The sequence below is a fragment of the Squalius cephalus genome (assembly GCF_949319135.1).
Source record: "Squalius cephalus genome assembly, chromosome: 7".
Taxonomy (NCBI): Eukaryota; Metazoa; Chordata; class Actinopteri; order Cypriniformes; family Leuciscidae; genus Squalius; species Squalius cephalus.
This window is the reverse complement of record NC_137128.1, coordinates 28958844-29030932: the sequence shown is the minus strand read 5'-3', so window position 1 is coordinate 29030932 and position 72089 is coordinate 28958844. Positions and strand designations below refer to the sequence as shown.

Here is a 72089-nt window from a genome sequence, read left to right as displayed (position 1 = left end):
AGTCTTTACCTCTGTAACTGTCTGTCTTATGCTGGGAAATATTGTCAAACCTAGCAACAGTAACCAAGTGGGAGGGGCTTAACAAAGGGTCGTTTATTACATCTCTACAAACTGCCGGACATTAGTCAAAGGTTATAGGCCATTAGTGCTGCATGATAAGCAGTGAAGCACTGATCAATACTGTAATGAATTATTGTGACAGGCTAAATGTACTAATGTCTAATAATTCACTATAATAGACAACTTCATTCTGTATAGACTAAACATATTTCCATTTCTACAGTTTACTTTATTCATTCTGTCAGTGTCATTCCTCATTCAAGATTTAACGGTACCAACTGTCTGCTTACCAATTTTTATTTTTTTTATTTATTTGTTTTTTCATTCTTGATTATGTGGCATTTCTTTTTCTTGACTACAGAGGTTCTGGTTGACTTCAGAGATTCCAGTCACACAAGAGTGGCAAGTAAAAATAGCTCCATGCTCCAGGAACAGAGCTGCCAAAGATCTGTGCCAGTGGCAGGAACTGAACTGTGCCCAGGTGACAGGCTATAGAACCTGAAGGGATGGGTAAGTAATAATAAATTACTATCTCTTATCATGTATACAATATGCCAGAAAGCCATGATAGGCATAGCTTAAAGTGTTTAAATTTACAGGGTATTTGCCATATAAAAATGAGTAATTTTGAACTAATCTAAATTTTAATCTCAACAATATAAGCCTATAGTGTTATTATAATAACCAGTAACCATACATTACCTAATGCTTTAAATGTTAACAGATTAAATCTTATTGTAAAGTGGTAAAGTGTTTCCATTGTTTTTTTTTTACATTTTTACATTTTTTTTTTTTTACTTTTTTTAAAAGTTTTTAGTCCTTTTTTTTACCTTTCAAACGTTTGGGGTTGGTAATGTTGATATTTAAAATAAGTATTTTATGCTCACCAAGGTTGCATTTATTTGATATAAAAATATAAAAACAGTAACATTGTGAAATATTATTACAATTTAAAATAAATACAAAGTCCTGTCATAAAACTCTAGATGGGGCAGGCTGGTCCTTAACTCAACCTGTTTGCAATCACATTATGCTCAATAGGGCACAGCTGATTGGTTCCTGCTGTATCAGTAGCCAATGAGATTGTGTGCTCCACATTCAAATATTTGGTTAGCATTTGCTTAGCAGTGTGGTGTGCTTTCAGGAACCCTCCACCTTCCCCAGCTCCACCTGTATAGATCTGCTATTGGTAATTCATGTACGCTATATTGTACAGTAGCCGCATGTCTTACTTGCAGCGTGTCGTATATGTATTGGCAGTAGCAAGTCCCATACTTACTCTGCAGCAGTAGCAGATCTATTCCACCAAGACCAAATAATATCAACATTGTCATACACATACCATGTCATGATAGAACTGATTTTTTCTTAAATATATTTTAAAAGAAAAGTATTCCGGTGATGGCAAAGCTGAATTTTCAGCATCATTACTCCAGTCTTCATTGTCACATGATTCTTCAGAAATCACTCTAATATGTTGATTTGGTGCTTAACTCTTTCCCCACCAGCATTTTTAAAAAAAAAGTTGCCAGCCACCACCAGCGTTTTTGATCATTTTTATGGCCCCTAGAACATTTTGTTGTATGAATATCTGAATATGCAATTTATCAAAAGAGAGAACAGACCCTCTGCTTTTAAACAAAAAGACCTGTTTTATCCAAGTTTCATGCATTCTTTTTTATCAACACTTGAATCTTTGTAAGCTTAATAAAAAAAGCAACATTTTGAGCAAAAGGTTGTTTTTTTGTTTTTGTTTTTTTTGTCAAAGACTACATCTGGATTGGATTCAGAATGATGATCGAAACATAGATGGAGGTAAATAGAGTACATCATCAACACCCCTAATGCTTGCACAATCCTATTTAATTCAGTAACTTTAGACAGTTTTGATTTATATGCTGTTTAATTTTGCTGAGTTATTTTACATATGCATGTGATTACATATGAGATTGCTTGTTTCTGCATCTTCTTCACATGTGCTTTGATCAGGAGATTCATTGAAAACACAGAAACCCAGAAAATTCCATGTTTGGTGGGGAAAGAGTTAAGAATAATTTATTATTATTATCAATATTGAAAACAATGTTAATATTTTTGTGGAAAGCATGATGCCTATTTTTATAGGATTCTTTGATTAGTTTTTTTTATTTTTATGTCTGTGTCTGTTTTGGATGGGTTTAGTTCAGTTTCTGTGTTTGAGTTTGTTTAAATGGTTTCTCATTGATTGATTAAGTTGAACACCTGCTTCTTGTTTCTGTGGTAGAAATTCTCCTACACACTTGACTTAAAGGGTTAGTTCACCCAATAATGAAAATTCTGTCAGTAATTACTCACCCTCATGTTGTTCCAACCCAGTAAGACTTTCGTTCATCTTCGGAACACAAATTAAGACATTTTTGGTGAAATCTGAGAGCTGGCTCACTCCTTCACAGGCTTCTAGGCAATTTCATTTTACCGGTCCAGAAAAGTTAGTAAAAACATAGTTAAAATAGTCCATCTGTGGACTATTCACTAAATCACTACATCTGTGTCATCTTCTCAGTTCTCGCGCATGCAAGATTTAAGGCTGATTTATACTTCTGCGTCGGACCTATGCCGGAGCCTCTACGCTGTAGGCAAAGCGTTGGTTTTCATTTATACTTCTGCGTCGTTGTCCACGTTGATGCGCAATTACACATGGAGAGGGAGTATGTGAAACCCGAGGGAGGGGTTCAAGCAGACCAATCACAGCGCTTGCGGTCCGCGTAGAACTGACGCATTGTTACATTTTTGGAGAGGTGCACGTCAGAGTACGCCGAAGGGTATGCGTACTACACACAGCCTACGACTTAGCTACGGCGTGAGTTTGACGCAGAAGTATAAATTGGGCTTGATCTTGACGGCACTCGCAAGAAAATGGATAAGTACATAATCAAATTCACAAATATTACACCATTTAAACATTATTTAAAATACACACTGATTTTATTTATTTATTTATTACAGGGACAGTGCATATAATAAACATTTCTGTCAATATGCCAGAGTTAGCCAGAAGGCTATTTTTCATCAGTAGTCCCTAGACAGATGGTAAAAAGTCACCCTAAAAGAGAGTAAAATTACATATTTACATAACAATATAAAAATTACAATACATTTAGTAAGAAATACTATTATGTTAAAATGTACAATCGAAACACAGCAAACCAACAATCAAACAAACATCAGACAAAAACATGACACATACACACACACACAAGGCAAGAAGCCAGCAGTGGGCAGCGAGAGCAGGTCTAGAAGTAAGTTAATGTTGACAGCTCTGATAATCAATGAGCCATTTCTTTAACTAGATCTTAAATGTACTAAATGTGTTTAGGTTTCTGATGGTTATGGGGGTGAGGTTCCACTCAGTAGCTCGAACAGAAAAAGCAGTTTGACCAAACTGTTACTAAAACAATCTTTGTCAAAGAATACACTTGTTTGTTCACAGTTTGAATGCTCTTGTTTCCCCATTTGTTTAATTTCAAGATCTGAGGGGAATTATCCATTGTTGCTTTTACGACTACAAAGCTGGGAGCACTAAATGATATTCAAAGTCACATTACACGCTTTTAACATTAAATAAAGCACATAAACAGTACCTGAGATTATCATTGCCACACTTTGTGTTTCTTGTTGCCATCGTGGCTGGTTAGGACACAAACTCTGATTAATATGGAAAAGATATATTTTATTGAGTGTTGCGTCGTGTGTAGTTAGGACATGTGAGATCTTTAGTGTTCCACAAACGTGCTGCGCAGCAGTAACCAGACATAGGCCTACTCCAGACAATGCCTTTCAATATGCTTTAATCACAGCCGGTAGGATCTCATACCAATTTCAGAGAATTTCCCCTGATAAAGATAGTACAACAGTTTTTCTAGAATAGGAACATGGCAAAGGTGACATGATTCATAAAATCATTTTTCTCCAAATTGATTGGTTCTACATACAGTATGTATAACTCTTTGTTACTGGGTAGAAGCACATTTGGATATCTCGATCATAAATTTAGACACCTGTCTAGTTTTGTTTCACCCTTTTGTTATTTTCAGACACACACATTCATTTTGGTCCAAGTGTTAGGGGCGGGCATTCAGTATTCAAAAGCAAGAAATCCTAAAATGAAAAGTTAAAATTCCTTCCACATTTCGTTGATTTGATTTGTTTGTGTATTCAAGCCCTGTGTTTTTTTCAGTTCTTACTTTGTTCTCACACATGGATACCGGTTGTTCTGTTCCTCTTTATCTAGTCCAAGTATTCTGAGCATTTTATTTCTTTGAGTTTTCTTTTAACGAAATCAACTGCTGCATTTAGATCCAGTTCTTTTCCTTCATTTTTGCACATTTCTGCACATTCCTTCATTTTTGTGACAGTGTATGTCTATTCCATCATTTTTGATCAATTTAATGCTTCCTTGCTGAATAAAACAATGATTTTCTTAATAAAAAATGACATGAAATAATGAAATGTGAATGCTAACAATGAAAGGGAAACCAGAATGTGATAACTCGATTGGACAGCAAAAGGTTGATGACAATAGACTACATTACATGTCCTCACAGTATGTCATAGTAAACTCATTGGATTAGTGCCTCTACAGAGGAATGTCCTGGTGTGAGTAGTCTTCCAGTGTCAGAGCAAGCGTCAGATCTCTAAACCTGCTCCCAGCTATGCCGGAAGGCACCACTTTCCCATTCAGCCAACCCCACACCTAGCCTGACAAATGATTACTACCGTGGACAGACTATACTAAATCCCTCTCATGTGACAGATATCGCTGCCTTGAAAGAAATCAACAAGAGTATGGAGACCAGTGGTCATGGTTTCAGTTAGTGAAAATGTGTATAGCAAGGCTTGAGTGGATGGGAAGGATTTTACAGGATTTGGATTTAATTTTTAGCACGTCAAGAATCTGGACTGCTTCCATTAGCATGGCACAGTCGTGCTATTAACCTGCTTGTTAAGTGTCCGGATCCAATTATCGCCTGAACAATCTGCCTAATAACACTTATGTCATATTCTGCAATTTTCACTCGCAAGGTTTAAAAGGGGAAACAGAAAACACTATTTGGGCAAAAATGTTTCACAGCATCCAGTTTTTGCTGCAAAGTGTTCCACGGGGATGACGCTAATTGTTTTTCATAATTTCCATTGTCTGGCAAGAGCGCCTTGAGTTGTCGCTATCTGCACTCTTGATCTAAAAGCAGTAGTAGTTTCATTCAGCCATCTGCCATTTGCAACATCACTAGCAAGTTTGTGTGTATGCCTCGGGGATGTCTAGACATAAATGGTGCGTTTTGTCAGATATGAGCTGCATGATATGTGCGGGTCTTTTCCTGTTTTGTTACTGTACTTACATACGCAAACACTAGTCAAGTCAAGTCATCTTCATTTATATAGCGCTTTTAACAAAATAGATTGTTTCAAAGCAGCTTTACAGAGATAAACGTATAATTTAAGGTAACAGAGATTGTTTTGGCTTTATAGCGGTTCTTTAATAAAGTTATTTTCCAGCTAAAGTTAGTTTTGATTGATTCGCTTCCATCGCAACGATCATTTGTTATTAAATTAGGGGCCGCTAAGATGACACCATTCTCTCTACACAGACTTTAAACGCGAACCTGTGATAAACGCTGATGGCGTTCACATGTGCTTTAAGAATTGGTTCTATAGTTATGTGCACTATGTCAATGTAAGACAGTCTACTAATACTCAACTAATACTCTAATAAGAGTTATAGTCAACAGAATGTCTTAAGGGGACCATCAAAATCAAGTGTATCCCATAATTATATAATTTAAAGTATGTGACTCCTATAAGGAATAATTAAGAGGCTTTTATTGTGTACTTTTTTAGGGAACAGAATATCCTACTAAATAAAAAACCCGGATTGACCTTGGCGAGAAGTTACCATGATGTATCTCTCCTGCCTAGATTGGCCCCTAGTGCTCCTGTGACCAACTAGCCTATATAGACTTAATTGGAGATGCTCATGTTAGCAGTTCACTGTAGTTCAATTTCATTGAACAGTATCCACTTAATCATATTCTGATCCCATCCAGTCTGAGCTTAAGGGCCAAAGTTTTAGAAAACAGTTTTATCTGGCCCAACATAGTGTAACAGGCTCAGGCCTGTTGCCATATTTTCTTTCACTGAGGGTAATGCTACTACACACCACTAGCGGTGCTGGGATGCTCTAGACTGGTATGCCCAGGTGGCTGGTAGAGAAAGACAGATTTGTTGGGCAGAGGAAGCATGGCCTACCTGCTGCGTTACCACAAAGCGCTTTGAGTCCTGATTGGGAAACACTGGTTTTAAGCTCAATCAGTGCAAGGAGTGTTATATTTTCCTTCATGTATTCTATGCCTTTTCTGGTTTGGTTTATATGTTGGTTTGTAATCATTGCACATGCTTTTTATGTATTGTTTTTTATTTTTTTTATTTTTTTTTACAAGAGATTGCTTGCTTACTGGCTTCACTGATAATGCTATGTCTTAATGACTCTTTATTTCCACTAGCATTTATACCACTTTCATTCATTGATAGGAGATCAAAAAGAGGACTTCCATTCATGAACAATTTCTTCGCATTACTTCACCTTGTGGATCTCTTGAATACAGTAGCACAAGGATTATAAAGAGGAAACCTTTCTTTTGGATTACCTGAATGTTTGATTTGTTTAGATTGTAATTATTCTATGTTCAAGATCACCATCTCCATCTTCTCCGGACTATCTTTATTATCATTGAACAATATCAGATAAGGCCTCCACATTAATTTGAACTCATGCACTGTTGTTTATATTGCTCCATATTAGGCTGGATTTCATATAATTATAGGTTTCAAGGACTGTAGGTATTTACATCTGAGCCTGTCTACGTCTGGACTGTTCATCTCTTTCTCATATGCTCATTGTGGGTTTTGTTTTCACCATCCAATGCAGTGGTAGGTTTTTTTTTGTTTTTTTTTTTTACATTATTTTGTATAAAATTGCAAAAGCCAATTTTTTATGGTCTCTCTGTTTCATTTGATTTATACCTGGTTTAATTTGTCTGTGTAAATATAAGTTGGTGGGTCCCTTCCTAAATACTAAAGTACTCTTTATATTCTGCATAGAAAGTCTAACACACATTATTTAAATTTTTTGATATCTCTCATACATAAAAAGGAAAGCCTTATACGTGCATTTGTAGCTACACAAAGTCTTTGCCCTCTTGTTGAAATGGTTTCTAGAGAGAGCTCATTGTTCTTAGTGGAAAAGCGGTAGATAAACAAGTCTCGCACTAGAGCACAATATATGTCTCGGAAAGGGCATTTAGGTCCCGGGAAGTAATTACCCTCAATCTACGCACAAAAAGGCTGTGTGTCATCTATGGGCCAGTAATGAAATGGTCAATTATGTAGTTCATTATTTTTAATGCAAGCTGCCATGTTGAACAGGGGCGTGGAGAATCCACCAGCGTTAGCTCCTGCGCCATAAAAGTAGTCATCAAAGGCAGCGTGGGAAATTGCTGCACACTAGCAAGCTCTGTGTCGTACAGCTCATCACGGTTTGATTCCCCAAGCAATTTATGCAGACGGGATCAAATACATTTGACATTGCGGGACTCATTCAAGGTCTATTTTTGTGGCAATAGTACATCTGAGGAAGACAAACAAAGAGGGCAAAAAAAGAATATGACAAAAGAAGCACTTTTAAAAAAATATCTAATACTTGCAGGGTTTCACATGTATAATTATGAATGTGAAAACATTTTCAAATGTAAACTATTAATGCAAGATACTTTGGCCTGTTGTCATTTTGATATGGATATTTTCCCATCTTAAATTATGATATTCACTACAGGTAAAAAGTTTGGGGATGTACTTTTTTTTTCTTCTTTTTTTTTTAAGATGCCCCCTCTCACCAAAGTTGCATGTATTTTTGTCAAAATACAGTAAAAACAGCAATACTGTGAAGTATTATTACAATTTAAAGGGGGGGTGAAATGCTATTTCATGCATACTGAGTTTTTTACACTGTTAAAGAGTTGGATTCCCATGCTAAACATGGACAAAGTTTCAAAAATTAAATTGTACGTTTGAAGGAGTATTTCTGTGCCAAAAATTGTCCTTCCGGTTTGTCACAAGTTTCGGAAAGTTTTTTTCGAGTATGGGTCTGTGTGACGTCAGATGTAACGGAATTTCCTTATACGGGTCCTAAGGGCACTTCTCTGGTAAGATCGCGGGCGCGCGCGCACTCGTAGACCAGAGCAAGAGAGCGAAAGCAGTACGCCCATCAAAGCGCTGTGCTCGGCTTTAGGGAAGTCAGTGTCACCAAAGAAGTGGGTTTTTGGTTGCCAGGGCAAGACAACCCTGCACAGATTCCCAAAGAACCCAGCGTTAAGGGAATAGTGGATGCAGTTTGTTTTTCCGGGGCAAAAACGAGTTGAGCAAGACTGTTTCCCTGCATTTCGACGATGATTGTTTTATAAACAAAGCCCAGATCGACGGATTTGCAGATCGTCTAATGCTTAAGGATCGAGCAGTCACAATGATAAAGGTCCGCAGTCGTGCATTGGAACCGCAGGCGGTGAGTAAAACTGTTGAACAAATGTATCTGTGTGTTGTTAACGTTACTAGCTCGGCGCGTTAGCACAGCTAGCTGCGCCCACACGGCCCGCCTCCAGCCGCTCGGTTTTTTCCGGAAAGACTCGGTACAGCCTATCTTTCTTTAATAAATATAATAAAACTAAAGACTTTTTGGAGATATGAACGATGCAATACTACTCTATAGGTACTCAAGATCAACAGGAGATTGAGTGAAAATGAGCATTTCACCCCCCCTTTAAATGAACTATTTTCTATTTTAATACACTTAAAGTGTCATTTATTCCTGTGATATTAAAAGCTGCATTTTCAGCATTCCAGTCTCCAGTTCAAAATAATGACATTTATTTGGAATGGAAATTCCAAACCATTATTATAAATGCATTTTATTAACAATTAGAACCATTATGTTTTTCTATATATTTTTTTAATTCTTTAGAATACATTACAATGATTCACAGTTCAGAAATGAATTCATCTGATAGGTCCAAACATTAAGTGTGCGACTGTGGAACAGAACTGGGCCACTCGCCTCAGCCACGGCATTGATGAGTTCCTCTAACACTAATTGGACTGTATAATTAGAACAGTGCAGGCAAAACGAAAAAGCTGAGGGATATTAAAGGAGAATCCTGTCAACAAAATCTGTTGATTAGGATTTTTTTCTCTCTGAGGCACGGATATGAAATTGAACTGAAAGTCTATACTAATAGCCTGGAAACAGATGAGGTCAGGTCCGTTAGGGTGCCTGTCTTTTCAGTGCCATTCTATTTTCTTTATTCAAGGAATTCAAGGTGAAAACAAAAAGCGAGGACATGAAATTTAACCCTGTTGATGTGAAAATAGCATTGTGAGCAGTAAGAGTATTACAGATCTGTTGTAATACAGAACAGAATAAAACAGTTCTTAGATAATCACATAATGACAATAACAACAAAAAATCAGACTACAAAAATTATGATGATGATACATGCGCAGGCAGGAAATAACTTAGAAAAAAGATCATATCAACTATCTTTCATAGATGAATTTAATGCATTTGACTATTTATTTTTAAATGTATGAATACCTGAATACATCTTGTGTAATCCAGTTTCATTTGTAAGTCAAGGTTTACAGGCTTACACGGTTTAAGTTGAGTTCTTTTAAAGTTGTCAGTTCCTAATAATAAATAATAACGTGTTATATAATTGTATAACTCAGTCAGCTCTAATGAAAAACATTAATAAAGAAATGTCTTGCTATATGGCTATAGTGGTTGATTTGTTCAATTCAACATGAATTGCCATTTTGCTTTCATAATGTGATGTTTTTTCTGGCACAGGATGCAAGATATTCAACCATGTAATTTGAAGCTTATCCATGAATAACTGATTGGATTAAAATGATGATAATAATACAAATACAAATAATAATAATATAAAAAAAGAATTGATTGTGAATTTTGGTTCCATGACATGCAAAGGTTTTAAATAAAATGCATTTAATTTCTTTAAAGAAACACCATTCCAAAACATCCAAGTTAACTACAGCAATCATAACGTATCTTTTGCTAAAAGCAATTCATTTGTTATGCTAACCTAGATACAGCCAGAATTACTATATTCTATTGTCACTGATCACAGTTTCATTACAGGGACTTCTGGGATATTTTGCTCAATATGCGATTCATTAAAATATTTGCACGCTACATCCATCAGACAAGCAGGTCAAAACTAGTCTGTGAAGAGTCACCAGATCGAGTCTAAATCACATGTAATTGTCACAAAGTCAAGTCTCTCAAATCATCAAAATTGTTATAGTCCAATTATTAAATCCCCAATCTGTTATTTTTTTTTTTTTATATTATCGTACAATTTGAGTAGACTGGTCTTATACAATACCTGAATGATTTCCTTTCATGCTTTGAACAATTATTGGTGAATTGCTACACGCCAATTCGCTTTGAATTCAATCTGTAATTTTTTTTTAAATATTATCATACAATTTGAGTAGACTGGTCTTATACAATACCTGAATGATTTCCTTTCATGCTTTGAACAATAATTGGTGAATTGCTACACGCCAATTCACTTTGAATTCATGAACAATTGATGAATTGCTACACGCCAATTCGCTTTGAATTCAAATACAATTAAGAAAAGAAAAAACTAAAATCAAAAAAATCAAAAGAAGAATGAAAAGCGACATGGCAATCTATGTGTACTTCATCCAGCGTCAATCACTCAAATTGAACAGGTCAGTTACTATAAACCCAATTTGTGTTAAAACATTTGATCTGCTTTTGGTCGCATGATAATGATGTATTCGGCTCACGATAATCAGGGTCAGAGAGTTGATGAGCTGCCAGATTGTATAGGAAAAGTCCATGTCTGTGATGAGGCTAATCAACAGTCTAGATCATCGTCCCCCACCACCACCATCATCATTAACAGCAAAATAGCCACTTCTTCACTTCAAACAAAAACAACAAATTATCAATCAACACTGAAGGCTGAAACAGGAAGAAAAATGCACTGGTGTGCGTGAGTAGGTTTTATTCTGTGTTTGGTGGATGAGTTCATAGAGGCAGAGATATATATATATAAAAAAAATAAAAAAAATTTAAAAGTAAAAATATATATATATATATTTGAAATTATATTAAAATATACATTTAAATTATATAATATACATTTAAAGTATTATATTACAATTTCTTTAAATATTTTTATACACTATAGTAGCCTCTAATTTTTCAATACCTTTCATGTTTCAGTTTTAACTAAGAGTTCATAAGCAGTCAGATCAGTCAAGAAGGAAGCCTGGGGCACACTGGCCTGATTAGAGAGGTATGAGACAAAAATAAGAGCATTGATGCCATTATTATCATTACAATTATGTTTTGCCAATTAAATGTCAGGGTCTTAAATAAATACCATGACTCTTTGCTGGCTGTGCTGTTGTGTTCATGGCCAGAATGTAACAGTTATAATGTACCCAGTCAGAGGACCAACAATCACATGGTCATGTAATATTCAAGATGTGAGCACTTGCATCATCCTTGCTATATTAAAGTTTGAGCTAAACCTTGCATAATTGTCTTACTCTTAAAGGGATAGTTCAACCTAAAATGAAAATGAAATCACAAATTACTCACCCTTGTGGGATTGTGATTAGAAGTAGGTTGGATTAGCTCAATACAGCGCCTACTAGGGTCACATAATTCGGTGGATCACAGAGTTTGGCACAACACTGGTCTGGAGATATTAACTCAGTTTGATTTCTCAAAACTTGTATGCTTTTTCTGGCTGAGATGGAGTGAACTGCAGTGCTAATAGAATGCGGACGTCGCATTGCCGTTGCACAGACCAACGGCCAAGGTCAGGATTTTCATTAAATAATACATTAAATTTCATATCATATACTTCCAGAACACTTGGAATATTCAACACGTGTAGCATCATTCTGTGATACTTTTGTGTCCTTTTTAAAAAGCTTGATGCAGGTCGCTATTTACTGCCATTATATGGACGAGCGCAAACAATATATATATTTTTTTAATTCTCCTTTTGTGGTCCATAAAAGAAAGAAGGGCATATATGGCATTAGAACAACACCAGGGTAATTTATAACTTAATTTCCATTTTAGGGTGAACTAAAGACCAATTACAATGTTCAATGACACTCAAATGTATTAAATTAAAATGAATATTCTACACAGTAAACTCTTAATGAGTTGTTGTCCTTATTAAATGTAACTTGACATGGCATATTTTGAAATTATGCCTTACATATTTACATTTCTTTTCAACTTCTTAAGAATTTAAAGCTTAATAACTCAAAACAATCAAGTATAAAACCAAGCCTATGGGAATACCCATAAGCCCTTGTGCCTGAATAATTTAATTATGCATACTTGGTCAAAGCATATGAGATTATGCGGGCATGAAGTAGTTGTTTAATTATGTTAATGTTGTTCGTTACAGTTGATAGTCATGTTTTGTGACAATTCGCCTTTAGGATGATTAGTTTTCCTCTGGTGAACTTGGGTCCTGTTGAATTCAAGCCTTGTCTCCCTATACATTAGAATACGAATAAGAATTAGAATAAGAATAAGAATATATATATAATATATATGAGATTTCAATAACATAATAAAAATATTGTTAGTTTACACATATGTATATGTGTGTGTGTACATATAATGTACACTTATACACTAACAATATTTATATTATATTTTATATTCTCATTCATCACATGAATAAACAAGAATAAAAAAAAATATATATATATAAAATAGTTTAGTTTAGTTGTATCCTGTACACTTAAATGGTTAATTTCACTAATAGAGACTATTAAAATACCACATTAGGTAAACTTGATTATATGAGCCTTGATAGACTTAATTAATTTGGGGGGATTAGTTACCCAAAATCATTTGTGTACATTAAACCCATTAGGTCAACAGTGTATAAAAATGTAGTCTTGAGGAATCAAGACTGTTTGTACAATTAGCAATCCAGTACATGTTAGCCTGTCAAAAACAAGGCTCTCATCTTATCATAACCAACTTAAAATCATTGATTTTGCTGTCAGCAGGTATGTTTCCGGAATTGGCTTACTAATTAGCTAATGCTGCTGTCAGAGGAAATGATCCCATTTTTGCAACTCCCTCAGTATTCAAAAAGTCGTCATCCTAAACAATCAAACACTACTAGTGACAGCCGAGCGCATTTAGATCAGTAAAAGCGGCCGTTGTGTTGTCATCATCATCATCATCACGCTGGCTATTAAAACAGTCTGTAGGCTATTTATCTGCATGTTGTGAGGCTCGTGGGAATTGATCAGGACTGGATTGCAACACAGACTTTTCACAGTTGATTTATAAGTCCTAGGAAAGTAATAAAAGGTGCCCACTCAAGCATTTGAATCCAATTATCTTTCACAGAATGCCGTTGTTATCCAATTAAAACTCTCTCTGCTCATGAGAATTATAATACGTTATTTTTTTGCTTTTCACAGAGGTGATTTATACTAAATGTTGCACACTATGTTCAGTGTCGATCTAGTATAGAAAGGCACATCATATTGGGTGAAAAATGAAAACTTAAACACTAGGCTGTGAAAACAGAAATCAAATTTCTATTTTGAGAGGGAAAATGATCAGCGTAGTATGAAAGATGTCATCACAAATCAGCCGGGATATTGAATTAGACGCTTTTGTAGCTAGAAAAGGAGGAATATACAATAGAGGCATGTTTTACTTATCTGGAATCATGAATTTTATTAAGCAATAGAAAATATACACCAGGGAAAATAGCTTCCTTTATGAGTTCTCATTTTTTTTTCTCAATTTTAAACTTTTTCTTCAAAAATCAACTTACTTCCACTTGTAGAGGCCAGTGAAAAACAACAGTCAAATAATCCAACAGCAAAACTGGATGACAAAAAACTTCAGTCTTCACTGCAGTCCCCTTTGACCCGACATCAGGGAAACGACACACAACTTCTGGTTTACGAAACATGCGCAGCCATTAGGGGGAGTGCTGCTGGCCTTTCTCTTGATAGACTCTGCTAAGTATTTGTACCTCAGGGCCCCAGCTGTCTACTTTACTGAGGTCCAGCTCCGACTGAAGCTCCGGCAGGTCCAGAGAGCTGATGGAACCAGACGGGGAGCCGCGGCCCTCGTAAGCGTACGTCTGAAGAGAATCGTACGGCGGGCCGCTCGTGTCCCGGTCTGCCTTGACCACCTTGAGCTTAATCACCTCATGGATGTCCTCATCCGGTAAGGTCAACGATGGACTGAGAGCCTCCGTACCCATTGCCCTCCACTCCAACTGCAGGTCCTTCCTTATTCTCATCTCCTCGGCTGCCTCGGGGTTCCTCAGCGCCGCTATGTCAAAGGCCTCTGTGTCTTCCTCGCCTCCCCCCTCGTCGTCGTACGTGACTACGTTCTCTCTGATATCCTCCGACGAGATGATCAGGGGCTCCTTTTTGCTTTTCTTGCTACGCAGAGTGACAAACAGAACCACGATGGCTACAAGAGAGGAGACACAAGCACAGTTTGCTCGTCCATGTAGATGGTGATGTGAATTAGCTTTACAACTATTGTGAGTTAGTGACATATCAAATGGGAGTGCAGTCATCTGCCCGCTGACATTTTCATACAGGGAAAAGCTTTGTCTGGGTAAATAATCACCTTATCATTTATGTACTGATGTGAAATCAATGATGTTTTGTCATAAATAAATTTGCCATAAGCCTCTTCTTTTGAACAGATTAGCCCTGTTCTAAAACCTAGTTAGCTGCAACATTAATATAATTATTGTTAAAGTCCCCCTGTGGTGAAAATCAAGTTTTTAATATTGTTTTTATGTCTATGTGGTGTTTTTAATAGTGCACCAACACCAGCAACACAACTGTGAAAAAAAAAAGAGTCTTATAAATGCGGTTTGAAATTGCTGGTGTTCCTGACGTCTCAAACTACCTTGTAACCAATCACATCAACGTGCCGACGGGCTTTCGCATATCATTTACACCAAATTAGCAAGGGAGTCTCGAGAGATGCCATGTTATCCCAGTATATTCTTTTGTTAAGAAAAATCGGGTACATTTAGCAATATACTGTGTATACTGAGAGCCTCAGTGTGCACAGTTTACTGTGAGAGTTTACTGTGATAAACTATATGCCTTTCTCCACTGACGTTCTGAGTTGTTCAAAGCATTTATGATGATTGTTAGAAGGCAGACTGAGATGGCGAACAGGAACATATTTTGTGTAGCAATAGCAACACATTATTAGCTGTTTGATAACATAGTCAGCAAAAGGCAAATCATATTAATTACCATTATGTGTCCGACGTTGTAAAGAGCGACACTATTGTGCACTGTTTACCTCAGTAAGTTGGCCGAGTGAATCTGTGAGCTGGCGTGAGTGGAGGCAGGGCTAATTAGCATATTTATAGATGTGCTTATACAAAATGAAGCAAGGTGTAGAGTTGCATTCAAGCTATTTTAGGGCATGAATATTTTTTTTTCAAAGGGAAAAACTTACATACAGTATGTCATTTTGGTGATCAAAGTTGAGTTATAAGGGATACAATTATTGACTACAGGGGGACTTTAATATAACCATAGAATCAATACTAAATAACACTGCTCATAAGTGATTGATTTGGAATGATTAGAAGTGATTAAATCAATGTGCCACAAAAAACAAACAAAAAAAACCTCATGTGAAGGGCTCTGCTGTAGCATGTTGCTAACAACAAAATATTTTAATATATTTACCCCCGGTTTCACAGACAAGGCTTAAGCCTAGTCCAAGACTAAAATTAATGTTTGAGCTAATTTAACTAAAATCATCTTGCACTGAATTACATAGCATACACATATTAGGTAAACTAGTCTATGTTCATTAGATGAAACATAACTATATTACAGACATTTCTCTCAACTGGATGAATGTTTTCACTGAGTTCCATGAAGGATACATGCGATAACTCAACCCTGTTGAAAACACCCAACCAGTCTAAGCTGTTTTTTTCTAACCAGCTTGCATAATATGTTACCTTCAGAAAGGTAGGTAGGCAGCTCACTAGACTTTGGAATGGAGCTATTGTTTTAGAGTATTATGCACTGCTCAGACAAAATCATCTGTATTGTGTTTTGCCATAAATGGTAATGAGCATCTAAATTCAGGAATACAAAAAGACTGTTTTGACCAATATTTGAATGTCTGTTCAGGTATGTGCATGTTACGATTGTTGTTCCTGGTTTCAGCCTACACAGTTGTGCAGCATTCCTGAGTAGTGTCTATATTTGGTGTCGTTGTCAGTGGACCTGAGTGAGAGAGGGGGATTTCACACGTACTGCATGGTGAAATTTCTCATCTACAACCAGCGAATTTCAAGCAGTGTTTCTTAGGGTGTCAGATAAAAGAAATAAGCAGAGGAGAACAACTTGGATATACTGTACATCCTCCCACGATTCCTTGGATCTTTATAACAAATGATCTGCAACAATGTAAAGTTCATATGTGACCCTGGATCACAAAACCAGTCACAAGTCGCACGGGTATATTTGTGGCAAAAGCCAAAAAAATTATAGATTTTTCTTTTATGCCAAAAATCATTAGGATATTAAGTAAAGATCATGTTCCATGAAGACATTTTGTAAATTTCTTACCGTAAACATATAAAACATTTATTTTTGTGAGTGAATGCAACAAAATCACGAACATAAATGGACAACTTTAAAGGCAATTTTCTCAATGTTTCGATTTTTTGCACCCTCAGATTCCAGATTTTCAAATAGTTGTATCTTGGGCAAATATTGTCCTATCCTAACAAACAATACATCAATGGAAAGCTTATTCAGCTTTCAGATGATGTATAAATCTCAATTTAAAAAAAATTGACCCATGTGACTGGTTTTGTGGTCCAGGGTCACATATTTGCTTGGTTATCCTGCAGTATAAATCAATCCATCCGTCCATCCATCCATCCATCCATCCATCCATCCATCCATCCATCCATCCATAAAGAAAGAAAGAAAGAAAGAAAGAAAGAAAGAAAGAAAGAAAGAAAGAAAGAAAGAAAGAAAGAAAGAAAGAAAGAATGTCATGCTGGTAATTTAATTTAATTTATAAATAAAATTTAAAATAAAAATAAAAATATCTTGGCCCTTGAGTTTTCAGTCTTACCCAAGAGGATGATCACACATAGCAGGATGGCAATGAGGGCTCCAGTGCTGAGACCAGCCGAAGATAGGAAGGCTTGAGCCCTGCAAACTGGCGTTCTGGCGCCGCGTTGGCACGGACACACCCTGAGCGTAAGCGTGCTGGTGCTGCTGAGGAGGGGCTCTCCTCCATCCCACACAACCACGGGCAGCTGGTACAGCTCCTGTTCTGCCTGGCTGAAGCCCTGCCTGCGCGCCAACACGCTCACACTGCTATCTGTCAGAGAGAGCAGAGGTTTATTCTCGCTGGCTGCATGCATGACGACGCCGTGCAACAGAAGCCAACAAAACAATTCACTCCCCATCTTCGGCAGTTGCCTCCGAGAATGGAGAACAGCTTTTCAAATATTGTATTCTGTTACTTCATTTTCAAGCTGTCTAATGTGATTTCGGATTCCTCACTGTTGAAATGACAACAGATATAAATCAGCAGCCACAGCACTATGCTAGACAACAATGTTTAATAAACAGTTACATTTATTAATAATGTGATTGTTTAATGTTATTGGTTCGAGGCCAATATATTTAGACTAATCAATTATTGCCAAATGATCATGGGACCCCATCATTTTCTAGTTGGCCTATCCACCTGATTTTGGCATGAGGAAGTAAGCTATTTTCCGTGAATGTGCGAGACTTCAGAGTCATTAGCCGATATAAATATCAAAGTGCAGTAAACTGTAAAACTTTTTGTGCTACAAATCAGTGAGTTTATAATTATGACAATACATTCAAATAATATGTAAGAAATACCAGTTTGCATGTCAAACAGCATAACGAGCTGTTTTGTACAGCTAAAATTTACTGGAAGTGGATTACACTGGAAACCGGACACCAAAAGTCCAAATCATCAAAAGTGACAGTAAAAGGTTCTTCTGAACTTTCTATTAATCAAAAAATCCTGAAAAAATATATCATGATTTCCACAAAAATATTAAGCAGCACAACTGTTTTCAACATAAGAATATTGAAATGTGTCTTTAGCTCCAAATCAGCATATTAAAATGAATTCTGACGGATCATGTGGCACTACTGAAAGTTCAGCTTCGCCATCACAGGAACAAATTATTTTAAAATATATTAAAATAAAAAAAGTAATTTAAAATTGTAATAAAATTTGAAAATATTGCAGTTTTACTCTATTTTGATCAAATATATGCAGCAATGGGGATCATAAGAGACTCCTTTCAAAAATATTTTAAAATATTAACGACCCCAAACTTTTGAACAGAAGCAGTCAGATCATCCAGTCAGAATTTAGAGTCAGAACTACATGTACTGTATGTGTTTCTAAATTCATGAAAATAATGCAGTAAATAATCATATGTAGTTTTCTGATTCACATTGGTCCATGTTTAGATTTAAAAAAACAAAAAAACAAGAAAACAACTGTTTGCTTTTCTGCTGTACCTCCCCAACAGGAGTATTGAAGCGCTGGTGTGCTGACAGACTGTACTCCCTACGGTGCTCCAACTTTTCTAATTTTTTGAGAGGCTTGTGCAAGGTTTTTCACCTTCTCTCTAGCTGTCGCTAGCTTTCTTTCTTACATACGCATGCACCCACTGACAGGCAGATCCTAAGCACCTCAGTGTATGCATGGTCATGCAGCTTCTTCACTTTGTAATTGTGGTTTGAGCTAGTGTCTTCTGACTCTGCAGCCTGGGAGGGTTTGAGGGGGATTGGGATGCAAGAAGATCCCTGTCTCCCTCTGAATATTAGCTACCGGGAGAGCAAGAGCGTAGGTTTGGGTTTAACATTGGTAGGGACATTTTAATGTCAATCATGCTATACAAATGCACAATGTTTAGAGAAATTGCCTGTTTCAGCTTATCAGGTGTAGGCCTATAGGAGTATTCACTGTACATAAGTATTTAGCCACAATCTTTTGAATTCTAATACAATCCAATATCCAATACTGAATAAAAATATCCAAACAATGTACTAGATTTTGATCCACGCCTGGTATTTAAACGACAAACAATACAATTATTTAATTATTTATTTTTTATTTTTTATTTAAATGATCAAACCTCAAGAATTATTATTAGGCTGTAACTGGGAACCAATAAATTACCAAAATTGGTATTCTATGGCCTGGTTTCACAGACAAGGCTTAGATTAAGTAAGGATAAGGCCTTAGTTTAATTGGGACATTTAAAGAGATAGTTCACCCAAACATGAAAATCCAATGAGGCTCATTCTCGTGTGTTATGCAGCATGGTTGAGATTCAGCAAGAACTAATCAGGTTCATTCTCGTGTGTTACGCAACGCATTTGAGATTCAGCAAGAACCAATGAGGTTTATTCTCGCCATCAAGCAGGTTCGGTTGAGCTTCTGTTTATGTTCGCTGATCAATGTTTATATTTGAATAAAAGCCTAAATTCAATCTGTTCATCATATAAAGCAATTGAGTCTCTTTAGAAAATTTGGACTAAACCGCTCAATTCATATGGATTAGTTTTTCAATATCTTTATGAACTTTTTGAAGCGTCAAAGTGGTAGTTGCGAAGCTGTCAATGGAGAATACAGAAAGCTCTCGGATTTCATCAAAAAGATCTTCATTTGAGTTCCGAAGTTATACAAAAGTCTTACGGGTTTGGAACGACATGGGAACAAGTAAATAATGACAGAATTATTATTTTTTTTGGGTGAACTATCCCTTTAAATATCTTGTATAAACATGCCTTAGAAAAAAACTGGTGTGCATCTTGAGACAAAACAATATCACTGACATATTTTAAGATATGTCAGTGATAGTTGCTTTCAGTTTAAACAGCTAAAACATGCATTTTAGTCTAGTACTAGGTTTAAGCCTTGTCTATGACACCGGGGGCTTAGATAAAGCCTTATTTAGATAAAGATATTTATGTATTATTAAATTATTAGTGCTTTTAAAGATTAATTTTAATTGAGTGTTAGAGCTTGAAGGTGATCTAAATGTAAGAACAGAGAAATGTGATTGCACAATAATAATAATAATAAAAAAAAATCTGCTAATATCTGTTTATAACTGATTTAGTACTGAAATATCATGCATGCAGAACCAGCAACTATTGTGCATGCATTAGATACTACAGGAAGTAAGATTTTCAAACTCAAGGTTATCGTTAACACTACCAAAATTAGCATCTCTGAAATATTTATGCATAAATCAGCCTTTCATGTAGTGACCCCTAGGTTTATCGCGTTTGTGTTTGATTTTGTGTTTTATGAAATGGCCTGCAGGTAGACTCCATTTAATCTGTCCAAACACTATTAAAAAATGAACATGAAATGACAGAGGGTGGAACGATCATTAGCGCATCTTTACAAACAACATAGAAAACGTGGTCTGTAATTATACATGGATGGGAAATTCACAGTTATGCTTTGATTTATGTAGCAGTGAATCGTAAACACTTTCCCTGTGAAAATACATGAGAGCGATTCATGCATGTACTGCGGATAATTAATCATCACTGTGAGATGTGTAGTGCAAAAAATATTCAAAAATAAATAAATAAATAAGAAATAGCAACAACAACAACAACATCAACAACAACATATACTGCCAATACTGCAGTTCTGGCATGAGTCCTGATCGCTCTGTTATAACTTAATGTGAGTGTTTAAATGGCGGAGATAAATGGCCTGAGAGAGAACTGCAGTAAATTGGCCCAGGAGGGATCCTTTCGATGTAATGTGTCCCATCCCAGATGACACAAACACAAACACTCTTGCCAAAGCCGTGGCATGCTGTCAAACTTGATGTAGGCTATCTGTGCGGATTCCCTCACCCATTCTACTGAAGCAGTGGAGAGCTTCATTACAAATGCTTCCTAGATTCAGAATATGAACTATGTCGAAAAACATAACAGGCAAGATGATTTTTATCTTCAGTTGAACTTGCTGCCATTTCCCAGGGGGAAAATAAGTGCACCTCCGGAGGGAATTTCCATCATATTTTTTTTCCGCCTCACCCTGGCAAGCACTATGGTCATGTGGACGCTGACATAATGACTGAAGTGCCAGGAGAGAAACATCTACGTGATCAAAGATGACAGCCTTACACACCCACCCAATCACAGGAAGCTCAACAGAGCGCTCCTCAAGTGTGTTCCGAGGAGTGCGCCAACCCCCAATGTGTAAAATTGTCCGTAATGGTAAATCCGCTGGGATATTATTTAAGGATGGAGTGGCCTGGGGGGAGGGTAGGGGGCTTGGCTAGGATACAAATTCAAATAAAGCTCTGAAGCACTGGATCCTCTGAACTCTGGGCTTTTAGCATCTGCCTCTTATCTCCCTGATTGCCCTGTTAAACCCCGACCGGTCCACCTGCAGCCCCGATTCATTGAAGCAGCAGTCTGGCATTAGAAGGAAATCATTACAGCCCGGCCGTCTCCACCAGGGAGCCTTGAGCTAACATAAACACAGACCTGGTTTCCAGGGAAACGGCAACGTTGGCCTTGCAACGATATTAAAAAAAGAGCAAGAAGATGAGGGGAAGGCAGAAAATGAAGGCGATCTGTGTGACAACATGTGGTACTAAATATGTTTGTGGAGAGGCACTGAGGGTTTGCCCTGAGCAAACATCAGGAAATCAGTTGGAAAACATTAGAAAGATTCCATTACAGAGATGCCATCGGAGAGGCTCTTTAGATCAGTCAGATCTTATTTGACTTTCATGAGAGCCTGTGCACAACTTAAGTACTGAATATGGAATTTGCTTTTGTAACCAACTCCTAAATTACAGGCTTGCCTCATCAAACTATTTCTAATTAGATGTTATACCAAGCCAAAACAAATCCTATGGGAGCGGTTTTGTTATTGTTTGTATTTTACCTTCATTGTCCTTCAGAGTGAAGTTTGGATTCTCTGGAAGGTCTTCTGGTAGAGCAAAGGTGAACCGTCCATTGGCGAAGTTGTCCTTGTCTGTGGCCCTGATGGTCTGAATGACCTACAAAGAGAAAGAAACCGAAAAGAACAAGAGAAAACAAGCTCAAGCTTAGTTCTTTCTTCCTCCAAAATTAATGTTGAATGATAAGTGGCACTAAAAATATCTAAAAGAGATGCTTTTGCTTCTCTGAGAGGCGGGTTGTGTCGCTCTTTATAACCCAGAAATGTAATTGGACCACCTGGGCTTCTTCCTCTCCAATTTTGAAAGACATTAACTTCAGACTGCTGACCCGAAGCCCCTTGGCCAGTTGGGTGTTTAGATTACAGTCATTGAACAGATAGCTGGTTTGAAGCATTGCTCAGCCTCATGATGTTTTGTCAGCTTGTTAACCTAATTGGCTCCTGCCAGCACATCAGCTGCAAGAGGGAATTTCCGTATGCAGTGTCTGGACCAATTATTGAAGCCTTTCACCTGTCTGTGCTGCATGACCCATGTTAGACCAGGGGTTTCTCTCTCTAGGGCACTTTTACATCAGAGCATCTTGTGTGGATTCGAGTCGGTTTTATGTAAGAGTTTGGACCGTTTGTTTGATGTTTCGGTAGTTCGGTTTATGTTTGTAATTGGTATGAAATCAACCGGTTCTAATATCAGAATTGAACAGATATTATTTAAATATAATTACACACCTGTGCAAGCTACTGTTCACTCTTATTCAAATATAATGCAAATTTTAAGCTACCTGTTTCTCAATAAACTGAATCTGGGAACAGCTCGCATTTGTTGCCGTTTTGGTGTTTAATCCAAAGGGATGATTCAGGACTAAACAATAAGATTTTTACCTGCCCTGTCAACATTTTTACTGGCTGCATCTTGTAAAAAATAGTAACAGCATAAATATGTTACATTTTTAAATATTAAAATAGTAAAATTAATTTAAATTGTAATAATATTTCATAATATTACTCTTGCACTGTATCAAATAATCCCTAAACTTAACAACTACCTTACTAACTATTAATAAGCAGCAATTAGGAGTTTATTGAGGCAAAGTCGTAGTTAATAGTTAGATTCTGATTCTGATTCTGAGATAATAGTGAGAATTGGACCATAATCTAAAGGGTGACCAAAAATTCTACTGACCACAAACTTAAATCTGTAAATTCAATGCACTTTAGCTGTAAAGTCATGGCATATAATGCAAAACATATGGATTTCTTTGTTTTAATCACATTCTTACTGATTCTTTCAAGACTATCACATGTAATTTTTGCAATTTCAATGGTGCAAATATAGTACACATCACATCTAAAAGTAAAATGTGAAATAAATGATGCTGTTACATGCAGAAGGGAGTAGAATAAAACTTGGGTTCGGACCAAGCAAGAGTATGAAAACCACCAGTGTCACTGCATTACAGCTTTCTTCGCAAATTACAATGCATGGTTTCATGCAGCGTACTGTTGTGGATCAGTGCAGTGCAAATCAAAAGGAAAGAGCTTCCTGTGAGTTGATGCCAGTACAAGCAATGTGGTTCTGCCTTATCTCTGTGGAAACACTTAATCAAGGGCCACAGCATGACAGAAATCCCTGATTATCTTACAAAGTTACAATCACGAATTTCAGTAATTGGGAGGAGGATTTTATTTAGATGTTAGATGGACCGATTTGAGCAAAGCAGACCAAAAGTCATAATAAATGAGAGCCAATTTCTATGCTTATGAATGGACCTCTGCCTTATAAAAGACAGTAAACGGGTTACTGGGCTTGAATGAAACCGAATATGTATAAAAAAAGCTCCATGGTTAATTAAGCAAGACTCCAAAATAAAAACACAACTATCTATATTAATCACACACTTTCTTTCAGGCAGAATAATTGACCATACATTTAGACTTCGATTACCCATGCATATGGATTCATTTTATGACGCTTTTATGACCTTTTTGGATCTTCAAAGTTTTGGTTACCTGGACAATCAATGGAGGGACATAAACCTCTCAGGTTTCATGAAAAATATATGTTTATGGCTTTGGAACGTGATGGTGAGTAAATGATGACCGAATTTTCATCATTTACCCTTCAAATACCCTTTATGGTTTAGCAGACACAAATGTCTGGAGTGGACCTTTGATATTTAATCACCCCCCCAAAAAAAAGAAGTATTGTCGCCCACTGTGTGTGAATTGTGTGTGTTCAACCGCTTAAATCGTAATCTCATTCAAGGGTAAAGCTATAACGGCTATGCCGCTGCACATGGGCCTAGATTTCAACGTGCAATGATTAACATTTCCTGTGAGCCATTCTTAGTGCGCTTGATGCTGACTCCTATCTGCCGGTGAATACATTGGTACACGCTGAATTATGTATAGGTTTAAAAGCCTCCAAAGTCTGTCGAGCCACAGATAAATCCATCCTTGATGGTGTCAGACATATCATAAAGGAAGCGTATGTGTTTCTCATTTATGCATTATATATGTATCCATAGTATTTGTGTACATGGGAGTGTGTGGGTTCATACATATGTGAGAACTGAATGGCAGAATTAAAGTATGAAAAAAGATGGTTTGAGAAAATAATAGGGCAGGAGAAAAGGACAGGAGAAAAGGACAGGAGAAAAGTGCAGATAGGAAAAACAAGGGTTTCAAGGGTTCAGATGGGAGCTGACAGGTCGGAAAAGAGTGATAGGGACACACTGAGAAAAGGAGTGAGAGGCGATAACTAACCTGGCCTGCCTTGGAGCCTTCACACACAACCAGAGTGCTGTCTGTGGCAATATAGGGGGCATTGTCATTAACATCCAAGACCTGGATTGTGACTGGTACATAGCTCACCAGATTTGGATTGTCTGGAAAAAAAATATGACAAATATTCAATCATGGATATTTTCTGTCTGGACAGTTAAAAAATAACCAGCAAAACAACGATGAATGATTGATGTATGAGGGATTTCACATGATTGAAGTCATGCCATATCAGGACACACTGGCGTGAAGTTTAATTGACTCAGCAATATTTTCTGATGAATACCACATTTTATTTTCAATATAGAGATATAACCCTTTATGGGGTGTTCTTTAACTGTGAGAACCTACTAGTTTATATGTCCAAAAGCAATGTCCAACAGTATATACATACATCGGCGTTCTCACTGGTTCGCGTTTTTGAAGTTTGCGCAGAAAGAACTTAAGAGTTTTCTGTTAAAACGGTGTCGTGTTAGCGGCCCCTAAGTTAATAACTAATGTTAATACAAATACTTCATTGTTGGTTAATGTTGGCTCAGCTTCATTTAATAATATTAAAAGATTATTAGCTTTTGTTTTAATAATGTATTAGTAAATGTCCAAATTAAGCTTTACACTTTAAGGGTCCTATTTTAACGATCTAAGCACATGGTCTAAAGCGCACGACACAAGTTCACTTGTCTTATGGCGTGTCCGAATCCACTTTTGCTAGTTTAACGACGGGAAAAATGGTTGGCGCGCCAGGCGCATGGTCTAAAAGGGTTGTCCCAATTCTCATAATGAGTAATGGGTGTGTTTTGGGATTTACGTGCGTTAAACCAATCAGAGTCTCATCTCCCATTCCCTTTAAATGCCAGTTGCTTGCACCATGGCAGATTCGCTATTTACATAACGGAATTTGATAGTGGAAAGACCGAATGCGTCTCCAGAGCGCAAACGGAGCTGCTCGTGTGCGAGGTAAAAGTGCGCAAGCAGACCATCTACAGAACAGGCCGGATTCCACCATATCTTTATGTACACAATAATAATCTTTTACATTGTAATCCTTTGATTTTAAATATTTGGCATGTTTGTGTGCTGCTGTGCATTCCTGTGTGTTTAATAAAGGCACGTTGTAGACCCGCCTATAGGCGCACATTACTAACACGCTCATAAAAAAAAAAAAAAATTGCACTATTGACTTTAGACCAGGTTTCAGTTGGTCAATGGTGGAGTCTATTTCTGTTGCCTCAAAATAGCAACGCGCCAACAATGCGCCAGAACACACCTCGTTTTCAGACCAGCACGCCCATGGGCGCGCAAATGGGTGCAACTGCATTTGCTTTTTAACAACGTGGCGCAGGACGTGAAAATGATAACTGCGTCGGACTGAAACTAGCAAAAAACACTTGCGTCGCGCTTGGCACTGCATTGCGCCGGGTGTAAGATATATAGGGCCCTAAGTATTTTTCATAGTTTGTTGATGTTAACTATAGTGAACTATTAGTGAAAGTAAAGTGTTACCAAAGTGTTGGGATGGAAATGACACCATAACACCATAATAATTTTCACACAATACATTTTGAGAAGAATCATTAAAGTTTTCAACATGTAATTGCTTCCTGTCAAGCCTCTACTGTCCTTCACACTAAAGGCAAAAATGTGAAAAATAAATCCTGAAAAGCCTGAAGTTGAAAAAAAAAAAATTTCATGATATAACATTATAGTTATTACATTTACCATGTTGAAAACCTTACAGTGAAAAATAAATAATTCATGCTTCTCTCATGGGATTCACTGAAGCATGACGAGAATTTAAAATTGGTGTGGGAAATGTTAGACCCATTTTGGAGTTATGTGCGAGGAATGTCGTTCAGTATGATGGAACTGAGATTAACTAGTGACCTAACATTATCAGTTCACTATCAGCAATAACAGAGGATAGTTTCAGCCCATTAGCTGAACACCATTGTGAAGAAAAGTGTAGAGGAAATATAATTGCTTAGATAAGCATCTGTAAAAAAAGAAGAAGAAACAAATAGGAAAAAGAGAAGAAAATTGATTGACCCTGTCCACCTTCAAAACCACACCAGCATGCTTTGCAGCAGCCTCAGCATCAATCCCACAATGCAACACTCCTTCAAGGAGACATTTGTTTTGGTCAGTATCGATGATTCAGACTTCAGGGCCTATGATTCCCTCTTAGACAAGGTGTTCCCTCTCCAAACTTCAAGAAGAATGCTTTATTCAAAATGAAGTTATCATTGGTAAAATGGTTCCCTGTGTTTTCCTCAGAAACCAACATAAAACCAAAAATCAATATATAGAGACAGGATTCTGGCCCGAGAGCAGTACATACCAATCTCTGAAGCCATCACTGTGATGTTGTGCCAGGCTACCTCCTCTCGGTCTAGACTCCTGGTGGTTGTAATCAGTCCACTGTCAACATCAATGCTGAAAAGTGCATCACCTTCTGCATTTTGATCAATGGAATACCTAAAATTGCAATACAGAAAAGTTAAACTCAAAGATATTGTTCAAGTTATGATGATATGTATTTTAAATTAATTTCTGAAGAGTATATAGTAATTTGAATGCTGAAAAAAAATGTCCTTGAGTTAAAAAAAAAAAAAAAAAAAAGCGAATTCTGTTAACCAATGCTTATCAAAAAGCAGATTCTTATAAGCCTCTAACACAATTTCTGGTTAGACAGGACTTCAAGATGCTTTGTCACACTTAACCAGTTGATGATTAGTGAATAGTTTTTATGCATTTAGCTATAGCTGCAGAAGAAAACCCTCAGATCTCTTTGTACAGTGACCTGGAGGGGACATTATTGATATTTACTGATAATAACACACTTCATTTGAATGCTGTCTATAGGCAACATCGCGTGAGATATAATAGGCAATATGTTTATAACAATTTTTTAATTCCGCATTTTTTCTTAATTAAAAATAAATATTATTAAGGGTCAATCCATTTCTGATCATTTCCGGTTGCTATGGTCACGCAGGTTGTTTATGCATTTAACTCGTGGCCACGAGAAATACATTTCGTTCCCTGAACAATATGAAGTTGTGGCCACAAGCAAAATATGTCGTTCTCTCAACATATGATCTCGAGGCCACGTTACCTCGAAAAAATTATCTCGTGGCCAGGACTTATCACGTTCCCATGAGTTAATATGAAGTTCCCATGAATTAATATTTTGTGGCCACGAGAAAACTAAGTGAGCCAAACATGTCCCCTCCTGGTCACTGTAATACACCTTCAAGCCATCAAGGCTTTTTAAAGTTTTTTTTTTTTTTTTTTTACAAAACTTTAAGATGAAGCTTGAAGGCTTGAATGTTTATATACCACAGAGATATGAGGGCTTTCTTCTACAGCTAGCTAAATGCATTCATAAAAAACTATTTACTAATCATCAACTGTTCAGGTTAATACATGTTTAGTATAGTTGATAATACATACTATATTATAATATAATAAGTTGTAATCAACAGTTATTAGAAATATGACAGGAAGAGCTTGCCACTACTACAGTTTTCTATGGGAGAATCGAAATCTCACATAGCACAGAGATTTTAACGCAATTGCATGCTTTTCTCTCTCTCTCTTTTTTTTAAATTAATTTTGAATGTACATCCTTAAATTCAAATAGCAATTCTGCATCCTATTTACTACCTCCATTTGAATTCAGTAATTGAAATAGAATTTAAAAGGCTTTCTCAATTTAATACTGAATGGTGGACAATATTACTGATTGTACATACTGCCAGAGGCAGGCAATGACATTTGCTCTGATAGCCGTTTAAAATATACCTCACGGCCATATGTACCAGCATTATTCTCTCAGAAAACTCACCTGACTTTGCTTCTAGTGCTGTCCGGGTCTTGAGCAGTTACCATGCCAACCTCTGTCCGAGCCGGAGCGTTTTCATACACGTCCATTATATAGTAGTCCATAGTAAACACTGGAGCCTCATCAACATCCCCGATGATGAGCTTTAGCGTGGTGGTGTCTTTGAAAGGGCCCAGGTAAGAAAAACGAGGATCCAGATGGGTGTTGACACCTTCAATGTTCAAAGAGTACGCCTTCTTCTTCTCGTAGTCCAGAGGCTAGAAAGGACATCAGTAATAAGATCAAGGGAGAAGCAGAAATGACATTTTGGCCAGCATGGGAAAAGTCAGGGCATGGCTGAATGAGCAGACATGAATTTACATGAAGCATCGGTTCTGTGTGAACATCTAGATCAGACCTTTCTGAGGGAGATGATTCCTTCTCTCTTGTCATTGTCTGTAGAGATGGAAAACATGGTAGCTCCTTCTTCATTGGTAATTCTGTATGTCATCTCAGCGTTGACGCCAAGGTCTTCATCGTTCGCTTTGATTTTGCCAACTGCTTTCCCTACCTCAGCAGATTCTGGCACATAAAGCTGATAGTTCTCTGAAGTGGAGAATAAACACAAACAGAACAGATGTGATTTTATTAAGCATTTGAAAGCTGTTGATGCAAATATTAAAAAGTGTTGCTTGCGCTCAGCTAATTTGTAGGGTTTATATGGGATAAACCTGAGCAAGCTCAATAAAAGTTGTTTTTTCACTAAATAAAGCTCAAACGAATGCAGCCATTTGGGATAAATTCAAAGTACATTCACAGGGATTTAGGGATTAGATGGTCTCTGTTGAAGGGCCGTGCCTAAAATCTTATGTATGTATCTTATCTCAATGGTGAAAGAGACTGAGTGAAGCAGAGACTCATACTTTGAGGGAATCGTGGTGGATTGTCATTGACGTCTGTCAGTGAGATGTTGACTGTGGTAGATCCGGACAGACCACCAACAGAGCCGGCCATGTCTTTGGCTTGGATGATGACGGAGTACATCTCTCTAGTTTCTCTGTCCATGTTCGGCAAAGCCGTCCTTATGACACCTGTGACCCAGAGGGTAGAAAGCATAAATTTAGCTCCCACTGACCTAAATACCCCATATCCCATTGTTGGAGGTTCAAAATTGTATTCCCATTTTCTGCAAATTAAGGTGTTAAAGTACAAATATTAAATGTAAAACAGCCTGTATTTTGGGGTTGCTTTATTCACATTATTAATATTATTGATCTGCCTTCATTGACACCATTATGAGAACTGAACTGCATGAGCTGGACAATGACATCACTGTTTTCTCCAGAGCGGCTATATACATTAACTAAATTAATAACTTTTTTACAACAAAACTGAACCATCACTGAACTTATTTAAGCTAGACTATGACGCCATTTTCTTCTAGATCTGCACTATGGCAGAAACAAACTTTGTTGCATTATTTCCTGTTATCACTGTAAAGCTGCTTTGAAACAATCTGTATTGTAAAAAGCGCTATATAAATAAAAGTGACTTGACTTGACAGTAATTATGAATCTGTATATAGGCCTAATAGTTCTTATTATTCCTCCAGGAGGTATATAAAAAAAAAAAGTTACTGATTAGCTAATAGTGACCAAATTCAAGATTAGATAATAGTAAACTACCAAATTCAACTGAGCACTTTTACGTACTAATTCATTAATCAGTTTCTTGTTAGTTAGTAGTAATTACTAGAATGTTAATATTGTGGCACTCATTTGTTCCTGTGTTGTTATTCATTAATGATGGAACAGAACTCTAAAGTGTTACCTATTATTTTACATTAGACTTACACTGCTATTCAAAGGTTTAGGGTCATTAAGGGTTTTTTTGTTTGTTTGTTTGTTTTTAGAAAGTAATGAATACTTTTGTCAAGGATGTATTAATTTAATCAAAAGACAAAGACATTTAAAATGTTACAAAGATTTCTATTTCAAATAAATGCTTTTCTTTTGAACTTTCACATCTACAACATATTAAGCAGCACATCAATAAAAGCAACCTACAAGTCATCCACACAACTTGTGCACTATATTTTAAGTCCTTTTAAGCCATATTATATCTCTGTGTGAGGATTAGGTTGATACGAATTCATTATTCACAGAACATCTTGCATGATAGCCATGGCCACCTTTCACTTTCCTTATATGGAAAAGAGCTGCTTGAACATTCAGCCTAACATCTCCTTTTATTTTCCACAGATGAAAGGAAGTGAAATGGATTTCGAAAGACATTAGGGTGAGTAAATTCATTTTGGGGTGAACTATCCCTTTAAATCAAACTTCTAATCGTTTGATGGCATTTCCAGCAATAAGAGCCCTGTTCACTGGAAGAGTACGTGTCCAGAATATCATGTGTACACTGCAGATATTTGACCCCTATAGTTATTCAGGTGGTGAGCTCACAACGGTTATCCTCTGATTTGCCCCAGCTCTGACCTGGTCCAGGTTCTTTTTGAGCTTGACAACACACCAGCAGGCGAGTGCTGACCCCTTACCTCTATGCACTGTTCTTATATGTGGTGTAAGCCCTCAACATGAACCCTACTGTCCAGATGTGCGCACACACACATGTGCAAAAAGCATGCTGGTGATCATCTCCTGCATACTCCACAACTCTAAAGCAAAGTATGCCATCTGCTCCAAGTGTTCCCTCAGGAGATAGAGGATAAGACAGGGATGAAGGGAAGGCTGCAAAGCAGAACAGCTTGGGTTTGCCATGTGAACTTGCATTTGAGCCCCTTTACGCCATGCAATCCCATGGTGATATTTACTGTGAAATGAGCACCAACTGACAAGACACACTCAGGCTCCAGTGCACCAACACAGCAAACAAAGGGTGTCTTTAAAAACAAATGGAAATCGAGTGCATCATTTTAAAAATTCTGTCAATACATAGCACTAGGTACATTTTATTTACTTGTTAATGAATATAGCAGTATAGGATACTTCTTGACGGTTTAATCAAATAACTGTATGAAATGCCTTGAAATAGTCACACTCAAGGTTACCCATACAGCTTCAAATGAAAGACACATGCCATTCTTCTCTATTGATGTTTTACAATTATGTAACCTGATGATGTACTGATACATTTCACATGGTGTTTATTGTGTTTTTTTTTGTCTGGCAAAAACCTAAGAATACCTAAATGTATGTGTACACACACACACACACACACACACACACACACACACACACACACACACACACACACACACACACACACACACACACACACACACACACTCACACTCACACACAAATATATTTTCAGTATTAATAAATCTGATTCTGCATCATTTTATTGCTTTCAGCTTTACAACAGTTAATTACTGATTGCGGATAACATTTAAAGGGGTCATCGGATGCAAAATTCACTTTTATATGGTGTTTGCATATAAATGTGTCTTTGCGGTGTGTGGACACAACCACCATACAGTGAAAAAAAATCCATTCACTCCTTTTTTTAATCCTCAATTAACGAGTTTGCTTGCCCATAAAATCTTTCAGATATTAGGTTAAACTTATTTGGCTTGCTGTCCACTGAAGAGGGGCTCGATGAAGCAGCTTGAACTCGAGCTCTGATATACCCCCCAGTGGCTAAATGTAGGATATGATAATTGAAGGGCAAGGTACCGGAGATGAAGGTGGAGTTTGGGGAGGTGGAGGGATACTGGAACAGCTTGATGCTAGAGAGAGGTAAGCGGCTGCTTATATACTCAGGCTGTTGATTGAAAGATTAGATGGGCTCACTCCTCCCTAACTTGCGTTTAGGAACTTCATAAAGTCTAAACACTCTCAATAATCTGGCCGTTTGGATTTTCTGAGCAATATGATGTCATAATGCTCATGCTCCGCCCACGACCACTGACGGACTGTCCCATATTAGCATATTTCTGCCCTCAGCCATTTGACACCCTCCATGGAAGAGAGGGGTGGGTGAGCAGTTTAGCATTTAAAGAGGAAAAAGGTCACAGGAACAGGAACAAAGCTGTTTTTGAGGAGGTAAAAAGGCTGTTGTTTTACACAACCATTGAGGAATTTTAGCCACAGTATATTACAAACTGTACATGAACACCCTAAAGAATCATACCAACTTGTGGAAAATGAGCATCCAATGACCCCTTTAAATAAACTAAAATGGAAATAAAAACTAAATTCTCTGTGACTTCTTTTATAATTGCCATGGGTTTACCTGCACATAGCAATAAAGACGCTAGGGTGCTTTTTGCCCAAAAGTCGTGGACATGCGACATTTATGAGAACTGGTTAGAGAAAGTGGTCTCTTAATTATCTCCAAGGGCTGGTGGAGCATTAACCGGTCGCACAGCAGACACTAACATCTCACAGGCAGGAGCTGTGTTTGAAATCGCCCCCTGTACTCTCATTCACTATTCCCTACATTACTCCACTAATATACTTGAAGGAGTGAATGGAAATAAGTGGGTGAATTCGGACACTGAGTACGCTGAAAGGGCTGAGCTTTTGCATAGTTTGTGCTTGCTGTTTAATAATCATTTGAAACTGGCAGCTCCAGTAGTAATGAAGAGATTTATTGAATGATGTCATGGAAACAAGCATGTATAAACCTTTTTTAAACTATTTAATAATCAAGTAAAAAGGAATTTATACCTGAATGATATTACGCTGCAGCCACATTGGACCAGCGATTTGTAAAATGGATGGATGATTCAGCTGTGGGTGCCATCTTCTGGCAAGATGCGGGAATACATTAGGCGCGACCCTTACAGTGCATTATGGGTATTATCTAGCCGTAGAGCATACATTAGTTGTACACTTGTTATTGCAGTGCATTATGGGATTGAATGAGTGCAGTCGATAACGTCCACAATGGTTTTGGACACCACTACAAATTTACGGGTATGGGGGGCGATTTCGGACACAGCCAGGCTTATCGCACACCAGTCATGTCATTCTGTACTCGCATTCTCAAGTTCAAGGCGGTGGTCCAAAACAGTGAATCTAATCACAATACAGGCAAAAGTTCACTTCAAGAACGATCAGCAAATTAAAGTGGTGTCAATGAGTTTGAATTTTGAAAAAAAAAAAAACAGTATGAACGGAAAGAGAAAGTGCAATCTATGTTATTTCTCTCGGAAGCATATTTATTCAAGCCACAAAAACAAACATGCCTAATGAAAAATGCACAGTACACAATCATAGGGTGAAGTCAAAATGTACATTTGTCCTAAGTCGTTGTATTTTAATGGAAAACTATTTGAGTGATGCTATGGTGCGGTTTTAAAAACGCAGCGTTTCACTCAGAGTGCAACCCTCATTGTTTACTCGTTGTTTTGCTAATGTTTGAGGCTCCTTTAAGCGGAAGGGGTCTGATAGCGATGCCATGCAAAGTGACAGAACATAATCCAAATTGGCTAGTGTGTTGGTATGCATTACCCACCACAGTGGATTTTCACCTACATTTGGCTGGTTGGTGGGTGTTAATTTCAAACCCTAATCGTAATCATTATGATCCCAACTTGTAATAATTGGTTTAATGAGATCATTGTTTCTCCATTATGAATACATGATAATAACTAACTGCATGATTTGAATTATCTTAGAACTGTCCATATGGACAGTACTTTGACACAGTCACCACTGATAATGGATCACTCTAAATTGTAACGTAGAAACATTACTTTTTCTGTAAAGCTGCTTTGAAATGATATGTATTGTGAGAAGCACTATACATATACCGAATGCCCGAATACATGCACACACAACACAACACAACACAAAACACAACACAATACATTCATAAGCAAGCCCAAAATTTTATCAAGGAGCTAACATATAAGGAGGACCTGTGAGGCAATGACAAGTTGGGAATTTATATTTTATATTATGTGTGAAAGTGTGAGACGGACAGTTTATATATTCGAACATGCAGTTCCCTTTTTAAATGGACACGACCAGTGGGAGTGAGAAAAAATATGCAAACAGATACCTCAATCCGCCAGAACAAATAAACACACGCCAGTGTTCAGCCCCAGAGAATGTCATAGAGATTGCATCCAGCCCATTGAGAGCAGACACCACCTGCCAGGACAGGGGATTTCAGCAGACAACACAACGGAAAAAGCAAAATGTTCATGTTAAACAGGCTCTTAGTATTCAGCTAGTAGCCACAAAGCAGAGACAGAAAGTAAATAACGCAAACAGGACCAGACACTGATGCAGAACTGGGTAAGCCCAGCTCTATGTACTCGGGAGTTTGATTTCCTATATGGAACAACAGATAGTCAGCACTTCTTATAGTGAAAGTGTGAAACATCACGCAGGTTAAGCATCACCCACCGGCAAATGGGGCAATCTAACTTCTACACAAAGGTAATAATCAGCTAAAGAGGATTAGACACAGTGATGCAAGTTATTGTAGTTTATATAGAAATGAAAGGGTGGAAACAGTAGCTTCTACAGTTAAAAGAAAAACAAATAAAGAATTCTCTACTATATCAAAATATACAGTACAATACTACACTTTACCATACTGTATACACTATTGTACATCATACTATTATATTATACAATACTACACCAATCTGTACTATACCATACCACACCACATTATACTACAAATATAGAAATTTTACAAGAATAGACTAGAACAGAAAATAATTGAATAAGCAAAAAATAACCTCTAATAATGTTATACTATTATACTGAAAAATACATTTTAACTTCAAAGCACTAAAAATGGCACTGAATTAATATACTTAAAATGTTTGTATACATTTTATATAAAAGTGCTGCAGTGGATGTAGGGTGTTCATGCTGGTGCTTTTGTGTTGATGCGTGAACATTTAATTTGAACATTAAACATTACCAAATACAGACCATAAAAAAGTGCTGGAAGTGGTGGTTGACTGATATGGATTTTTTGATGGTCGATGCCGATATCTTAGAAAGCTTTGTGGCCGATGACCGATACATATGATTTCACACTCTTTAATTCTTTAGTAAATATAAATAACATATTAATCCTATTATAGTATTTTTCACAAACAAAAAAATAGTTATTATTAACATGACTTAAAGGTACAATATGTAAGATTTTTGTAAGAAAAAAAAAAAATAAATAAATATATATATATATATATATATATAAAAAACACTTGCACAGTGTGATATATTTCATGCAGTTATGTACTTACATTATCCCAAAAGTTTCCAAGGATTTGTAAATCCAGTGAAATTAGAGTTTTAAATAATGGCTTGTCCCTTGTCATTGTCGTATATCAATGACGTAATATCTGCACTATCCTCGGTTTCTGCTTATAGAAACCATAGATATAATACAAAGATGCCTCATTACTGGCAATATCAATGGGCCGCTATCTATGTATAGGTTGCATAACTATGATGCAATACCTTGCACGCCGCTGTTGTGTCTTTCACAGAGATGGCAAAAGTACTCACTTCCCGTACTCAAGAAGAAGTACAGATACTTGTGTTAAAAAATACTTTGGTAAAAGTAGAAGTACTGATTTAACTTCTTTACTCAAGTAAAAGTAACAAAGTACAGGCTTGGAAATTTACTTGAAGTATAAAAGTAAAAGTAGCCTTGCGAATGACAACCATTTTTTTTGCAAAGCTACCTGGACCACACAAATGTTACTAGAGTGCAAGCTGAGAAACTTAAGTGGATATGGAAAAAAGGTTCTTTATATGCCATTGCTTACATTTTAAATGGATGTCTGCCAATAGGCCTAAAACATCACATAGCCTATATGATTAATGCGACAGAGACGGGGACTAGGTTAATGAGATTCTGACTGAGTAGTAAGATATGAATTCAATTGTGAATTCAATTGTGATTCTGTGAGAATTCACAGATCCAGTTTCTCTTTTTTAATCTTCCTTCCCCTTAATATTTAAAGGAATCTACATATAGGCTATGTAATGATTTTTCCGCGAATGAATGCCGCCGAATCTGTCGAGTCGTCAGAATGGTCCCAAACCATTCCCTTCCGTTCCCTTTAGTTACTGTTGCTATGTCCGACAAGCGACGCCGCTCTCATGCTACACCATGTTCTCACGCAGTGAAAAATACATTGCAGAGCAGAGAGGAGACTGAAAAGGCGCATGACAGACAGGACAGACCAGATTATTTTTTTATATGAAACAAATTCTCACCTTTCAAATTTATCAATTTTTTAAAGAAATTTAAACAATAAATACCGTTTTGTGGCTCTTTAATGTGTCGTAAAAGATCTCTGTAGAGCCTCAGTTAAAGCTGCTCGTGAACCATATCTACCTTCTAGTTAATTTATAACATCAAATAAACATGAATGAACATAAGAAGGAATGTTATTTTTACGCGAAAAGACGTCGGTACACTTCGTTTTTCAAGTTTAAATCCTCCAATAGAGAGCCTAAGTCCCTCCCCTCCGCTTCTGGCTCATGGGACCTTATTTCGGAAAAAAATATATATGGTAGTCAATGGCTAGAGACAACTTATCTTTTTATTCCGTCTGAACTGTGCCCTGAATTACACGTATGATGTTTGTCAATTTAAAAGAAAATTATGAAAGTCAAGAAAGTCGCAGTTTGTCATAAAACAGAAGAGTAACATTTAGTTTTATGTGAAAATCGCTCAATGAACTACATCTCTCGTCTCGCACTATGTACGTCACCAACATGCATCGTATGTGTGCAGTCTGGTACAAAACACTCAGGCATGACGGCGTAACGTTATGATTATAACGTAAGACTATAGAAAAAATGACAGACGTTAGCTTCAGTAAAGTTAGCTTCATTCATTAAGAGAAAAGGTATGACATCACATGTGCGCCTTTTGGGTTTGTAGTCTTTGTAATTACGTATTTTCACAGTCTTATACCTCAACAGTTTTACATCAAACTGCGACTTTCTTGACTTTAAAATTTATCTTTTAAATTGACAAACATCATATGTGTAATTCAGGGCAAAATTCAAGCGAGATCAAAATATTTGTTGTCTCTCGCCATTGACTACCATACAATATTTTTCCGAAATAAGGTCCCATGGTGGTCCACCGGAAGGGGAGGGACTTAGGCTCTCTATGTTAATCTACTAACTCTCCTGACTGCTTAGTCGGACAAAATGATTATGATTGGTCAGATCGCCTGCCAATCAAACTCCCTGCGAAGGGCTGATGACGCAAAAAAATAATAACGCTAACTCCACTGAAATTATTTGAAACTAAAGTAACGAGCCAATTTTGTAAAATGTAAGGAGTAGTAACTAAGTACCAATATTCATGCTAAAATGTAAGGAGTAAAAGTATAAAGTCGGCAAAAAAAAAAAAAAAAAAGTAAAGTACTGTAAAAATACTATACTTGAGTACAGTATAGTATTTGTACTTTGTTACTTCCCATCTCTGGTCGTTCAGTCTTCATGGTTCACTATTATTGATCGGTGAGTGTCATGATTCTGCACTCGTGTCCTTGATTTTCTTTAGTCTTGAGGCAGAATCATGACAGACCCGTGTTTTATGTGCAAACACATGGCCTTTTGCTGGGCCATGTGCTTGTGTTGTCTCGTTCTCTTGCCCCGCCCCTTTGTTATCCTCGTTTTGTCTTTATTATTCAATCTGTGTCACCTGTTGTGTTAATCATTTGCTCCCTATTTAATCCCCTTGTGTTTGCTGTCCTGTGCTGGTTCATTGTCATTTATTGTATGATACCTACCGTGAGTTACCTGTTGAAAGTCTTGTCTAGTAAGAAGAGTTTGATCCTGTCTTTATTGTCTAGTTTATTGTCTGAGTCTAAGTCTAGTGTTGTCAGTCTAAATAGTCTATTCTGTCTTGTTTTGCCCCCTCGTGGGTTTTGTTTTCTGTTTTTGTCCCAATAAACCTTTTGTGTAGTGCATACTGTCTGCGATTGGGTTCTACCTCCACCCTCATAACAGGCGAGTACAGAAATTCAGTAAATACTATAATAGGATTAATATGTTATTTATATTTACTATCATTAAATCAACTGAGGCAAGCAGGCTTTGGGACAAACGGAGAAATAAAACAAGGATCAATATCGGCGTGGCGTTTTCGAGATGGAGAGAGCTTCGCAACAAGCTTGGACTTCATCTGTAGAGTCTATGGCAGTGAAATTAAATACAGTATGTGTTGCACAAAAATATTTAGCAATTACTTGCAAATACTGTGGGTTTGTTCAAATGTACTTTTAGACCGATTGTTTTAAACGTGTAAAACTGCGCATTTACCCACTAAATCATTTGACAAATAGTCACATATTAGTGACGTTTATTAGTATTACATTTTTATGTTCCTTGCAGCTAATTCACTACGATGACATAAAATCGTGTGATCAAACATACAGGTAGCCTAATACAAAAACTAATTTATTAGCTGATATATAATTTATGTGTTTTGTGAATTCCATACATCTCTGGATGATGAAAACGACATCTCCCATTGTTCCACTCTCCTTCATAGCGTCATCAAGCTTCGTCTTCGTTATTGTTTTGAAAATGTAACCTCTGGCAGCGAAAAAAATACAGATTGTACCTTTAAAAAGAAAGTAAACACTGTATAACCAACAATGCACTTAGTAATCTGGTAAGTCTGTGCACATAAGAATCATATTTTCTCAATGACCATGTAACACTACTGTAATTTTACATACAGAACACAGTGAATATAGCAGCCAAATGGATATAGCGCAGTAAAAAAGTGTGAAATCAAGGATGACAGAGATAAAGAATCAGAGCTCATGTGCTTAGTTGTAAACTAAACTCATAGTTTGGTTGTATTCAAATTATGAATGGGTTAAATACAAAAAGGGTGCAAAGTTATGTACAGACACTGATTTTTTTAAATATATACCAAACCAAAACACTTAAATATGTACAAATATTTAGGTATTTTAAGAGTATAGAAAGAGCAACCCTGCAGCCTGCAAATCTGTTGTGACTTGTTGGTTGGTGGAATTTTTCGAATGTCTAGTTTTTCACCAAAAATTCCACTCACAACAAATTCCATGGGTGAACACGATTATTCTTAAAATAAGTTGAAATAATGCCAATAGATGGCTTCAACAAAAGCACATACCATCGATTAACAACCTCTGAACACACAGTAGGTCTGTCTTTAAACATTTCAAAGTTATTGTTAAAAAAAAAATTCCAAATGGACAAAATTAATATAGTTTTTACTTCTGGACCCCGACTGTTGAACTCTATTGAGTGGATTCGGACTTACATTCAACACACTCCACAAACACGTCTGTGATCGGCTACAAGGCTCAATGCTGAAAAAACACATTGTAAACAGAAACATTTGATAATTTTAACAGAGCGCTCACAGAAATTTGCATGGGAGCATTTGAAACTGCAAAAAGGCATTGTTAAGTTTTAAAATGTAAGTATCGACCTGGTACTGAAATACCGGCCCTTTTGACAACACTGACAACAAATGGAAGAAGTACAAAATAACCATCAATCGCCCTCGGCCTGGAGCTCCATGCAAGATCTCACCTCATGGGGTAAGGATGATAATGAGAAAAGTGAGGGATCAGCTCAGAACTACACAGGAAGAGCTTGTTAATGATCTCAAGGCAGTAGGGACCACAGTCACCAAGCAAACAACTGGTAACACACTACGCTGCAACGGATTGAAATCCTGCAGCACCCGCAAAGTCCCCATTCTCAAGACGGCACATATAGAAGCCTGACTGAAGTTTGCCAATGAACATCTGATGATTCAGAGAAGGCTTGGGAGGAAGTGCTGTGGTCAGATGAGACCAAAATTGAGCTTTTTGGCATCAACTCAACTCGTCATGTTTGGAGGAAGAGAAATGCTGACTATGACCCCAAGAACACCATCTCTACAGTCAAGCACGGAGGTGGAAACATTAAGCTCTGGGGCTGTTTCTCTGCTAAGGGTACAGGACGACTTCACCGTATTGAGGGGTTAATGGACGGGACCATGTACTGTAAAATCTTGGACGAGAACCTCCTTCCCTTAGCCAGAAAACTGAAGATGGGTCGTTGATGGGTCTTCCAGTATGACAATGACCCAAAACATACTGCCAAGGCAACAAAGGAGTGGCTCAAGAAGAAGCACATTAAGGTCTTGGAGTGGCCTAGCCAGTCTCCAGATCTTGATCCTATAGAAAATCTGTGGAGGGAGCTGAAATTTCGAGTTGCAAAGCCAAGAAACCTTAAGGATTTAGATAGCATCTTTAAAGAGGAATGGACCAAAATCCCTCCTGAGATGTGTGCAAACCTGGTGACCAACTACAAGAAACTTGCTTACCAACAAGGGTTTCTCCACCAAGTACTAAATAATGTTTTGTTTGGGGATCAAATACTTATTTCACTCACTGAAATGCAAATAAATTTATAACCAATATATAATATGTTTTTTCTGGATTTTTTGGTTGATATTCTGTCTCTATCCGTTAAAATAAACCTACCATAAAAATGATTGACCCTTCATTTCTTTGTAAGTGGGCAAACTTACAAAATCAGCAGGGGATCAAATAATTATTTTACCCACTGTATATACAGTGGGGAAAATAATTTATATTATTTATACAGTTTTTTTAGCTTTTATGTTTAATACTTGTCACCCTTATAGATCTACGAATAAACTCAAAACGTGATAAGTTTTATGGTGGTGATGCTCAGAGCAGAAAGAGGTGAGCCTCCATCAGTGCTTTATCCCTTTCCTAGAGCAAAAGTGTCTCTCTAGACCTGGAGTATTGGATTTGAGCGCAATTCAAACACACACTGCTCTCAGTGCTAAGGGTACAGGCCCGTCCTGCCAAAACAAAGCATGCAACACTGATTTGCAAGAGTGCAACGTTAAACCAACACCCTATGATATAACCCCCAATGTGAACATTATCATATGGCCTCTTAATCCCATCAAAACCTTCATAATAGCCACAAACAGAGGATTAGTGATGAGAATAGAGTTGAAAGAGTGACCGCGGCAGGATTACAGTCCATCCAATATCGTAGTTCTAGCACCAAAGACAACACTAAAAAAACAAACCACCATCAGAGATCCTGCTTCAGTGGAGGACGGCAACCATCCCATGGGTCCCAGTGGGAGGGAGACTGAATGAGCAATTACACATAATAAATAAATGCATAGTGGAGTACCCATGAAGCAATTCTGTGTAAATTGGCGTGGTTCTGTGGCGGATATCTGAGGGATAGAAGTATGTATTGGTACTAAGCTGAGTCCCTTGGGTCAGCAGCTCATGCTGTTGCTGACAAGGCGGTGCTGAAGAACTACGCACACAATAACAGCTGGAACAGATGCTACTCATCATTTTACCTTGTACACTGCTAATATAGCCATACGAGCATTTGCACCACTACCCTGGCACACTCGAACGCATATAAGCCAAGCAAATTTATCCTGCATCAAATAGGCTCTATCATGGGATAAACACTCTGCTGGTTGGCGCTTTCAAACTGGGACAAACACCCTCCAGGCACATTCAACTTGACATAAACAAACACCACCACTGCGGAAATTGAACCAAATGGCTACTAAGCACAGAATGAAAAAAGGAGGGAGCAAGGGAAACATTAAATTAGGATATACACTGTAGGCGAGTGGTACATCATAACAAGTAGGCCACGGTTCGGGCATTTTTTGCCACCACAAAACATTGTAGTCTGGGTCACATGGTGCCGCACTCTCGATGTTTCAATCATGTGTTGATAATATTATGAAAATGATTTGTTTATCCACCCAGGCTTTGCAAGAGTAATTGAGTGTACCATGTAAGTCTCAGAAGAAAACCATCCATATTCATCGCCCTCAATGTAGGTTTATTGATTTATTTCTAAGAGACAACCGAGAGTGATATTTCCCACATTTCCCGCATTATTTAACAGAATTTCAATGTGTGTGCCTGAGTCTGAGTGTCATTCGGAAGAGCATACAAATCCAAATATATTATTTTAATGCTCGACTGACGTCGCTGCAACAAAAGATGCATTCTGGTACTGGTCAGGATGGGTTTTCCCTCACTCTTGGAGGCTTTTTGCTGTTTTTACATCAAAGGTTGAAGCAACATGTATGACAGCCCCTCAACAATATGAGAACCCATCAATTATTATCCACATAGGGTAGCGCAATAAATTAGGAGTTCCTTTGTGAGCCTGAAAGCAGTTTTACAGAGAAACTGTATCTGTGTTTCCTACAGCCTATTATTGTGGAATGACTCATCTGCTGGTGACTTTGCACAAGCTTGCAGCAACAATCAGAAAATATTCAAGTGGAGCCTTCTACAATCGAAGGCATCTCAAAGCATCCATAAAACAGGTTTTTCTGAGAAAGTGAGGTCTTTGTGTACCGGTTTTGGGGTCAACGGTGAAGAAAGGCTGCCCTTGGAGAATGCTGTAGACGATCTTGGCACTGTTTCCATAGGTGGGATCATCGGCGTCTGTGGCAGTGATTTGGAACACTGATGTTCCTGTGTGGACATAAAAAATATGTCCAAATTAAACTGCTAAAATTATTCACATGCTCAGATTTGCATTCATTCTCATTAATGCATGCCACAAGCATGCTCCAACAGAGGCAGATGCAGTACTCAAATGCCGCTTGCTAATTCAAGTGATTCATCTCATGCCTCCTTGACCTGTACCAGGTTGAATTCACCTGTCATGAGCCTCTCTTCTCCAAGCCTTAAAGCATCTAATGCTATTATAAAGTGTGTGGGGCTTTGATGGTGGTGATAACGCTGTTCTAGCCTGAGACACATTCTTGGTTTAGAAAGAAGAAAGAACACAAACACAAAAGAGAGAAGAGCCCCTCTTGAAAGGCCAGAGACCCTCAACTGACTTATATGGCTCTATGAATGCTGCTAGTGATTACTTCATCACAGATTGGTGAGTGGAGTCAGATAGCTTGCAAGCTCACTCGTGGTGTTTGTCATGTACCCGAAACCAAATATCTTATTTGGGAAGGCACAAATAATGACCTGTGGATAATGAATTAAATTGACTAATAGGCAAAAAGCTAATTATTTAGCAAAGAATAAAGTTATATTTAAATTAACATATTTAAAATGATTATGAAATGGCATGCCAGTGGTGCTAACAAACTAAAGTTAGAAATATATGAATGTGCATGGTGTGATTTTAAGCTCAACAATTTGCTTTTATTGTGCACTAATATATTGTTGTAAACTAATATATTATGTAGATTATCTACATTTTGAAATGTTTATATTAATGTTTTAAACATTCTGAGAAACATTTAAAAAATAGGGAGAAAATGTTCTTTTGAACTTTCTATTCATCAAAGAGAGAGAGAGGAGGGGGATGGGTGTTGAATGGCTACACAAATATTAAGCAGCACAACAGTTTTCAACATTGATAATAAATATATATATATTTCTTGAGCACCAAATCAGCATATTAAAATGATTTCTGAATGGTGCTGAAAATTCAGCTTTGTCATCATAGGAATAAATTACATTTGCAAATATATTACAAGAATTATTTTAAATTGTAAACTGTTTTTTACTTTTTTACTGTATTTTTGATCTAATAAATGCAGCTTTGGTGATGTGATGATGAACCAGGTTAATGACATCATCACTAGAGTGCCAGCCTAGTGCTATTTTGAATTTACTTGGGGTGCTTCTTAATTCTTATTTGTGCATCCTCGTTTCCTTTGGAAGCCTCCTCACTCCTCCATCCTCGCGGTGCAATTAGAGAACTGAGATGGAAAGGATGGAGGACGGATGAGCAAGGAGATGAGGAGGGATATTGAGAAGCACCCTTGGTGTGCTGATTGCAGGAATAGTTTATTATGTATTGTATGAAAATGTATATTTGGATGGACAATACCAACATCAAGTATTCAACGTGTTAATGTTTTGAATGATAATAGAGAGCCATTGTTTGTTTTAAATTATTTCTTTATTGTGTAAGTTTCCATATTATAGCACGTTAGATCTTACCTGTCTGAGCCAGTGTTTTGGAGGGGGGCTCTGGTAGTGCGCATAGCCAGAACGTACCATTTTTCAAGATGGAGAGAGACATGAGTGCTATGAGGTGTTAAATGTTTGAGTTTGTGGTTGTATGTTATGCATGTTTGTATAATGATTATTGCACGTCAGAAATGAGTTCTTGAACATTAGTTATATTTATGTGCCAATGTTTTGCTGAGAAATTCAGTGATGAGTGTTGCGGTGAAAGGTTCCACCACGTGACAAACCAGTGTTTGGCGGGAAAATTGTATATTTAAACCATTTTCTGAGCATGTTTGGGAGGAATGTTGCATCCTGGGTATACTGTGCAAACGCTTGAACATGTCTGAGGTGAGATATGTTGATATTTTGTGGATGTGCCACTAGGCATTGTTTAGTTTTGCTGCTCACAGCATTTATTCTTTTTGTTTTTAGCATCAGTATATGTTGCATTAAGTTTATTTGTATTTTTTTATCGTACTTTATGTGGACTGCACCTTGTGAAATGCAGCTTCTAAAATAAACCACAACTGGCATTTTGAAAACCACTTCATTGTACTGAGCCTTCCTAAACTTCTCCCAGGCCTCTCGACAACTCTCTACATGAGAGGTGTGCATAAGAAACATCCCTAAAACATCTGAAATTTATATTTATATTTTATGTTAAGACATATTTTCTGTATGGAAACTATAATTTAGTTTTGAATTGTCGCCCACATCCAGTTCTGTCCGAATACTGCACAGATCATTTTGTCATTGCAACAGACACATATAATAGCCTTCTGTCTGTTTAATATTTGTAAAGACTCAATGCATTTCATTAAAAACATGAGAGCAAAAAAAGTGGTGGTGGAGAGTGACTCAAGGTCAAAAGTGAGAAATAAACCTTGCCCTTATCCTATAGCTGTGCCCGGGGGGGAACATTGTGCCGAAAGGTTGTGAGGAATGATAATTTCACAGCTCTTTGGCTTGATTCCAGCCAATTGATTCGGATAGGAAGGAAGAACTCTACGGACAATTAGCACTTTCCTGACAGTCCATTTACTGCAGAGTTGATGTGCACTGCCATTGATGCAGATTGCATGCTCTGCATGTGGATTACTCATGTATTAGGGTGGATAGCACAGATCTATAAAACATTGATGTTTCAAATTGAGATATGGGTGTAAAAGATGTAAACACAGCTGTTTTTGTTTATCAAATGCTGCTTTAGATTGGAAGCACTTCAAAACATTTGCACCCCATGTGTGAGTGAACATACTTTTGAGGCTTTTATGTGAGATTCTGGTTTGATTTTGACATTACTCATGAAATCACTTTTTCTACAACAGACAATACGCAGTATCCTCTTGAGAGGCTTTCTATAAGAAACAATAGCTTTAATAAATCCCACTATAAATCCACCGGATTTGTCCGGGTCCAGGCCAGAAAGGCTCCGATCTGCAGATGGACTCTATGGTCTGAAACTGACGAGGCAGCTAATAAAACCTATGCTCTACTGACACAACGTTCTTGTGTTCCCCAGGCACAGCCTCAGACAACCCCCCGAGCCAGGAGGTCCTGACTGTTGGCTCACCGATGTCTGCCATCTCAGGCACGGAGGCTGAAAAGAGGCCGTCTGGGAATTTGGGGGCATTGTCATTCACATCCTGGACCTTGATGATGAATTCCGACTCGGGTTCCACGGCTCTGTTGGTGAAGCGGTCGATGGCCCGAGCATGGAGCACGTAATGGCTCTTCTTTTCTCTGTCCAGGCTTTTCTTTGCATGAATATCTCCCGTTAACTCGTTGATTATGAATATGGAACCGGCACCTTCTCCAGAGAGTAAATACTGGACGGAGCCATCACCTTCGTCTGAGTTTGAGTGTAACTGAAAGTAACAAAGAAAATATGGTTTTATTTATGTAATACTGCTATTTTGCCTTAAACCAAATGTAAATGTTCTGTGGTGTTAAAACCACATAATTACTTATTCTGACACATCGTGGTATGTTGAAATGCAGATTATTTGTGCAGTTTAGAAAGAGAGACAGTGGGATCAAAATGTTTGAAACCATATTAAAAACCTAGGCAGGGTTGTGACAAATTCATAATTTTATCTATCTATCTATCTATCTATCTATCTATCTATCTATCTATCTATCTATCTATCTATCTATCTATCTATCTATCTATCTATCTATCTATCTATCTATCTGTCTGTCTGTCTGTCTGTCTGTCTGTCTGTCTGTCTGTCTGTCTGTCTGTCTGTCTGTCTGTCTGTCTGTCTGTCTATCTAATTCACTGGTGTCTAATTCACAAATATACTTATCAAACTTTATTGACTGTATTGACAAAATATGCTTATTTAAAAAATATATTTATATTAATTATTTTAATTTCAATTCATTTGAATTCTACTTCCTAGCATTTAAATGTGAACTGTAATTCTACTACATCATCTCTGCCAACTCAATTCAAATTCAGGAACTTACAGTTTTTCTCCATTGGTTTGGCTCATTTCTTGAAACAGAAATTACATTCTCAAAACTCTAAGATCATTTGGCAAAACAGTCTTACAGTTCAGCACAACACTATAGCTCACTTGCAAAAGCCCATACCTCTCCCAAAACAGTTCACTCATGTGTCAAAACTAAATTTCCTTCTCATTTAAACAGTCAGTGCCCCCAAAATGCTTCGTCCCTTTGGCATTGTGTAAGCACTGCAAGTCAAAATGTTTAGATGTTTTGTCACTATGGCAGAGGACCATTGAAATATCCCTCATGTCCACCTTTCAGTATTAGCCCAGTCCTTCATTGACAATGGTTACTGTACTGTTTTTTGTCTAGCTAACATAATACAATTGTGTATAAAACTGAAAAAAAGAAAAAGGATTTTAGGGTAAGAGTTAACAGTTCTTCACTGGTCGCTGTCCTCACCCTCCCTCTCCTGGCCACCGTCCTCACCCTCCTGGCCATCCACACGCTGCTGTCTGTCTGGCCACAGATTCTTGTCCACATCACAGCGTATATTGTCCCTTGCGATGCAACGAGGGAAGAAACGGCGTGCATGTCGCAACCATCCCCTACACTGATCTCCTGTAATATCCTCACACACAGCGTCCATTGCATGGAGCAGGGACCTCTGATCTTGAGCCTGATGCTCATACACTCTCCACCTCCAAGCGGAGAAATACTCCTCAATAGGATTGAGGAAAGGAGAGTAAGGTGGTAGGAACACCATGACCATCCTTGGATGAATAGTGAACAAGGCCCTGATGAGCGGGCCACGGTGGAAATTCACATTGTCCCATACAATGACATATTGTGGTAGGTGAGGTCCTACGAGGCCTCTCTCATTTTCAGGGATCAAATCAAAATGAAGGCGGTCCAAGAAGATGAGGAGCTTCTGTGTATTGTATGGGCCAAGACTGGGGATGTGAGTGGCCACACCATTCTCAGATATGGCAGCACACATAGTTATATTGCCCCCTCGCTGGCCTGGGACATTCACTGTGGCCCGGTGGCCAATACTATTATATGGTATATTATATATATATATATATATATATATATATATATGGTATTCATGGTATTATGTTCTTGACTAATTTTGACAATTGAACAGACTATTGTGCATGTGATGACTTATACAATGAAATGATGCTGACACGTTTTGGAGCGAACAACCATTAGACTGAGAATCAACAATCAGTTTAGATCAACAAGATCTATTCACTTGGAAATTGTTCTAATGTAGGCTACCTGTACTTAATCATTTGCAAAGATGTACTGAGACATTGAGACATGTACTTAGACATCTGCAATTTGATGAAATGAATGAGAAATTCATTTATGTTGTGAACAATTGCCAAATGGTTTGGAGGTTTGTCCATGTTGTTTTGAGAATGTCATTTCTGTTTCAAAAAATGAGCCAAACCAATGGAGAAAAACTGTAACTCGAATGTAAAATACATTCCCAATTCTGAATGGCGCACAATTAGAAATTTGAATCGGGATTTAAAATAACATTTAAACCAGGATATAAACAGTTTTAGAATCTTGAAAAATAAGAAACATTTCAGATTCTGTATTATTTCTACAGTAGGTCCCACTAGTGACATTGATCATGTGACTCTCTGTACATACAGTCATATGTTATTGCTTCCACTGAAGAACAAAATTATTTGGATACTCGAACCTCTGCTGAAGTTGGTCAAACCTGATGATCATGTTCTCCAGCATGATTTAGCCTATGTTAATTGCTCAATTCAACCTTTTATTCAAATTATGATGATACAACAGTTTCCAATAAAAATTTGAAAAATTGCAAAATAGCAACATTTTCCTTATTGGTCTCAGATTTTTGGTCCCCATTAGAAATACAGCAACTTCATAGAATAGTTTTAAATGTCAGTCTTTGCACTTTTAAATCACCTAGCTTTAAGAAAACAGGAAATTAAATGACAAAGACCTAGAAATAAATGTTTGAAGTCAGAAGAAAAATACATTAAAACACTCCTGTCATAACCTTTACATATGTGGGATAAATGACATGTCATACAGTTCAAGCGTTTATTTATTTTTTTCATGACAAATCTATCACGATAATGACTATGGCGCATCCCAGTTCCTGTCACAGAATGCTCTTGATTTGTAATTAGCATGCTCTTTAAATAGAACTCACATTACGAAATGAGCACAAGGATACCCCATGTGTTCTGAGGAGATACTTTTCAGAGGAAATGGTTTCCTAAGACGGTTTTTTTTTTCTTTTCTTTCTTTCTTTCTTTCAGGGGTAAAAAGGCATGGTAGAGACTCAGCTACCCTGAAATTATGAGGCTAAAGCCTGTGGCTCCGAACCAAAACAAAATTGAGTTTCATGTGAAATACACATGCATCACAGGGGTGAAAGGATACCTCCTAATAAACATGGGTTAATCCCACCATATTCATATTAGTTATGCAATAAGATATTCTGTAACAGAATATTGCTTTTACTGCCTGAAGTTAAGAATTTTCTGTGATCGTGAATATAAATATCCAAACAAGTATTTAGAATTTGCATAAGGAAATATGCAGTCTACAACTATTATGCTGATCCTTCAAAGACCTAATTTTGCTTATTTATTTATTTACAAAGCAAAGTAAGTTGCAGCCCTTGGTCTGTTGACTTTTCTATATGTCTGACTACTTATTTTATCTTCATGTGTCAACCACAAATGCTGGTATAATACTATAACATTCTCTCACCTGCAAAATCATGTGGTGCAACCAATATGCATAAAAACTGGCAGGAAATAGCATCACAAAGATATCTCCTGTACCTTTTTTTATGACAAAACAAGGTTAGTTAAGGTTGTGAAATGTCATGTGGTACAAGCTCCCCAAAAAAAGGACACTCTTGTATGTAACTGACCCATATGTTTGCAGAGATGTAACATAAACGATCACTTCTGTTCATGTCAGCTTTCAGTGAAAATCAATATATAAAACCATCTGTGGCACTCATTTAATTATATGCTATGCTCATGCAATGAAAATAACACAAACCGGGAAAAAAAATGCATGCAAAACAGCAGAAAGCTTCAGATGTACAGGAAGCTGGATGAGACCACCTGAAACGGAGACACACACAGCTATTTTCAAGCCACTTATCCAACAATAAATGTTGCCATTTCAGTTACTAATTATCACTAATGTGGCCTCGAAAAAGGCAATGTGTCTGATCCAAAAAAATAAAACTCCGAGCAGCAGGAATTGGCAGAGCATGGCCCTTGGTGTGGAGAACGGAAAAAAAAAAAACATTACTTGGCATGTTGCTGGGTTGCTATTCAAGCAGCTTTCTTTTCCCACTGTGTTCCCATAATTCTTGGCAGCCTGTGTAATCCCACCGCAATGAGCAATTAGTCAGAATGACGTTCACCTTCCAAACCTTTTCCCCCTGGCTAAGAGGGGCATTCACCTTCTAAGATATATATGGCAGGCGGGCCTGAAACCACACTATTTCTGGGGCTATTGCTTTATCTACAAAACTTTTTGAATATGCCTGGTTACAGCTGCAATGCAGCAGGGCACATACAGTATTAAACAGCACCAAACATGCACTCTTATGCAGCACAGCTAAACCTGAGACCCAAACCAATGCCATTGTTTGAGCACCTTGTTTGTCCACCTCTTTCATCCAGCTACAGTATGTATCCTAATGTTCACCTGCTGCATCCAGCATTATGAAAGATTGAAGAATCCTCCTGCATTGTACTTGAAAATGAGTGACCCTTGTTTTGAACTTGCCTCGTATTTATGGAAGCACCATTCACTCCTCCGAATGCATTAGGTTCCCGAAGAGATGGATAGAGTATTTGAATAATATGTTCTATCACTACACAATTCCTTAAACAGAAGATGAAATAGATGTTTGTTTGTTTTTTGGAAAATATTCTAATGCTGTTCATTTTTCGTTTTTTTTTTTTTTTTAAAGTATGCACATATACACCAAGATGATCTTCAACATTAAATTTACTCTATTTACTGACTGGTCCTGGTCTTATTGTACATGATCAGTGCATGTTACTCCTAAAGAAAAAAATAGCTTTCTTTTGTAATCTGAAACAAATGCTCTTTTTCTGCTGATGTCACTTAGGGCAAGCAGGCTATTGGTGAGTCAAGTTTACCATTAGCCAAATTACTTTTAAGCCATTACTTTAGCATTTATAAAAAATAATAATAAAAAAAAAAAATCTAGATGAATAACCTGTCACTTGGAAATATGTTGCATCACCAAAATAAAGACATTCATTATTACTATTATTTTTATTATAAGTAGTAGTAGTAGTAAAGTATTTTTTGAAAATGAAAATAAAAATAATATATATATTTTTAAATTACCATAAGCATAAAGGATGATGTTTAAAACTAAGAAGAATATCAAATTGGATATGCAAATTGGCATTGTGTTCTAAATAAATAATAATAATAAAAAAACATGTTTCGAATGCTGACTGGTATTCAAACGACTTTAAGAGTCAACATCCTGTGTCCAAAAAGTCACAAAAAACAACAGTGAGGAGGGGAGGCAGATGAGTGGGAGATAGAATGCATTGACTCGTCCTGCAGAAAGTGTGACGCTGTACCCCTTCACAAAATTACCACACAAATGAAAGGCTTTGATACCTGCCAGACAGATATAGACTCAAATCTGAAAGCAGCCAGCTTAGAAAATACAAATGCATCAAATGCGATTAATAGGATTATGAATCAAAGCAAACACTTGAGCACAATGAAAACTCATTAACCATTTGAAACAAACTGGGTGTGTTGCACATTTTGCATGCTAAGCAGACTGATCCGGCTCGAAATACATTCTGCCATTAACTTATAACGGTGACCACTGAGTATCTGCACACCCTCTCAAACATAACACATACACACTAGTCTACGCTTCATTCAGGGCTCTAAGACATTTTATTGTGGTGCTAAAGTGATGCATTTAGATGCATTAGAGCACCTATTATAGATCAGAAGCCTTTTTAATGTATGCATGTTAGGAGGTGATACTACACAATCTTGCAGCATGAACATTTAAGTGCTTTAAAGGGACAGAGACCCTCATGGCGTTCCAAGCCTCTTCTTTCTTCTGCGGAACACAAAAGGTATTGTGGTAAACAGTTGGTAAATAATTTCAGTTCCAATTAACTTTCATTGTATGGACAAAAAATGGGAACTGAAACTATTTGTCACAAACATTTTTCAAAATATCTTCTTTTATATTCCACAGAAGAAATTTTAACAGAGTTTTCATTATGGGTGGACTATCCCTTTAAGAATACACTTGTGCACATATAAATGAGACTTTGAAGAAACAACCTATGTTGTCAAAACAAGCACCTCATTAGAGGTGTCTTGGTTTCGACCGACCTCATTCCGGCAGCTGTTTTAATATTCATAACAATGTCTACATTAGGATACAAAAATATGAAAAACATTTCTCTCTGCAGAATGCAGACATGACCGTGATGCAGGGTTTGCGGTTACTGCTGCTGCAGACCTGAGAGCACAGGTTGCCTTGTGCAGGGGCTTGATAAACTGCCCACGCTACAAGAAGGAAAGGACTGATTAAATCAGGGCTCAGCCTTCACCGCTAACCGCAAATTAAAGCCGGCGTGCTGATGGAAAGGTCAATTTTACACTGCACCAAGAGCCCTTCACGTCAGAATAAGGAAGTGTGCATGGGCGGCACTGAGTTTGGTAATTTGCCATTAGTGAGGAGGAGGTGAGCGGTTTATTGTAATCCTCCATTTTAAAAGCTGCAGTGACAGATATTCATCAGCCAGACCGACTGTAAGGTCAATAGGACGACAGTGGACTGATCTCTATTGGTCTTCCTCTTCTCCAAAGTCTATTTTACTGTAGACCCTCTCTAGTTATCACACATTCACACTAATGTGTGCTACCAGTCTGCTGGTAGGCAGATTAACATTGAAAGAGACTATCGAGAGCGCCAGCAGCTTGCTAGCTCTCTATTACAAATTTCAAAGCTTAAGCTGTTTATGTGCGTTTGCATCTCTTTCTGGGTGTCTGGGTGTGTGTATGTGTGTGTGCTTTTCTACATGAAAAGGGAGCATATTTACCACAGCAATAATCTACAGTACGAAGAACAAATTGTATCTGCTAGGCTAAAATATACTAAACAATTATTTTCTCTTTTGCTTTTTTTTTTTTTTTAAACCAAAAAACGCTCAAGTCCATGCTGGCAACATTTTCACATTATTTATTTGATATAAAAGAGAAGCGTGAAATAAATCAAAGAGCAGCTGAATTAAACCCTGTGAGAGTGTTGTGTCTCTCGCTCAGCCAGAAACTTCATCTGCTATTGTGTAGATTGCGTAACACATATATATATAAACACACACACACACACACACACACACACACACACACACACACACACACACACACACACACACACACATATATATATATATATATCTGAAGGATCTTGTGACATTGAAGACTTGAGTAATGGCTGATGAAAGTTCAGCTTTGAATCAAATAAATAAATTGTATTTAAAGTATATTAAAATAGAAAACCATTTTAAAATGCAATAATATTTCAGAATATTACTGTTTTTTCTGTATGTTTGATAAAATAAATGCAGGCTTGATGAGCATAATAGACTTCTTTCAAAAACTTTAAAAATAGTAATGTTTCCAAACTTTTGACTGGTACTGTATGTGTATGTGTGTGTACATATATATTAAACCCTGTATGTATATATATATATATATATATATATATATATATATATATATATATATATACATACATACATACACACACACAGTCGTGCACAGAATTAATCATACCCCTGTTAAATATGATAAAAAAATGGTTGTAAAAAATAAATTGAAAAGAATTGAAAGTAGGGGGGAAAATCACATTATAAAATAAATGTTTTTCTCCAAAACACGTGGGCCACAATCATTCATAACCTTTTATTAAATATCCTTTTTGCAATCTCCTTTTGCCAAGATAACTGCTCTGAGTCTTCTCCTATAATGCCTGATATGTTTGGGGAACAACTGACAAGAGATCAGAGACCATTCCTCCATACAGAATCTCTCCAGATCCTTCAGATTCCCAGATCCATGTTGGTGCTTCTTCTCTTCAGTTCACTCCACTCATCAGGTTAGGGAACTGGGACGGTCATGGCAGAAGCTTCTTTTTGTGCTCCCTAACACATTTTTGTGTTGATTTTGATGTTTGTTTTGGATCGTTGTCCAAAGAAGATCCAACCACGGCCCATTATAAGATTTCTAGCAGAGGTCGTTAGGTTTTGATTTGTTATCTGTTGATATTTGATAGAATCCACGATGCCATGTATCTGAATAAGAAGTCCAGGACCTCCAGCAGAAAAATAGGCCCACAACATTAAAGATCCAATGGTATATTAAATTGTGTGCACCAAACCCATCTAGAGTGTTTGCTGCCAAAAAGCTATTTTTTTAGTTTCATCTGACCACAGAACCCTGTGCCGTTTGAAGTTCCAGTCGTGTCTGACAACTGAATATGCTGGAGTTTATTTTTGGATGAGTGAGGAGCATTTTTCTTGAAAACCTCCCAAACAACATGTGGTTATAGGGGTGGTTTGATTTTTTTTAAAATAGGCTTTCTGACCCCAAGACTCAACTAATCTCTGCCTGGTGTGCTATTAAATATATATATATATATATATATATATATATATATATATATATATATATATATAAAAAACCTGTATATTTGTACACAGTCACAGAATACAATTTGGTGTTATATTACACAGCAACTTGTCTTTAGATAATCTCAGAAACATTGCTAAAATACGGAACATGTTATCTGTTTCTGATGCAGAAAAGCTATAGTTCATGCATTCATGACCTCATAGATTGGATTACTGTAATGCACTAATGTGGTTGTCCTTTATCGTCAATAAACAAACTACAATTAGTCCAAAATGCAGCTGCTGGAGTTCTTACCAGGTCAAGAAAATATGATCATTTTAACCCCAATTTTATCATATCTACACTGGTTATTAAGTTCTGTATCGATTGCAAAGTATTACCTAAGACCCTAAATGTTTCTGCTCCTTTGTATTTAACTGATCTTCTATCACCCTACATTCCATCAGGTCACAAAACTCTGGACTTTTGGTAGTACATCCCTAAATAACTAAATAGTATGTCAGCTCCAGTTTGGATCCAGCCTCTTACAAATATTTCAGATAACCCAACACCTGAAGAGATGACACCAACTCTTGCGAGGGCTTCAGAAGACTCAACATGCGCACCACAGCCAAATTTTCTATATTTTGTAATTATGATCACAACTTGTAATAATTGTTTTAATGAGATCATTGTCGCTGCCTAAATTAATACATGGTATTAGCTTATTGCATGATTTAAATTATCTTAGAACTGTGCATTTTTGACAAATGAACATTACTTTGACACAGTCACCTCTGAAAACAGATAACACTAAATTGAAATGTAGATGTAACGGGGTATGTTGTATCCTTATGGGAAGAAGGAGGCGGGAACCGGCGAACATTCAACATTTTTAATAAATAAATAAACAAACAAAAATGAAAATAAAAGCCAGCAGCCCCTCACGGACGACTGCTGGCAACACAAAACAGAAACAACACATCAAATAAAATTCAGGCCTGTCCTCTCTCGCTCTTCACTGTCGTCGCTCCTCCTTTATGCTTCCGCTCCTCCGTGAGAGATGCGAGACCGGTGCGTCGCGCACGTGTCGCTCATTATCAATCGCGCCACCGGCCTCGCGCCGTCCTCCCACGGCCCTCGACCTTGTCGTGCTCGCCACATACCCCCATCGCCCCTCGCAGGCCGGGGGGCACCCACGAGACTGCGCTTACTCCCCCTCCCCCCTCCCCGGGGGGACCGATCACGGCGGCTGCGATACCTGGGCTGGAGGTATGGATAGACGAGGTGAGGGAAAAGGAGACGGAAGCACGAGGAGCGACAGAGACGAGAGAGGGGAGAGAGAAAAAAAAAAAAAAAAATTCTTGATCCGGTTCCCGGACACACTGCCGCTCGGTCCTCAACCGGCTGAGAGTCACTCGCGGTGCCATGCGATGGTACTGGACATTCGTTGGGGGACGGCTCGACGCTCTTCCGCCTCCTGGCGGCCGGCGGTGACTCCTCCTGTCGAGGGCAGCCGGCAGCGAGTTTCCCGTTCCCTGCTCCGCCCCCATCATGGCCGACGGCAACAGGCTCCGGCCCACGGCGAACGGGAGCGACTCCTCCGCTCCCTCTTGGACGGCAGCCACCCCTCCTCGATCCAGGAGCACGGTGTCGAGCTCTCCGTCCCACCAGATCTTCCATCGCTCCAGCACCATCGCCTCGGGCAGCAATCGGCGGCCGTCGCTCCCTCGTGCTGCCCGACCTCCTCAGCACCGCGATCCCCCCCAGCAGCGAGGGCTCTCCGACAGCGTGTCACTCCTTCTTCCCGGGTTTCGGCACCAATGTAACGGGGTATGTTGTTATGGGAAGAAGGAGGCGGGAACCGGCGAACATTCAACATTTTTAATAAATAAATAAACAAACAAAAATGAAAATAAAAGCCAGCAGCCCCTCACGGACGACTGCTGGCAACACAAAACAGAAACAACACATCAAATAAAATTCAGGCCTGTCCTCTCTCGCTCTTCACTGTCGTCGCTCCTCCTTTATGCTTCCGCTCCTCCGTGAGAGATGCGAGACCGGTGCGTCGCGCACGTGTCGCTCATTATCAATCGCGCCACCGGCCTCGCGCCGTCCTCCCACGGCCCTCGACCTCGTCGTGCTCGCCACAGTAGAAACATGCATTTTTCTGTAAACCTGCTTTGAAACTATATGCATTGTGAAAAGAGCGCTACACATTAACGTGAATTGAATTAAATATATAATATATACGTTGCTTTTCATGTGGCTGATGCTATTTTGCAAAGCACAATACAGTGTTTTGCTCAAGGGTTCAGTGTTGAAAGACTGATTTCAGTCCTTAATTAACTATAATTCACCCTCTTTTGGAGTCCACCTGATTGAAAATTTGGTTTGGACTCTTAGAGGTTATTTTCATCAACTAACTATATAATGATATGCCATTTTAGTCAGAAAAAATAGACTCCAATTAATAAATGCAATATGATGAAAACATATTGATTAAATTTATAAGACATGTTTGTCCAAAAGACAAAAACTGTGTAAAAATACAAACATTTAACACGGTTCACATCATTTCCATGGAAAAGGGTGTTGAATTGTATTTCAGCCAACACATTTCAGGATATTTTTTTTCTAACCAAATATCATGTCAGGTCCCACTGAAATTTCTCATCTGTTTTTATAAAGTGACATAGTTTATGTTCCCATAACTAGATATTTGAGGACAGGCAGGGTTTTAGTAGAACAGCTCTGTCTGGGCCCCCAAAACCTCTTTTTGTCTGACCACTGAAGTGGAGAGAAGAAAAGATGGTGGTCTGAAGGGACCAGACAGGAGAAGGTGTGAAAAAAGAGTGGAGTGTAGGAGGCTACTGAGAGCCTCAACCCATTTCTGTCACTGCAGTTTAAGAAAGCCTGAAAGAAAATATTCAGCTCACTCAAATCTCTTACAGACAGGTCACACCACAGCAGCATAAAAATTAAGTGGCACCCATGTGAGCAGAACAAGGGCCCTGTTTGGCTTCATATTTCGCAGTTCAATACAAGAATGTTCTCACACGTTGCTTCCAGAAAGGGGCTAAGGATGTCTGTGTCTGATGTCTGCAACAACAGCTCAATTGAAATGACTCCACTGATGTTTAAAAACTAAGTTTAAAAATACTATTTGGAGTATGACTAGTGTAGTCCAATTCTAGTCAAATCTCTCCAATGCCTAATCTCTCTTATGAGTCAGTTCTTCTCAGTGAATCAAAATCATACATCGCAGCCAGTGTGGTCAGACTTTCAAAAGAATCAGTCACATGAGTGTTTCTATTTAGTGAATCAAAATCATATAGCATGAATGTAGTCCAATTGCATAACAAATGACTCTAATGAATCAGTTCTTCTCAGTGAATCAAAACTATACAGCACAACTATAGACCAATTACAGAACAAATGACTCTTACAAGCCAGCTCTTCTCTGTGAATCAAAATCAGTGTAATCCAATTACAAAACCAATTATTATAATGAATCGGTTCTTGTCAGTGAATCAAAACCATATAGCAGAACCAGTAATCCAATTACAGAAAGTGAATCCTACGAGTCATTCTTTCTAAAGTTCTTTTCAGTGAATCAAAAGCAGGACAAGTGTAGTCAGACTCCTGAGATGACTGTTATCCTTAACTAATCTAGAGTACTGTTTGTTCAAATAGCAACTTTTTTCAATTATTTTTTTTTTCTTAAAAGTACTAAAAAAAAAAAAATGTTAATGGGACCATTATAGAAATGGGATTGTTTCACATCCCCAGCACACATACACATGTCTGTATAAGTGTGCAGATCTGAAGCAACCTGTCCAATGGTGCTTGATGGCACACACACACTTGGCTCAGTTCCTAAGGGATGTAGGTGTAGGCAATTGATGGCTCCTCAGCCATTTCTTCATAAAATCTGCTATCTTCACTTAACCTTCACCTTGCTGAGTCAATGTCAAAAGCTGTCAGTGTCACCCTGTATTATTCCAACCCATGAAACAGTGGTTTCATCTGAGCCGACAGTGTTGGCCAGTATTCACAGAACCGAATGGGCAAAATAATAGATTGTACCGCTGCTGACGTTTATAAGCCGCAGAGGGATCTCTGGATTTTTTCCGGAGTCACAGAAAAGGTGCTTCAAATGATTATCATAAGAACATGTTAGCTGTCTCCAACTTTCCGTAAGAAGACAATGGAATAAATAGAGACAAAAAAAGGCTTCTAGATCCTCTAGTTTCTCTGTAGTCGACAGTCAAAATAATTATGATCTTATTAGCAGGGTGGATGTCAGCCACAGGTCAGTCTTTAATTTGCAAGCCAAATCAATTTTCTGACAAAAACATGCTGTTCGGAGAAACATGGATTTTGATTCTGATTAGTCACCTGCACTATTTTTTCGCTTCCAAGAAAATATGATTACAGGAATAAATTGACGTCACACATTTCAATTATAGTCCAAAAACATGACGCACAGCCATTGTCTCTCATTTAAAACAGTAATTTTTCAAGGAACCGTTTTCTCAACAAACCATACAAGGTTTATTTCAGATAATCACATGCACAGTGTAATGGTAGGGTAGGCAATTTTGGAGAGGCTTCCCATACGGAAATGTAATATATGTATGTATGTATGTATGTATGTATGTATGTATATATATTGTGGCGGACTACCATCGTTCCGACATCAGTCGCCCCTGGCAACACACACAGAGCAGCTGACCAGCAATCAAGGCACACACCTGACGGCCATCGACCAACTCATCACTGGGGCCATATAAACACCAGTGAAGAAAGGCCAGTAGAGTTTATGCTCTCCCAGGCATTCACTAATGTCTGTTTACCCTTTTCTCTTACAGAGAGTGATTAATGAGAAGGAACCTAGAAGCCTTGATAGAACTCTCTGCTGGTCAAGCTAACTCCCTGCTGTCTGGCTGAAGTTTGCAGTCTTCACTCCACTTTCTCCAGCACTCTCACAACAGAAGCACAAGAGCACCAATACTCCTTCAATCCTCACTTTTGTACAAGAAATAAAGCGCACCCTCTGGGTTTAACAACTTGCGTGTTTTCTCACCTTTTTCCCCAAGTCCGGCTAATCTGGTGGAGAATGCGGGCAGGAGAACAGCGACACAAAGCTCCCCCAGAGGCAGCTTCCCTCCCCAGCATGGGGGAAATCCTCCGCCACCTTGCTGAGGTTTCCGTGCGGCAGCAACAGCTGTCAGAACAGTTGCTTGCTGGCCAAAATCAGGTGGCTGGGGAGCTTGTGCGCCTACGAACAGAGTCTGCCCGCATTACACCACTTGAGCCAAAAGCTTCAGCACTGCAAATTCTCCCGAAAATGACAGACCAGGATGATGTGGAAGCCTATCTTCACACCTTTGAGGTTGTTGCGGATCGAGAAGAATGGAACCAGCGTGAGTGAGCACGTCTGCTGGCCCCGCTGTTGACTGGTGAGCCTCAACGAGTATATTATTCCCTCCCGCTCGAGGATGCTGCAGACAATGACACACTGAAGAGGGAGATCCTCGCCCGGTTAGGACTGTCTCCGGTGTGCGCAGCTCAGAAAGTGCATGAGTGGAACTTCGAACCCAGGGCCCCTGTACGTGTCCAGGCTGCCCAGCTTGCCCGACTGGTCAAACTTTGGCTTTTACCTGGCCAAGCCAGATGGTGCCCCCGATTGCGAGGTTCGAATCAATGGACGCCGTGTACGGGCCATTCTTGACACAGGAAGCAGCATGACCTTGGTCCAGCCCCATCTCCTTGAACCAGAAAGGCCAGGCCGAGCACTCCTTCCCATCACCTGTGTCCACGGGGACACTAAGTATGTCCCTGCATGCACTGTCTCTGTTTCAGCTGCCCCAGGTACCTGGTCGATTGAAGTGGGTGTCGTCAAAGATCTTCCTGTTCCTCTGCTGTTGGGGAGAGACTGGCCAGGACTTGACCAGTTACTGAGATGACCAGAGAAGCCTGTTCGTCGGAAAGGACCCCCGGGCCCCAGGAAGTCACGTGGTCACCTGGCTTACCTAGCCTCAGAGAGTGAGAGAGCGGGTGAGTCAACTAATAACCACCTGGATATCTTTTCTGATCTATTCCAACAGGTTTCAACAGGGGGCTCCCTGGCCTGCGAGCAGCGTGAGGATGACAGACTCCGGCACTGCAGGAAACAGATCAGAGTTGTAGAGGGAAAAGACCATACGCCACCTCCCCATCCCTCTCCGCACTTTGTGGTAAAGAACGGCTTGTTATATTGCGTGGCCACCAGGCGGGGAGAAGAGAAGGAGCTCCTCGTCTTGCCAAGAGGGAAAACTGATATGGTGATTTTTTTGGCTCACACACACCCAATGGCTGGCCATCTCGCAGCGGACAACACTCTTCAAAGGCTCAGGGACCGTATCCATTGGCCAGGAATCAATGCGGAGGTGCGACGGTACTGCCAAGCCTGTCCTGTCTGCCAAAGAACTGCTCCTCAGAAGCCAGCTCCGGCCCCCCTGGTGCCGCTTCCTGTTATTAACGTACCGTTCACACATATTGGGATGGATATCGTGGGGCCGCTGCCCAAGTCAGCTCGGGGTCACGAGCATAATTTAGTAATTGTTGACTATGCCACCCGCTATCCAGAGGCCATCCCCCTCAGACGAGCAACAGCAGCAGTCATTGCCCAAGAACTCTTCTTGTTGTGTGGCCAGGTGGGGATTCCTACAGAGATCCTGACTGACCAAGGGACTCCCTTCGTCTCACGTATAAAGGTGAAACATCTTCGAACCTCAGTCTACCACCCCCAGACTGATGGTCTAGTGGAGCGGTTTAATAGGACGTTAAAGCAGATGCTGAAGAGGGTGGTTTCTGAGGATGGGCGCGACTGGGACTGGATGCTGCCGTATGTGCTTTTTGGAATAAGGGAAGTTCCCCAGGCCTCCACTGGTTTCACCCCCTCTGAATTGCTCTTTGGACGGCAACCCAGAGGACTACTCGACATTGCCAAAGAGGCCTGGGAACAACAGCCCTCTCCCCATCGCTCTGTCATTGAGCATGTCCGCAACATGAGGGAGAGAATCGTCAAAATATTGCCTCTGGTAAAGGAACATCTGCTCGAGTCCCAGCGTGCCCAACAACGCCTGTATGACCGGCCTGCACAACCCCGTGAGTTTCAACCTGGGGACAAGGTCCTTGTCTTGATCCCTGACACTGCCTGTAAGTTCCTTGCCTCCTGGAAAGTTCCCTACACTGTCATAGAGCGGGTCGGCCCTGTGAACTACCGTCTGCGCCAACATGGAAGACGAAGGCCAGAGCAGATCTATCATGTTAACCTCTTGAAGCAATGGGTCGCAGCCCCCACCGCCACGGCCCTGTTAGCAGAGAAAGACGAACCTGTGGGAGAGCATAAACTCTACTGGCCTTTTTTCACTGGTGTTTATATGGCCCCAGTGATGAGTTGGTCGATGGCCGTCAGGTGTGTGCGTTGATTGCTGTTCAGCTGCTCTGTATGTGTTGCCTGTGGCGACTGATGTCAGGATGAAGGGAGATAGCTGTCAGGTGTGTGTGTTGATTGCTGGTCAGCTGCTCTGTGTGTGTTGCTGTGTGTGTTGTATATATATATATATATATATATATATATATATATATATATGAAATATGCAATATGGCTCATTTAAAGTATGTGAAACCTATCTGAAAAAGGAACAAATCCATATATTGACAAAATCCCATATAAATATGTTTAAGTATGTATAATAAATGTAATATATATGTTTGTGTGTGTGTGTGTGTGTGTGTGTGTGTGTGTGTGTGTGTTTGTGTGTGTATAGGCTAATACATATTTTGACCATGTCCGTATACGACATTTAAGCTCATATTGTGTGAAAACATTTTTGTGCATATATGCACAGCCATATATGAAACGTATTAGAAATTGGAAAAATCCCATATATTGACGTACATTTATCTCATATAAAATATATTTTTATGTACGTATAATACATATTTTGACATATATATATCTCATATATGAAATATCCATATATGCTCATATAGAGTGAAAACATACATATACTATGTTTACTTTTTCATATATGATATAAACCTACAGAACACCTGTAGAAAATCATATAGTATACCAATTGTTTGCATATATACTGTGAATAAACTTAATTGAGACATACAATTTTACTTAATTGACTTAATTGAGCAGCATACAGTAGTATTGAAACAGTACAGTTACAAGTATACTTTTAGTACATTGATATTAGTATAATTACTACATAAAGTATTCTTAAAATATACTTGAACTTTACTGAACTTGAACTTTACTGAAGTATACTTAAAATGAACTTGAAGTATACTTATTTTTTTGTAAGGGAAGCTAGCTTTAAAGCATATAATCCCACCCTCCCTTCAGAGTGCCTTCAAAGGCACGTCTCTTCCAAAGCACATGAATGTGCACAGCCAGAGCAGAGTCTGCAAAGCGTCATGAGACGGCGTTAAATTACTTCATGTCTCAAAGCACATAACATTACAAAAATAATGAACGTAAACAACTTACTACTTGACTTCTGCAGATTAATTTCAGTGTTAACAGTGTTGACATAGAAGCGCATAAATCTGAGTCTGAGGACGGCTCGGGATAGAACGTCACGGGTTGTCTTCTTGTACTTAAGGTTATGACGTGTCATGAACACAGCATAAGCTCGTTGTTTTCCAGCACTCGGTGACTGTATGTCTACAACTCTGCATAGCCTTAAGGAACACGCTGATTGTGTGTGATGTCTGCGCAAACAGGGTGTGCGGAGGTATGGAAATGCATATGTTGGCAGGAAGGTTCGACATTATATCATTGCATTGCATTGTTTTTGGTCCTGAGACTTCCACAGAAGATATGTAAATAATTTAATTTTCAGACCACTTCTATTATTGATTGCTATCAAGATGTTTCAACCAGTCTAACAAAAGTGTTTTATTGAAAAAAATTGCCTACCCAACCTTTAAGCACATTTCCCACACCTGCACAAAGATCGAAACAAAGAAAGGGCTCTTACCTTCCCCACGTACTGGTCTTCCGGCCCGATGTGCTCTTCCAAAACAAAGAATTGATTCCAGATCCAGCCTCGTTTGGGACGATGGTGCGAGTCCTTGTCGCCGTCGGGCAGTTTGGTCTGGTTGTGGGTGAACGTGGGGCTGGGTGGAGAAGGGGTCCCATAGCTCCTCTGGAGCACACATAGGCACAGCAGTAGAGGGGACAGACAGGCAGGGCTGCTTGCTGCTCTCATGTTAAAGAGTCGCAACGTTTGAACTCCCACTCTCGCTCACCCAGACAGAGGTCTCTCTCACGGTGGGTGGCTCTAGACACCGATCGGACCAGTTCGCAGGACTTGGCTGACGGCCATGGTTTAAAATCCTGTTGTAGCAGAGACCCAGCGGGCAGCACTCACATCGTGGGCCAAGAGCAAGATGTGTTGATTCGTTGGGGAGTCGCCGTCAACTGGAGACTCACTGGAGGCAATGGCAGATTTCCACGAAACATCTGTGTGAAGGAAAGAGGACAAACTGTACTTTCATGGAGGGAGAAATGAAACACAGCCAGCGATTACATTTTAATTCCACAGAAAATTTCAGATTAACTGTTGCCTGTGAAGACATAAGATATGAAATTTGGCCTAAAACCCCATTGCGATCTTGCAGTTTGCCTTTCAATGAAACATCTAATACATTTTTGATAGAACAGCTGTTCCCGTATAATAGCAGAGATCATGACTGCTGGTGCACGGGACGTGTAATGAGAGCTCCAGCGTGACGAGTTTATTCAAACGGCTGAACGGCATTACGAGGATCAATGGTCTGCAATGCATGTCCATAGATACCTCGTAAAAAAAAACAAAAACGGATAGCTCTCATCTCTTCTGCCTCCCTGACAATTCGGATTCATCACTTGTTGAAGAGAAACTCACTTGTCCTCTTCATTTCTCGACGGCATGAGGGTTATTGACATAAGTGAGTGAAAGCGCTTTAGGGTTAGACTTTTTCCAAATGAATGGAAATTGCGATGTTGCTAAGATGCTAAAAAATCAAAAAGAACAAATAAACAGATATCAATAGAAATGCTGGGGGGGGGGGGGGGGGAATATTTCCTGTCAACTTAGCTACATCTGAACATTTCATGTCCAAGCCGTGTTTAAAATAGTCACAGCAATGCTGAAGCCTTGTCCCAGGCGTCTAACATTATATGACCGGAATAAATATTTCATGGTGCAACACAAACTGACAGTGAGATATCTGAGAAACTCCCGTTTTTTTGTGAGGAAAGATGCCAGCATGACATGTTGAATTTCTCAAAAATATTTTTTTTTGCAGTAATTTTACAGAAAATGTATATGATATTGCCGAAATTCAGCATTTTAGGATGTGTATTTATTATTTGAATGAATTATCCCACATAGCCCAATAAAACAGTAGACAAAATAGAAGTGGTCAGAATTAATGAATGAATTAAGACACTGCGATATGAGTCTGAATGAATTTCATTAAAAGTGCTTGTTGTTATAGCTATTATCTCAATGAAAGAGCCACTGATATATCAAATGATGAACATGCTGAGAGAATCGTTTTAGACCACCAACACTGGCAGAACTTTATAATTATTATTTTCTAGAAGTTTTAGTCATAACAGCTTGACTACAAGAGAATAAAAAAAAAACAGTTTGGTTAGGTTAGGTTTAACAGCCCATGTTCTTCAAGACTAAAGAGAGTTTGAGCATTTACAGGTCAACACATCAGTGTCTTTCAAAAGCAACTGCTATAAACCGTACTGTTATGGTAACTGTATATTTAATGTATAACCACTCAGTAGGAGAATAAGTGCCACCATTCTGTCACTGGTAATTGTATTTTTCATACACTGTGAGTAAAATAAATAATCACAAGGTTTTATAGAAACCTCTTTTTAAGTTCAAAAGATAACTTTATATTCTCTGTTTCCTTGGAAAAGCATCAAATGGTGCTTTTGAACCCCAAAATCTACCAATCAGAAGAGCAAACATCGGTTATTGTTAAGAACAGGGTTTTTACGACCTAAACTTGAATAATGTTTATTTTGTAGCATACAGAGTCATTCAGGTACAAGGCCGCATTCTTATAACAGTTGAATAAACAAGGAGTTAATACGGAGTAAGTTTAGACACTCTTTTGCCAATTTAGACACACTATTGCCAATTACTTCATCCATTTTTGCTCTGCAAATGAAAATAGATCCCAACGAACAGCGCCAAACAATCAATTGTTGTGAGTGTCCGAGCAACACAGCAGGGATGTTTCATTCCTAAAAGAATCGATTAAATGGATTACTGTTTATGAACAAATCAGTTAGTGAATGATTTAGTGAAGCTCTCATAAAGACAGGGGCTGCGTCCGAAATTGTATATCGTCTTGAGTAGGTACTTATTTTTAGTAAAAAAAATCAATTGGCCATCCGGGTACTTTTTTGCCTACTTTTTGATGAGTACTGTGAATTCGGACATTGTACTCGTCACGTACAGATTTTCACCTACTATAAAGTAGGGAAGTATGCGATTTTGGATGCAGTACAAGGCACTTGCACAGTTAGTTTATAAATGAATCAGTGTTTTTGAACAAATCAACTGAGTGATTGATTTAAAGACTCACTTATTTAATTCCTGAATTAATCAGTGTTTTTGAACAAATCGGTTCGAGAATGTTTCAATGACTCACTCATAAAGACGGGCTTCATGGCCACTAAACAATTTCTATATAGAATGAATGTGTGTAGTATGAATAAAATCTGGAGCTGTGATTATCGTGTGACCTACCAGTGTCAGTTGTGTCGCGTCACCGCCATTCACAAATCCTCTCCCATGTCCTCATGGGATAGTAAAGTGTCCGTCGTATACACACTTCAGAATCTCGCCGGAAGAAGTAGGTCATCTGGGTACTTTTTGCCTACTCTTTTATGAGTACTGTGGATTCAGACATACTTCTTTTGTCACATACTTGGTGCCCTAATTCCAATTTTTCTTTTTTTTTCTGGATTCCGTTTTATTTATTTATTTATTTAATTTTTGGACTCATAGTGACCCTCAGAGTGGCTCTGGAGATGAAGTTTATGCATTCATGTCCTCATATAGAGGCGGCAGAGGCTGAAAACACTGCAAGCGTCACGTGTGCTTCTGTGTGTGTGCGTGTGTGTGTGTGTGTGTGTGTGTGTGTGTGTGTGTGTTTTGTGTGTGTGTGTGTGTGTGTGTGTGTGTGTGTGTGTGTGTGTGTGTGTGTGTGTGTGTGTGTGTGGTAAATGTAACCGCACGTCTGCACCATTCATTCAAACAGACACAAAGAACATGCAGGATTCATATTTAAATAGTCTTTTTGCTGTTTAATATTCAGACACTAGTCTATATCGCAATTTGATTTAAGTGTACTGACTTTTATTTATCCATCAAAATTGACAAATTCTGTGAAATTTCACATTATACAGTAAATTCCATTTGGATTTCCGTAGATTCCGACTGGATTCCGTGATTCCGGCTGCGTTTTCTGCATTGCGGAAATCATAGGGCCCTACATACTGTTTTTCCACCTACTGTATAGGAGGGAAGTATGTGATTTTGGATGTTGTATATACACAAACAAACTCATATGAAGAACAGTCTCCGACTTGCATTTTGAACTATAAAGGATTGTGATGAGTAAAAGAGCTCAAAATAAACATCTAAATGCAGCAACTCGCATCTGTGAATCTGGATTAATCTGTGTAATGACACGTAATTGATGTGAACCTGCCTGACTGAACTCACCGCGCTTGATGCAACTCTGAACACCAGTCTGATAAGAATTACCAGACTATTGGCCTCAGGCCACTGGACAGTGTGTTTGTCATATAGGAATGGATCGTATTTTGAGATTTTTGGACAAGGAATCTCAGAATTTTTGACACCTTGTAACTCAATTAATGGGAGCATGAGTGGATAAATGTTGGATTGAACACTACTGTCTCAAAACAGAACAGTTCACGAGTTCACATGTTAATGAAATCTGATGCAATATTAAAATGCGTATTTGGCTTGCTGTCCGGGGGAGGGCTCCGAGCTCGGAATTCAGCCCGACCCCAGAGTACTCCCCCCTATAAATGTATAGATCATAGGTATCTATGAGCAGACCCAGCCGAATGTGAGGTGATGGGGTGGTGGCGGGATGCTGAGAAATTAGTCATGAGACAGGAGGTAAGGGAAGGCTTTATTTATACTGGCTATTTCTTGTGCTGATTGGATGATTACCTGAACATGCTCCTCCCGAACATTGTTACATAAAACTTCATAAAAAAAACAGTCCCAGTTTCATCAATGCATGCTAATTACACACAAATGAAATTCTAATTATGTAAATTAGTTTATCTATTTTGTATTCCATATAAAAAAAAAAGTTGCCATGTGAGCCAGATGTGCTTTTAAAAAACAAACATCTTTTAAAAGGAAAAAAAAAAAAAATTAATAAAACAATTTGGTGATTGCTTTTTCCTGGCTAAACATGAAAGAAAAAGAGCAAAAAATACTTTTTATTCTCAAAGAATAAAAGCCCGAGTCTAGTTTCGAAGGGAAATGAATATGCTAGCTTCTCATTCAGAATAATGTCCATCTGCTCAATCAGAAGCGCAATTTATTTACTGAGTCTTGCTGAAGATTTTTCAAGAGGAGGAGGGAGGGCAAAGCCTTTACTCGCTCTTTCAAGCTTATTGTGTTGCCTTGAAAAGAAATTGCTTTTTGAGTGCATTTTGACTAATACTGGGTGACAGCTCTCTTTCCTTTCATGATGTTCCAGTGGTTCATGTTAAAACAGATGGTTGTAAAAGTTTGCAGGTGCTTAACCCACATCCTTGCAATTTGTCATGCAAGCTGCATCTATCTGTAATATTGACGTCTAGACCAAGACGTAGACCAATGTGACCATTTTATATAATGATCAATTTCAATTAAGTTTAAGCCTTATTAAAAGGTGATTTTTCATTTGTATTTTTGGACTCATGCAGTAGTGTGAATTTGATTAAAAGAATCAATTCATTAGTTAAGTGAATTAAGCTGGGATTCACAGGAACTGTCAAAACACAAAGGTTATGAGCAAGAGAAAAAGGTGTTACACATGTGAACAAAACACTGCTCCAGCAACACCTAAAAGCACTGTAGGCCAGGAGGCACCGATAACACGCATGCCCTTGTTCTGCACTTCAAAAGCAAAGGGGTCTCGAGTGATTCACGCAGGTTTCTTGAGGTCTTCAAAACAAATTTGTAATACTGATTAGAATCCAGTGCAGCTAATTAGGATGCTAATTGGAATGGAATGAGGCTCGGATGGAACAGTGGCTGAGAGGCGTCTTCTCACAATGACATTTTTCCATGTTTGTTCCTGTCGGCTCTCTACCCCACTCATTGCTTGAATTAATCTCTTTATACATGCAAATTAAAAGAAACATCACTGATGGAATTTTAATCTAGGAGTCATTCTGTATTGTGAGATAGTGCTAAACGAATATTTTCTGGGTTCAGTGCAAGTTAAGCTCAAATGACAGCACTTACTATAAAAATTAGTTTCGACTTGCCCCTCCTTTTCTTTAAAAGAAGCAAAAATATGGGTCACAATGAGGGACTTACAGTGGAAGTGAATGGGGCCAACAGGCAAACATTAAAACCTCCTTTCTTTCAAATATAGCCAATAATATATATTATTTTAGTGGGATGTTCACATACTAACCTTTGGTGTGTAAAGTTATATCCAATTTCACAACTACGTTGCACGGGCAACATAACACCTAAAACCCTAAAATGACCATAAAAATGAGGAAAAAAAATTTGCAGCTTAATAATACACGCTTTTATAAAAGTTTCACGTGTCTCATTTCCGCTTTTAAACTGGCCCCATTCACCTCCGTTTTAAGTGCCTCACAGTAAGAGTTTCTATTTAGTAAAATCAAAATGATGCTGATTGAGCTTAACTTGTACTAAACCTTAACTCACCTATTCCTTCCATGTATTCCTTGCATGTTGAAGTCGGCTCATGCATCATAGAGAACCTTCGAGACATGAAGTGGTAAAATTTCCCCAGTGTAGTTGATTCAGCCCACTTTATTCAATTTAATATTTTTTCTCTCTACTTCTCATGTCTTATTCACTTCTCAGCAGTAAATTGCAGTTCTTTATATAGAACTGAAGTGGTTGTATAACCTGAAAGCTCTCTGTCTGCACTAAATCCAGTGGCACAAGGAAAGGTGATGCTGAGACTGATTGCCAGCTACAGGATTAGTAATATCGGGGGAGGGACTCCAGGGATCCATTAATGTGCATTTGTCACCTTGGCATGTCCACTGCATGGAGGCATTGGTTGAAGCACGCCACTTCCCCCATGCATCAAATACAGGCTGGTCTAATCACTCAGTCATTGTCAGACAACCCTCAATGTCTGATTGTTAGGCACCCCCAATTTACTCTGAATGCTTTTCTAACAATAAAGAATGCACTTCTGTACTATAGGCTATATGCAGCACACTCATTAAAAAAATATAACAATAACACATTTTCACATGTGGAGTTTTAAAGTCCACTGCAGCATTTATTTATCATCATAGCTGTAAATGATTAGCAGTAAATAAATAAAAAAATACATTAAATATTTGTAGAAAGAAAGCTTGACATCCATTTTCACGAAGCAATCAAGAAGCACTGACTAGAGAATCAGACACAATGACTTTCAACAGCTTCACTTGCTTTGCTTTGTTCACTGGAAAGTGAGACAGAGCTCTGAAGAATTACATGCAGCCACGATAAAGTGCTGGAGTAATGAAAGAGGCACAGACCCTTTCCTTCCCTCGTCCCGCTGCTCCGTTTCGTCTATGACCACATGTACACTAGAACAACTCCCAGACTTTCTCTGAATGCCTCCTCACCACAAGCCAGGCAAACAGAGGCAGCACTCAAGCTTCAATCAGCAGATGAGTAAAGAAAAGCACACAGAGTGTCTCTTACCTTCTCAGTCTTTCCTTAAAAGATGACAAGGCTTTGGAATACGGAGGAGCACTCCTGATGTTCCACCACATTTTTTTAAGTCACACAGAGAGTGTGTGTGTGCAGCAGCAGCACAATCCAGTCCAGAACAGAACCGCTAGAGCTCCCAAATCTGCCAGCCTGCTGCAGCTCAGGAGGCGCGCTCTGATTGGCTGGCTACACGCGCTGTCATATCCACACACACACACACACACACACACACAGGGAAAGTCAGCTCTGCTTTTTTTCCCCCTCTCACATTTCCTATCCGTTCGCTCGCTCTCTCCCTTTCTCTTGCTTTACATCTCTGACTCTACCTCCGTCACTTTATCTTCTAGTCTCTCTCTCTATCTCCCCCTTCATTCGCAGCAAGGAGAGGCACACATGTTCTCAGTGGTGAGCAGTGCAGGCAGTGTTTGGTTTAAGGCAATAATATGGCTCCAGAAGGAAACCTAATTAATAATATAGGGAGCGTGGGGAAAGCAAGAGGGATGTGAAGCGTGTGTATGCTGAGCCCCTCAAGACCGAAGGCCAGGAGGAAGCTCTGTCAGCTCATAACATAACAGAGGGCATCAGGAACAGGGCAGTAGCTCTGTGGAAAGGTAAAATGAAAATGTGATAAAACAAAGGCCTTGAGGGAGAAGAAGGAGCTTTATGTACCGCAACTCCGAGTCATCAAACTCTCAGCTTGCTCTCGGAGGCTATCCATCATTTACCTCCAGGTTTCCCCCCTTTCCTTTCAGCCTCAACACCAGCACAGGTTGATGATTTATCTTTTTGACTCCATTTATTTATTTACATTCTCTCCACTATTTTTTCATCTCTGCTGGTGTACTTGCAGGTGGGCTTGAGGATGTCTTATGTAAAATGAAGATGCAGAAAGATATCAAATGCTGTCATTAAATATAAGCATTTTGATTCAATTTTAAAGTAGGCTATACAAATTGTACAATTGTAATTGTGCATAGATATTAAAATAATATAATGTTAGAAGTG

General features: G+C 38.5%; 1 protein-coding gene across 3 annotated transcripts; it reads right to left on the bottom strand.

Moving 5' to 3' along the window:
• Positions 1 to 13917: 13917 nt before the first annotated feature.
• On the bottom strand, positions 13918 to 71241 carry LOC307161999 (cadherin-18-like). 3 transcript variants are annotated; one of them, XM_079877033.1, is made up of 12 exons: positions 71076 to 71241; positions 64095 to 64579; positions 46442 to 46736; positions 43240 to 43359; positions 29759 to 29926; positions 29254 to 29441; positions 28860 to 29113; positions 27351 to 27487; positions 24995 to 25116; positions 22217 to 22331; positions 17360 to 17611; positions 13918 to 14692 (listed from the first exon to the last, which is right to left on the bottom strand). In XM_079877033.1, the coding sequence occupies exons 2-12, from the start codon at positions 64323 to 64325 to the stop codon at positions 14190 to 14192; spliced, it is 2385 nt and encodes a 794-aa protein (XP_079733159.1). In that variant the 5' UTR covers positions 64326 to 64579; positions 71076 to 71241; the 3' UTR covers positions 13918 to 14189. The 3 variants fall into 3 exon arrangements, with proteins under 3 accessions (XP_079733159.1, XP_079733160.1, XP_079733161.1); XM_079877034.1 differs by lacking the exon at positions 71076 to 71241 and adding an exon at positions 70071 to 70247; XM_079877035.1 differs by lacking the exon at positions 46442 to 46736 and having other exon boundaries at positions 71076 to 71235.
• Between the last annotated feature and the right edge of the window lie 848 nt (positions 71242 to 72089).

Coding starts and splice junctions, on each gene's coding strand:
- LOC307161999 (XM_079877033.1), bottom strand. CDS start 64,325: ATGAGAGCAGCAAGCAGCCCTGCCTGTCTGTCCCCTCTACTGCTGTGC. Junction 46,737..64,094: donor AAGACCAGTACGTGGGGAAG/GTAAGAGCCCTT, acceptor TGTTACTTTCAG/TTACACTCAAACTCAGACGA. Junction 17,612..22,216: donor CACTCTGAAGGACAATGAAG/GTAAAATACAAA, acceptor TCTCTCTGACAG/ATAGCAGTGTGAGCGTGTTG.